This window comes from Stegodyphus dumicola, chromosome 2, assembly GCF_044657685.1.
Source record: "Stegodyphus dumicola isolate Sdum_Otavi_A_Nest chromosome 2, ASM4465768v1".
Taxonomy (NCBI): Eukaryota; Metazoa; Arthropoda; class Arachnida; order Araneae; family Eresidae; genus Stegodyphus; species Stegodyphus dumicola.
In genome coordinates, this window is record NC_140769.1 from 16,793,195 (window position 1) to 16,856,737 (window position 63,543).

At 34.0% G+C, this 63,543-nt stretch overlaps 1 pseudogene; it reads left to right on the top strand.

The window, feature by feature from the left end:
• The first annotated feature begins 53,550 nt into the window (after positions 1 to 53,550).
• On the top strand, positions 53,551 to 54,187 carry LOC146998363 (histone-lysine N-methyltransferase SETMAR pseudogene; annotated as a pseudogene).
• Positions 54,188 to 63,543: the final 9,356 nt, after the last annotated feature.

The window sequence follows — 63,543 nt, forward strand, 5'->3', positions numbered from 1 at the left end:
TTGTTAATAAAAAATTTCTAAGTTTTACTATGAAATAAAAAAAGCATTTCCAAACATTAAATACATTATTCCCGATTCCAAAAGTTCGTGGGGCGCCATTTCGACTATTCCCATCTTCGTACGGCTTTAATCAGCCGAAATACTAATTAAAAACTCTGAACGCGCTAATTTTCGCACTCATTTTTCCGAGTGGCAACATTCTCGGGCGCTAGAGATAAACATGCTTTATTTTGAAAAGTGTTGCTACTGCTTGCTTTCAAATCGTAAAGTTTGTTACTGAAAAATTTATAAGTTTTACAAAATCTATACATATAAAGAAGAATGTGTGTTTGTTGGCGTTACTGATTTCTGATCAATTATGATAAATATTTTGCTATATTTAATCGACTAAAATTGAATATAGGTGAAATATTGAATGGAACTCGAGCTTTTACGACCATTTGATTAGAAAAACGAAAATCATAAAAAAACTGCTTGCCATTGTTGCTGATATAATGAGAGAGAATTAGCTTATTTTCCTATCGAAATTATTTTATGTGGGTTACATATCGCATCAGAGTGAAAAATGTATGACTATGAATCGTATTTTTTGCATCATTATTAGAGAAGGATTACAGCGGTATCGTTCTTTCTTTTTTTAGATGCATTACTCTTAATCTAACTTGACTGGCGTCGGGTACTTCTGCTAGTTAATAAATAAAGGTAACGCATAAAACGTTAAAAAACGACCCTACGACCCTTTGGGCTTAATCTAAAAGCTAAAATCTGAAAGCTTTCATATTTTTTTTTAATTTTATAATCTGATTTGATTTAAATAAAACTGAATTTAGTTCATGACATATCTAATTAAAATAATAAATATTTTTACTAATTATAATAGAATTACATTGCTTATTTGTTTACATTTTAAATTCTGATATTGATGTAAATCCATATTCAGCTATTATCCTATAAAGTGTTTAGCTATTCCCCTTAGGGCATCTCTATCTATAATTTTTACTGATAAACAATATGAAAGGATAAAAGAACCCTTCTGGGAGATCATTAAAATTTGAAAAACTTTCAGACTTTTCTTCTTTCTTCCGCCTTCTTCTTTAATTTTTTTCTTCGTAAGATGATTTACACACTTTTTTTTTAACGTTTATTAACGTTTTATTAAACATCTTTTTGGTAAACATTGCTTATCAAAACTCATGTTTTTCGAAATTACGCCTGAAATTCAACATCAAAATCACAAAACTTTTAAAAGCAACATGCCTTTATAATTCCCGAAAGAGTGTTAAATGTTGCCTTAAATTTTTTGTATTTGTGATATTATTTCTTCAGAAATAATAAATGGCAATAATATTTAATGGAAGCAATTTTTTATTTGAACAATGAAATGACACGAAAGTGATTCGACAAGAAAGCCAGGGTCGAGGTTAATAGCCCCTTTGGTTCTTATAATTATTTTTTTAAATGATCATATTGGTTATAAAATGATGATGTGATTAAATCTGTTATTTTTTTAATAGAGACAATTTAAACATTTTTAAAAGCACAAGGCCTTAATACTATTACTGCTAAAGTGTTAGGCGTTGCAAATAAATCGAAAGTAGAAACTGATTCTTCTAATTGGATTGAGGTCGGCAAAATTGTTAGTACTAAACGTTAGGACTAAGGAATAACATTCTCCAAGTTTTTTCGAATAAAATGCGATGTATACTTCGAAACTAGGTCTAAATGCTATAATCCTGAGGGAAAAGTAAATAAGTAAAATTAAAAAAATGGCAAATTGCACAATTTTTATCTTAGATCTAATTACTTCTTTTAACGTGTTTCTTTCTGCCAAAGGTTTGATGGATTTTGTAATTTTTGATTGAGCAATTTAATTTTCCAAGGAATTTAAAAAAAGGCTTATGAAAAAAAAAAAAAAAATAAGTACGAGTAACCAGGAAAGCGTCAGGTAACGCTTTTATTATCATGTTCCTTCAGGCGTTAGCGTCAAAATTGGTGGAGAGTTATAAAGCCCAAGAACGGTTAAAGTACTTAACAAATGCTTGATGGACAGAGCAGAAAAATTCACTGTCTGGTACTTTGGACTTCTTTTGTTTGCATTTAAAGGGCTCTATGTCTGAGTTAAAATTAAAATATTTTAGACACATGCCAGTACCAAAACATGGTGCCCTAGGCATAGCATTGCTTCAGAGACATCCAGCCTTTAATTTCCTTGTTTTTTTTCTTATGCTGAAAGCAATCCGATAGTTTAGGTGCCTAACAAAATGCGAATTTCTGATTCCGGGGTTTGTGCGCTGAGGTGATTAGATTCAGGATATTGTCTTTATGTGTTATGGAATGTACTTAGTACTGCTGCCCAGACGGTATAGTGGTTAGGGAAGCCTGACTGCGATACCGAAGGGCCTGGGTTCGAATCCTGGAGAAGGCATGGTTGTATCTGTCCCTCCCTTCAAAGGAGACAATGGTGGCCCTCCTATTAGGCACCTCCATAATAAAAAAACCACCACATATGGCCTTGTATATATTAATGGACTGTGTTAAACTGTAACTGTTCACAATCTGCCATTGGAAAAAAAATGTACTTAATACTACATTTATGACATTAACAAGACACTGGGAACTTACAACATGCTCTTCACTGAGACATCGATATTATTGTATATTCATCTAAAATTAACTATGCTAATTAGTTATGGCGAAACTTTCTAGAAATTATCTGCCTAATGAAAGACATTTTCATGAAACTCATTCTCAAGAGAACTTAGTCATACTGACATTACACATGAAACAGGTTAGAAAACACCAGGTAGACAGATTTCTCACCTTCGGGGAATGAGATTTGTGCCTGAAATTAATAGCATTTCCTGGATTTTTACATCGACTAAGGATAAGCAGAACAGAAAATAAATGTTGTCAATTTCATACATATATTCCCTGTGGGATGTACTTAGGCAGCCATCTTTCGTATGCTTAGCGATAGCTGGGTAATCCAATCCAATTAACATATATTCAACACAGAAGACATAGTCATGTATTTTCAACAGTCCATTTCATACATATTAATTAAATCACTTAAACTACATATTCAACAAATATATATATATATATATGGTCCATTTTATGGCTATTCATCATGCATAAATCTGGTCTGTCTCCTGAATATTCATTACAAAGCACAAAAGTGTTCCACTTTCATGCATATTCAACACAGTACATAAATGTGGGCCATTTCATGCATATTAAGTAGATCACTTAAACTACATATTCAATAAATATATATATGGTCCATTTTATGGATATTCATCATGCATAAATATGGTCTGCCTCCTGAATAATCATTACAAAGCATAAACGTGTTCCACTTTCATGCATATTTAACACAGTACATAAATGTGGGCCATTTCATGCATAATCATCAGAATACATAAATGTGGGCCATTTCATGCATAATCATCAGAATACATAAAAGTGGGCAATAACTCGTTAAGCAAATGAATGGCTAAAGGAAACGTCACAGATCTTAATGGTCTATAGGGTGGCACGGAATCTCTAGTTTCTGTACAGCAAATATTGTATATAAATCAATATCGATTGGCACATAAAATGTTTCGTTTTAAGACATTCTGACTGTATGAAAATATATCAGACTGTTAATTTTACATCGATATAACACGATTAAAAAATTCAGGGTACACCAGTCAAAGATTTACCAAAGAACTCCAAAAACAGCTAAGCAAGAAGCTTATCTCTGAAACAAGAAACTGATAGTCCAGCATTTACCTTTCAGCTTGAAAAATGAATCATGAGTAATCTATCTTCTTTTACTCGGGGCATTCTCAGGAAATAAACCACCATCAAACAGAACAAATTACCGAATGAACTTCTGGGGAGAAAATGGCGCAAACAACATCTCAAAAGAACAGAAAAACGATAAGTTGGAAAAATTTCGTAATAAAGGGGTTAACGTTTAAAATCCTGTAATACATGTCAAGTCAATAATCTCAAGAGTCAAGAAATAAGGCTAATGAAAAACTACAGCTTACGCAACTTTTTTGTTTCTTCCACAGTTAGTCTGAACTCGGGAAGTTTTTTTTTCACTGGCTACGTTATGCTTTGTTTCCACATGTTAGTACTATCATCAAATTTGTTCCGATTTTGCAATTCCCTAGCAGGTGAAGGTCTCGGTGTTCGGAGAAATATATATGTGGTGGTTTGTATACCTACTTAATTTATTTTCCTTCGCCTTTTTGCTTTGTGTATTGTTAAGTAAACAATCCAAAAACCACCAATAAGTTTGCAAAAGAAAGTGTCGGAAGTTCCAGTGGAAATTTAGTACTCTAGGAAAATTTAATTATATTTTCAAAACAATACTTTTAATTTATCAATGCTTTAAGACATTTTACACAATGCTGATAATTTACTGATATACTTTAAATGAAACACACCTCTAAACTATCAGCCATACTTCAGTATCTTTCATAGTGAAGTGTGTTACTTACCACACTTGTCTGACAGTAACGTCAGAACAAAAGCCCAAAATTCATCAATTTCATGGCAAGAAAAACAACATTGCGCCTGTCGTTGGCAAGAACTCCTATCTTCTTTTACTCAGGCACCATTACAGGTGACAGTACGTCTTCGCTTAGTTCCGCTCCCAGTTTTGATGACGAGCACCCCGGAGGAACGAGTCCGAGGCTCTCCCACCCCTCTTCCTCTAGCATCAACCTCTCTAAAGGACTTTCGGACCGACATATATTTAGAATGCCCCATGCCGCAAAGACACTGTACAAACGTCTATGCCTTCTCTGGGATTCGAACCCAGCCTTCGGTATCGCAGTAGGCTTTCTTAACCACTATACCGTCTCGGCGGCCAGAGACGTGTACATCAGGATAATAATTCAAGATACACATGATAATATACATCAGGATAATAATTAAGAACTTCACGTTGGAAAATATGCAACTGCTAAAGAATCTTTCTCTCAAATTGATAAAATCCTGAAACTATTTTAAAATTGATCAACTGATCAAATTGTTCAAAAAATTAAATTAATATTTTTTAAGCACAATGGTCTTATATTGCAATCTATAACTGTAAACTGATAATTTATTATTAACCTATATATGCAGTTTCTCTGTCTCTGCAGTTTTCTTTGCTTTAAAAATTGCTTGATCAAATAAAAGAAATGCCTCCCAGATATTTACGTCTTCAACTGAATCTAAAAACATTGTAAAGATATTATTGTGCCTTTAATATACAGATTCCTTCACGAATATCTCTTAAATATTAATTATACTAGTACAGTTTGTAAAGTGTTATCAGTGTGTAAAGTGTTCTCATGGTGTAAATGATTTATACGTTAAGCTAAAAGTGAAAATCCACTGGAGAGGGCACAGTTGATTTATCGTAGTCTTCTGTTCAGAAGAAAATCTTATAGTAACTCTAGTGGAGAAAATGTTCTTAAAAAAGCACGCCCGCGGTATCTGACTAATGCTGAAATGGGAATGGAAAAACAATAGCCACCAAATAAGTAACCTGATGTATTCAATAGTTATACAGTTTGAGAAAGTGTTTTACCCGTAAGTTCTGGCTAAAGCAATTGATAAGGCTAAGCCATTAAACACTAGGAATTCACTAGGAATTTGGTTCACTTGGAGCAGTGGGTTGATTAAAGAGTATTTTTTATTCCCAGGTGAAACATAAATGTGGGTGAATTACCCTTAAAATGTCCTCATCCAAATCCCCTCTATCTTAAAGTAGATAACTTTCACATGCTTTGATGATTTTTGATGTAAAATAATGTTCAGTTAACACTTTTAATCAACGAAGTTAAAAACAAAGAGTAAAAAATAACATTTATGATACTGTATTCGAAACTAGAACGTACTGCATTATGAAAGCAAAATAAATTAACAGACTCTTTTTAAATTAGCTCTTAAAAATCTTTTATATAACAACTGGGAGTAGTAATAATAGTATTTCTATGTTGAAGTTCGGACTCACGATATTACAAGCAAATGACTAAAAAATCACAATCATAGACTCCACAATGCTGAAAAATGGTGCATTTCATAGGATATGATCAACAGCAAAATCTGAAGTGTAGGTAAATATAATAGCGACTCTTCGCTTCCAATCAGACTATGCAAAACACAAGGGAACCTGAACGAAAGTTCTGTAGTGAATACGAACATTTAGACGAAGCTTAGATAAACGATATCATTAAAAAAGGTTAGTTAACTCAGTCGGCGAATTTCTGACTTTTTTCGAAGAAATGCTCAGCGGCTTGCCGAATCTGTCGGAAGAATGATGATGTTACCGTGAAAGACAGAAATTGGAGAATGTCGACTTTCACCGGAGAATATCAACATTCACCAAATACGTCGGTGAAAGACCGAATATTTCACTACATTCTTGTATATTCGGACCCTCATCGGTGTATGTCGACAATCGCAGATATGCTCTGGTGAAAGTCGAAAAGAGAGGTCATAAAGTGCCATAATAGTTTAAGTTGTTGCAATAAATAAGATTTGAATCACATAATATTTAGTTTAGTTTAATAATAAGTTTAATAATAATTTAATAAGATTTGAATCACATAAGTTTTTTATTACTGTTATTTTATCTTCTCATTCAGAACGTACTGTATAATTAAATAAGTTTTTAACTTCTATTATTTTTCTTTCTCATTTTGAATGTATTGTGTGTTTTAGGTTCTCATGTTCTTAAGTTCTTATTTCAAGTCTCAAGTGCGTTTATTCGCGACTGAATTACGGAGAAGAAAATATAATATTGTTATATGTTCAACATTCACCATTAGTACATGGTGAATGTCGACATTGACCGGTGTAAGTCAGAAATAAGAGTATTTGGAAAATATTTCGGACATACAGCAAGAGACTATGTGAATGTTGACATTCACCGGTGAAAGTCGACATTCTCCAGATTTCGGTGTTTCACCGTAACAATGACATCACTGGATTGTAGTAGACAGAATACTCCATCACGTATGAGGCTGAATGCCGAGGAAAAAGATAAGAACTATGGTAAAGCTCTTGTTAGACCAATATAAAACAGCCCAACTTCCCACCATCCCTAGCCATACACTTTGTATATAAAAAGGAGGAAATGCCTATTAAGATCGTCGCTAGAAGATTTGCTTGAAAGGACTTCACTTTAGGAGCCATTTAATTCACTCTACCTCTGATCAGCGATTATCATCGGCAACGTCTGCTTTGGTGCCTGTCTGATCAACGTAGCGTAGTATTCGATTGGTACGTGCGGTCTTCAGTGCTATCTCGTGATTAGCATTAAGTGCCAGTAGCCAAGCAATATCAGGATACGAGCAATCAGAGTCTAGATTCTGCCTTTACTATGCAAAACTACCCAGCCTGAGCCCGGATATTTTCAATAGACCGTTGACCTGCTACAAATTGCATTGCTGTCCCGGAACTGTTTCTGTAATGCTGACCCATCTCCTGCTCTATTTGATCACAGGAATCCTTCTTGATTCCAGCATGTTTGTGACATGGCCAGAAATTGCTTGCATATTTTTACTTTTCTCCAAAAATAGGAGTGGTCAATTTCAGAAAGAGGCATATCAGCCTTATTTACGCACTTGCCAACAATTATCGAAGTAGTAAATTATTTAGACCATATATGGAATGTTATTTTTAAGAACACTACTCAATAACTGTAGTATTTTATATAACTCCGTGTAAGTATCTGTAGTGGGGGCAAATACAAACGCCCTTGTTATGAAGAGTAATTCCTTTCAATATCAGCTATCCCAACTCTCCCGATTTAGGTGGGTTACTTACGATTTTCACCCGCGCTTTTGCCTACAAAGTGTACAATATGTTTCTTCCGATTTTCTCTTATTTTTAAAATTTCTCATGACTTTTAGAATTTAGACTTAATATATTGCATTATTTTCAGACAAAATCGCAATTTCGGGTGTCTGAAATCATTTGCTTTTCCTTTTGAATATCTATTTCTTTAGAAGAAAACGTTTCGTCAACCGCTACCGCTATGTTTATGGAAGTAGATGAGTCTAAATTTTATTTTGTCCCATCATTGCTTCCTGGCCTTTCGAACTCGTGCAAAATGTACGAAGTTCCTTTTTACTCTCCTCTGAAATATGAAATTGCGCCCCTTTCTATATACCTTTCCTTCGCACCTAAGCTTGATTTTTCGCCCATCGGTGCAGAAAGACTTAGCAGGTGCAAAACAAGACATCTGTCTACTTTGTCTGTCTGAAAACGTTTGTGAACTAAATCTTCTATAGGTATCAGACTCGTGTTATCTAGAGTACATCATTCAGTAAGCATAAAGCAAGTTCGAAACAATGTTCCGCGTATGTCAGATCTTTACCTATGTTAAGAATATGGACAGATGTTGATTTTTGGATATCCATGCTCCATGCTTTTCGGGTAGCCCTGCTAATAGAATAGGTGCGTTTAAATTCTCGTTGTTTAGAAATTCCAGCTGTAACTGTCAAACGACCCAACTCAATGAAACTGTGCTAAAGGAATAGTGTAACTCCTAATATTCCCAAATAAGAATTTCAGAGGATATTATAAATACCATTAATGTTTTTAGTATTCTCCGAAATTATTTTTTTATGTTTCGCGATTTTGGACCAAGCTTGGGAATAATCAAATTTGTTCTCATAGCAATTAGTGGGAAACAGTGTCTAACGCAGTCGCGGGACTGATTGCGTTTGCTGGAGTTATTGCGTACCACTGTACAATAAAATGGAATGATGAAAATGGGACCAATGAATTCTAAATTTTAAAAAATTAAATTTCTGTCGAATCTTCCTAAAACAATCTTAGTTTTCATTACCGCATTTCTTTTCAGCTTCGCCCATCGAACATTGCCTCAATAGTTTGAAAAGAACCACGGTAAGAATAATAATTTTTTAATTAGAGATACATGCTCCGAGAAAAATTTTAAATTTCATTTTAGGCAAAATGTACCGAAAATAACATTATTGTTTCTGCAACAATGTATTAAAAAATGAACCTTCCCATTTTGAACGCATACGAATCTTTAAAAGAGAGAGAATTTTAGATACCTGAACTCACTTGATTTTAAAGAGAGGGCTGCAACTGCGATCTTTTCCAATTAAAAAGTTCAGTTCATTTTCCCCAACATAAAATCAGTTTTGATGATGATAACAATTCTCAGATTCCCTGTTTCAGTTATTCTTTATCTTCGAGCTATGGTATTGAAAAGATTTTAGGATTATGCGACTTGAGGTCATTGCTCTCTTCAATGTCTAAGACTCATTGGAGCATCTGAAATTATCCAGCTGTTTAAGATAATGACAAGTTGAAAAGGACGTTTCCTGAATTGGGAAAAAGAAGCTCTATCGAATATATCTCGTTGTGCCAATGATAATGGTATTCTGGGAAGTCTAACAACCGGAACTTGGGAATGGTGATAAACTACTGCAGCAAATAAAACTTCGAACCGTGCCTGCCTAACCTCGGAATTCAACTAAAAATCGCCGGACAAATCTCTCTGGGACCAATCCAGCGGCAGGGTGTCAATCGGTGATTAGACAGTGGCAGTGAGAAGAGGGAGGAGGAAAAAAGAAATAAATAGAAAGCGGCAGGAGTGTGGGGGGGGAGATTAGCACGGAGCCGTTTAATTTGTGGCTGGGCCAAAGTAGGCTAACGGCAGTTGGCCATCTCAGGTCAATGAACCCTACCTTCCGCTGTTACCTTTGCAGTACCATATCCCTACTAAAGGGAATTTTTAAAAACGAAGAGGGAATTCAAACAATTCAGCTGAAAGAACGGAGAAAAAATTAATTCGGTTTTACAAATAAACATGCCTCCAATCCAATCTTTAACTGAGCTGAAACCGAGAAATAGTCGAGTTATTAAAAGATGAATAAAATGGAAGCAACTATTAAATTAGCGATTTTTAAATCTCATAAATTATTACTGATAATCTTAATGTACATGGAATTATATTCATTTTTAGAATTGGAATTTTGTAAAAGAGTGTGGAAACTTAAAATTTAAAAAATTCACTAAATCTGTATATTGGTTTAAAAAAATCAAAATCTAATTTTAAAAATTTATGTGAGAAACTATTTTAGATTTAACAAATTTTTTTAATCGTATGGGTAAAGTTCGATAAATTATTTTCACGATGGTCAGCTGCTTTCCTTCACTTGAAAAAGTAGTAGAAAGGGGAGATACACAAATTAAAATCCGGAATTACGAGCTGTTGCTAATTTAAGTAATAATTTTGAGTTACCAATTTTTCTTAATCTTACATTTCCTCTTCCTTCAAAGGCTTGGCGATAGAAATGCCTTTGTAGAAAAAAAGCATTAGGACATTAGCGAGTGACAACAAGTATAATTTTGGAAAAAATTATAAAGTTTTAGTCTGAATAATCTTTTAAATAATAAAATTTTATACATAACATTTTTGACAAACGAATGCATATTTTAAAGTTTTACTGAAAATGAACCTGATTCGAAGATAATAATTTTGAATTCTCGTATGATGAACTACGGGAATGAGAAAAAAGTAAGCGAAAATAACTTTCTCGCGCGCACACACTTGAAGTATGCAGCACGAACACAGACTAACTATCTTGGAATCGCTGTAATGCTGAAATGACTTAAAACGTTGATAAACTGAATCCAGTTGAAAGAACTCATAAAATCACTTTTAATATAAACACTATGCTGGATTAATTTTCGAAGCGCAGGATTGATGATACTTTATCTTTTGGAGTCTGAGATAAATTCTGTAGATAACTTCTCGTTGACACACACGTAGGCATGTTGAAAAAAAACACACGTACGAGCATAGTACCTCACCGGCTATTTTATACTGTAGTAAAAATTCTGTGTAGATACTTGATGATTCTTTACGGCGTATATATAATGAGAGAGTTGCTTAAATTCACAAAACGATGTAATGGAGAAGAAAAACTTAGCAGACGTGTCTTAGATACAATACATAATTTTATTCCTTGATAACAAACTCTGAGGACACATGTCTGTTGGTGCGACAAGCAACTCACAATTGAAAAATATACTGCAAAATTTGCACCTACAACCAATGTTTTCAACAGATTATCCTTTGATTGGAAAAATTCCTCAGCTGCTTTTCAAAGAGATAATAGACAAATTTTAAATAAATACCTAATTGAGTTTGCTCTAAATTATTTGGATAGCATCATAACATTTTTTCAAAATTAAAAAAAAAAACATTTAGAACATCTAAAGATAGTTATATATATATATATATGGAAAAGAAAATATAAAATTAAGACATTCAAAGCGGCACTTTGCTGAAGAAAAAATAAATTTTCTTGGATATAAAGTAGGAAAATATCAACCTAGTTATACGAATATTAGTTATTAAAAATTACACCTCTCTAAAACTGTTAAAGGATTACTAAAATTTCTTGGAAAGATTAATGTGTATCATAAATTTATTTCAAATTATAAGCCCCTACATCAAATTTATTTAAAAAAGGTACTCCATATAAACAGACAACTGAATGTCAAACGGCTTTTCAAATATTAAAAGCGTTTTCTGTTTCAGACCCATTTTAACTCTATTTAATCCAAAATATCTCTGTCACTTATTTGTAGATGAAGTCGAAGAAGCAGTTGGTATAGGTTTAAAACAAAAGAACCCAGATGGGAATTTACTCCCTACAGCTTTCCATTGTCGAAAATTAAGACTTTATGAATAAAATTATGCTCTGAATTAGGCTCAAAATGGGTTCAAAAAGGAGTTTTTCGTAACGTCTGTATACATGTACATATGTAAACACCTCGCATAACTCAAAACCGATAAGCTGCAGAACGTTGAAATTTTGTATGTGGGACCGCTATAATATGCATCTCTCTTTCGTATTGCAATCGGCAGTACCAAATACACACACACACTATATATATATAAGAAAAAATTTGTAAATTAGATGAAAAAGAATCATACCATCCTGGAAAAAATCCTTTAAACTGAATTTTAAAAAATCTAATGTGGATCCCACCTGGCTTTTTTGTACGGCCTGTTGAAATATACACATTTTTTGCTGCATTTCATTCAAACTTATTTCCTCGAATTTCATTGGAGATATATCTTTCTTTCAATCAATTCAGTTATCACTTGGCGGCAAGGCAAAAATGCATCAAAACTCAGAATGTCTTGATTAAAAACTGCATAATACGGAAAAACTTAAAACACCAAACGCAGTTATAAACAAACCGACAGAAAGACAAAACTTTTAGTCCCACTGGGCAAAACGTTACTGAAGTTAATGCACTAGCTGATTTAATTACAACTAAGAGTTTCAAATGCAGACAAACAGCCACCACCTTACGCCTAGCTGCCACTTACATTTTTAAATTGTTGATAATTCTATAACTATTACATACAGATTAACTTAACCGGAACATAAGAACAATATAATTAAATAACTTTCAAAACAAAAAATGCGCAAATAAACAACATAAAAGAGTAAAAACGCAATCAACATAAAAGTGTAAAAACGCAAAGTTCACTGAGCCGGGTGAGGACTTGAGTAAGTAAAAGGGAGGTGCACAACTACATGTTATAGCAGTCCCACAAACAAAGTTCCAACATTCTACAGCTTATCGTTTTTGAGTTAAGCGAGATATACACATACATACGCAAGTACAAACGTCACGAAAAAATTCTTCTGAATCCATTTGAAATATATTTTACAATTCGTTTTGAAAAAATAATCCATTATTCTATCCGTACGTATAGATGTAACAAAAAATTGTTCAAATGGATTCGAAAGCTGTCAAATTGGATATTTTCGTGAAATATGATACCCGGAATTTTTCGCGGTTACAAAATTTCCTTGCTTCATACAAGAAGAAAAAAAGAAACATGAAATTTTATAAAAAGTAAGATGCAAATTGAAAAGAAATTTCTTTAGAAAAAGTTTTAATAAATTTTTCAAAAATTATGAAAAACATTAGTGAATATTCGTCTTACAAGTCCTTATCTGGTTCTTATTTTCGCACTCGTTGGTCCTAGTCATATACTTTCAATTACACAAGTCTTTGAAATGACGAAAATATTTATTTTTTAAATAAATTAATTCCACAAGTAACGCAATCTAACATTTAATGCAATCTCATGGTTCCTGTATTTATATTTGGGGAAGTTTTATACTCGTTATGAAGAAATAAAATTATAAGAAGTTTGACTTTCGTACGACAAAAATTAACCAGGATATTTAATTTCAAAATTTTACTGTTTGTAATGAAACAAGAAAACTAATTGTTTATTATCAAAGAAATAAAAAAAGAGGTTTAAAATTTTGAATTTTTAAGTCAAACAGTCCTGGCTAATTTCCATAATACTGATATTGAAGCAAAAGAATATGTTTTTAAACAGCATTTTCGTTCCCTTGACTTTAAGATAATCGATCCAAAAATATACTTATAAGAGATTCGATTCTTACTAGAGAAATTTTAAGAAATACAGTTTCGGAAAGATGGACTCAAAGAAAGAGAAACAAATGAATGCGATAAAGCTAATGATTTAAAAAGAAAAAATTGAAATTGGAAACATGAAGCATAATCATACCAAGTGTGGTAAACTTGTTTATTGCTGCAAATAAAAATCAGTTGCAAACATGTGCCATATTCGCGAAATTTAACACATTAAAGGCCCCTGAGTTAACTGGTGAGACCGAAAAAAATAAAGCAGGACACAGCATTAAACGTATTAATTTTAAACCTCTACTTATATTGTAGGGTTATGATGAGAACGATAACCTGTAAAATACTCGTATTATGTGACATTTTGATCTACTGGCCTTTTTTAAATTATAGTTAACTGGTATATAACGTTTTGCTCAAGCTCAAATAAGCCTTTCTTGCAATAAAGTTTCAAATGACTGAGAAAAGATATACAAATATCAAAAGCTAGTTTGTCGATTTACCCATTGTAAAATACACGAGGCTGTTTGCTTTAGGAGGTGTGGTTTCGTGAAGTCTTTAGGTGGGGTGCCAAGAAAACAATTTCCTTTTCAAATCACACATAGGAAATGTTCAAAAATTATACGTAACTAACCCATGAATGAATTGTGAATTATTATGAACTCGTTGTGAACTGCATCATTCATTATGAATTGTGCCATAACAGGCAGACAGTATTACTGACTTAGCGCCTTAGCTAAAATTTAGCGACTTGGCTAAAATTCATTGCATTTAACATAATTAGAACCAGCAATGGATCTTGCTTCTAGAGAAGTTTCCTCAAAACAGCTTGTGGCAATCGAATGTGGTGGCAAGTCTGTAGTTGGTTGAAATAAGCCTTTCGGCCTGGCTGAGTTCTAAACCACCCTAGCATCACTGAGAATCAGAATGCGTTGATTGAAGAAAACAGTTATACTATATTTTCATTTCATAGTTGTTTGAAAAACGATGCTTTGGGTACTCCTTTAGACAGCATATCTTCCTTTGTAAAAATTGTTTGAATTTTATGCTATTGTGGTAGATTTATCAAAAATGTCAAAGTACGAAAACTGTTGCCAAATTGTAAGCCTTTAAGGGAGACATCGCCTTCGACTGTTTTAGGATACAAAGAAGCATTAAAGCATTTAATATCCTGCGTACAGTATACAATAAAAAATGAAAGAAAACTACTAGCGTTAATTTAGCAATAGTACTTTTAATTCCTCATTTTAATTTAGCTACATCCCCTTCTTCGTCGTAAAACTTACTAATTGTTTATACTACACAAATATAAAATGAGTTATCTCAAAATTAATACTGCAGCGTGGTTAGATTTTTTTCCAGTCACTGTTCAAAATTTAAGCGAATAAATCAACTCTATAAATACTCCTTTGCTGAAATGTACACTAAACGCTTCCTGTCTTCCTCTCGCTGTGCTAACGTGTGTTGCTTAATTTTCCTCTTCATTCTGTGCCTCTGGATGTTATCAGTTATATACATGGTGTATCAGTACAACAGTGGCAAACTTTCAGAAGGGATAGAGTACACCTAGACGATGGGAAATCACATAGGAATGCATGGTAGGAAACACTTTCCTGGACGGGAATGACGACACAGGAGTCAAGAAAGAGGGGACACTAAAGGGGTGAGAAAGTATGTTTATTATTCGGAGTACAACAAAAAGAACATAAGGATCAACATAGAGATAAGCAACGGTCATCATCAAAGAAGGTGTTCGAAATTAACCACCCAAACCGTGATGCAGGAACCGAGCGTCATGCATTTTCCATGCGATCTTCCATTCTTGATGCACCAAATTCCATGCATCAGAGAAGTGAGGCTTAAATCACGGTCCGGAGTCGTAATTCTGAACACCTTTTTAATGACGATCGTTGTTTGTTTTGTTCTGATTTGTAGGTTTCTGCTAAACTAAACATAATAAAACATGTTTTGACACACTGTTTGTGTTCTTCCTTTTTTTCGTTTTGTGTCGACGCTACCGGTAAAGAATCATCAAGTACCTACATAAAATTTTATTACTTGTATATTGAGAGAACAGGGTAGATTTGAATTAATATGTGTACATACCAGTTTATTCAAAAAAAGTAATTGTGAATTTTCTGAAATTACATTCCTCTGTCATTTCATAATTATTTTATAAGTTCCTCTAAATTCCGAAAGTAGGAAATTCTTTCTTAATTTCGATTATTATATCCCCTCCGGGAATAACGATTGAAAACAATATAAATGGAGCCTCCTGTAGGCGTTTTAGTTTTTTATGGTAAGATCTGAATAGGAAATGGTACAGAAAAGATTTTAAGATGCTGCTGCCCTTTCATACCTGAATATCATTGCTCCTATATAGTTCTAATTGATACAAAAATTGTGTCAATTAAATGTGTGTTAATAGATTATTTAAAATAGATGTACTATTGGGATCAAAAAGTATCAGGAATGATTCATTTTACGCATGTGCAAGAAATCGCTAACGAAGTCTTTTCAGAAGTTGTTAAGCCTCTGACATCTGGCAGCAATTCGTCCTTTACACATTCTTGTCCTTTGCAACAATTTTGCTTTTCGAAAAAAGAATTTTTGATTTTATAATTTCTCAAAAACAAAACGCAATTTGTTGTGTAAACACCATTCTGATTTTGTTTTGCCATAAAAAACTTCTGAAATACTGCAAAATATCTTTCAAGGCAACGCTTTTATTTACGTATTTATTTACTTTTTATTTCCAATGTATTAAAAGACTTTGGAAAATTATTTTTAGGTGATAAAATTCAGAAGCAGTAACAGAACTCGGAAAAATAAGAACAAAATGTACAAATACTGCAAAAAGAGTCTTATGAGATCTCGAGCCTTCCATAACGTTTGAGCAGGGAAATTTCTGTTACAGAACAGAGAAGACGATCATTAACCATAGAGCTAAAACTGCACAAATATTGAAATATTGTAAAATTATAATCTTGTTTAGGTGAAGCCAAGTAATCAATGTCTGACCACAAGTGTTCCAGACCCGTTGTTCCAGATTTCAATTATAGTGATATTCTCTACATCGCAAAGAAAAGAACTTTTAATCTTGTTTGACAATGATCTTATAAGATGCATTAAATCATATTTTACATGAAATACATGAAGCCTTTTTCGCGCATTTTCTTTGCTAGACCGGTTACTAAAACTATACAAGACCGGAGAGAGCAACAGTTATTTAGAGTCTATTACCGAATAGTGAGATATCTCCGTAAGAGTTTTGCTCTTCAGATGCGCTTTGCATTGTATTGTGTTTAACGTTATTAGTAGTTTGAAGTTTAACTGCTCTGTGATATTGAGAACAGCTGTAGTACGAGTACGAGTATTTTTGTGGAAAGTTCCAGACCTGTAAAGTGTTTCTTTTGGCAAAATAAATATTATAAAGTTATCATCGGTTCTACGTGCATCCAATCTATTACGAAGCAGTATATTTACATTCTTATCAACCTACATGAATATATTACGTTAACACATCGGCGTAAGACTTATATTAAAACTGGTTGTTATTCCGTAGGTGTGATGGGTCTAAAATTATCTGTAGTCAAAAGAGTTTTTCAAACAAAATCCTATACTCTTTTAAATTCAACAAAATCTACAGCTGCAATAAGGTCTCCATCCAAACCACCCTATACATTCTAAATAATAATTGCAATATGCTTCTCATGATCGGTGTCGTCTAAAGCCTTCTTGAACAGGATGCAGCATGAGCCATTTTATGTCAGATACCATTTAAGTCTGTTTACTGCCATTTTTTAATTACTTTATAATGTGTTTGGTCTGTAACTATAGGATCTGTTGTTGGTTTATTTTTTTAATAAATGAATAACGGCTGATGATTTTCCAAGCGGAGCAAACAGTATTATTCAAAATTTAATAGGGCGTTCGTAAAGAACGTTGATCTTGCAAACGACACAAGATTTTAAACCCGGAAAAACTGCTATCGCTACCAGAAGATTTTTTTAAGGAATATTGCTGATCGAGTTCAAATTTGGTAAAATTAGTATAAAAAGCAGAGATAAGTATTATCATTTACATGTCTTACAGTTTGATGTTTCAGCTATGTACAGTTATTCTTTATAGTTGGTGTTTCATTTTTAATTTTCTCAGCAAAAAGGAGTAAACAACCTAATAGTATCCTCATCGGAGTTCAGAAAAGAAGTTTTTTAATTCACGGGGTTCTTAAGAAATGAAACATCTTGACAAAGCAGCCTTTTAATGAATTCATGTGTCTTTTCACTATCTATTAAAAATATCAATCTCAGAAAGAGGTTGCAATAATGCTATTAAAATTTTCTTTCTCAAAATTGCTGCACTGCATGTCCATTCCGTAATAATTTTCATTCCTTATCTTCTTTGAATTTATTTATGAGTTTATTTCGTTTTTTTCTTCAGTCCATGTAATTTAGGACGCCAGAAATATTTATATTGTTTAATGCTTACAGTCTTCGAAAAACGTCACAGCTTTCAATAAAAAGTTGTTACATTCAGAGACAGAACTATCAAATTTTGTTTCCAAATTAAAAGCAGAGCGTTCAAAATCTCTTTCTAACACCTACTAGGAAAATTACATGTCCTTCATTTTAAAGATTTTTCCTAACTTTTAATTGAAGACTACAATGGGTTTTTCACTATGGCTAGTACACACATGATGACCTCTAAGTCCATTTATCACTTTTTGTTCCGTTAAATCACTTATATCTATAGAAACCACGAGCAATCTGATATGGAACTAACTGCCTTTGTTACGAATAAGTGGGGGTGGAACGTATGCGTCAGTTGAAAAATAAGTTCAAGATTTGAATTCTCTATAAGCCCTTCAGCCAATTTTTCAGAGCATTTTTTGTTTAGTAACGCCAACTGTTTGAATGGGAAATCAATGGCAATTGTTTTCCTTGATATGCCAGGATATCAATTGCGAATGATTTACAGTATTTTTTATCTTTTTAGATAATGGCCTTCACAATCTCGATTTCTTTTGTATAAATTCCTGATGATCTTGTTAGAATGTTTCTCACTCGAAGTAAAATGAGTGGACATTCACTTTGCAATTTTCTGCATTTTTCTGTTCCATAAGCATTAAAACCAGGAAAATGGAAGGTGGTTAAATCCGCAGAATATTTTATTAGCCTACGAAGCACACGCACAAATAAACTGTCCTTATCATCTTTCACTGAGAAATTTAATAAATTTCGACTTTTTACTTTGAGTTGGTCCTCCTACATGTCATCGCTCATATCAACGCAAATGAAATTCTCTTTCCCTTATTTTTGAATCAGTGCTGATAGACTACTTCGCCGTCATAAAAATATTGACTGTGTTGCGCCAAGAAAAAAAAGGGTCTATCAATACACTAAAGGCATTACTTTATCAAAACAAAAAGAATTTTAAATTATAATAAAAGGCTACAGAAGGCATTGGGCACATAGAAGATGAACTACGGTTGAAGTAGATGATCCACTAATCGTTCATCACTATTCATTAGTTGAAGTGGATTATTCATTTCAACTTAATGAACCACTCATGAATCGAGTGAGAGAGTTTATGCTTTGGACTTTGTTGAACAAAGAAAACAAACTTTGTTGTCGAAATCAACAAAGGAAACAGACTTTGCAAAACAAAGTAAATTAAATTTGGTGCTACAATGAAAGAAATATTTTAAGAGCGTTACTTTATATTTTGAAATATAATGAGATACATAAATGTAATGTTCGTATGTTCCGTTGAATAGTTAGCTTTAAGTTTTAATCCTTTCTGACACATGTATCTTGCACATTTATTAAACAAAGCATGCAAATACAACCAAAACTGCCTATTAAAAGTTTTAATAGCGTTGCTTAAAGTAAAATTTTTCTGCAAATTATTCAGGTCACTTAAAGAAAGATAAAGTAACTGCTCACGGTTAAGTAATTTTCATCACCGCTCAGATAAAATAAACTAAATTCGGCGTCGTGGTAAAATGACCTTAGTACAATAGCAACGACATTTTATCTGCGCATTTGTTTGGAATAAATAAATACCTTTATGTAATGAACACGGAAGCAGATAATTTAAATTATATCGTAAAGCAGCACTATCAAATACTCGCGCACATATGACGTATATAACATATGACGCGGTTAGTAGAATTCAGATAACATTCTTATTAATAAGGAATGTGTAGCCTGAGCAAGACATGAAGGAAAAAGAGAAAAAATTGCTTATCCATTTCCTCATTGATAAAATTTTTGCGTTTTAACAGGAATTTTAATCTTCTACTAAGCTGTATATACTGAATTGTTTAGTGAAACCCTCATCATCACATTCCAATCATTCTCGTGCGGCCCTCTTTGCTGATAAATTAAATAAGTATCTGAAACTCCTCACTCTTTTTTTAAATAAATGATATTTTTACAATCCAATGTACAAAATGATGCAATTACATAAAATGGGGCAATGTTCGCAGTATATTACTAACTAGAGTCCTATTATAAGTGAACAACTGTTGCTTATTTATTATCCTTTATGTCAAACAGCAGTTATAAGAATATTATGTATCAGTCAGTGCTTCATTACCATCTCTATCAAACGAGGGGCACTGCACACCTCTTATTCTTCCAAAGCTGAGTTGCAAGCAGCTCATACTTCCCTTTCCTATACAATATAATACCTAGATATAATACCTAGGGCATTTGGGACAGCAGTTAGGCATGAGATAAAACACGGTTTCTACAAGGTGTATACACCGTCAGGTTACTGTGAAAACATCGTAGTAGAAAATACACATCACAATTCTAAAACATCGAGTTACAAAATGTCGCAGAAAATAAAGCGGCGGCAGAAGTTCTTTGTTTAAAAAATCTCGGTAACTAAATATCGCATAGTAGCATCATCGTAGCATGTGAAGGAGCATATATTTCAAATCCTTAAAGTTTGAAGATATTTGCAATATTACCATCATGCGATGTTTAAGGAGGCAATTTATTTTTTACCAAGATGTTTTATATAAAAAATATTTAAAATAGCGAAGTTTTGTCATTGTTTGTTTTTCCTAACGTGGAATTTTAAAACTGGTAAACTATCTCCTTTCTTTCATTTCGCCATCATGGTTGTAAAAGAGCGATGCTTTCTCGTTGCGTTATTTATCCTGCAGCGTTTTCATTAGTGATGTTTATGGCGGGCATCCACAGGAAGAGCATGAGGAGATTTTTTATGATGGCCATTTTTGTAGACATTAGTTTCTCGTCATAATGCAGTATTAAAATTGAAGGACATCACAGCTGTCATCACCAATATTCCTGGCGATATATCATGAGTAGCAAAGGACAACGAATGTTGCTGAAAGGAATCTGTGGTGCAATTAAATCGTCATTTGATAGAGGTCATATTGCAACATTCATTTATAAATGGTATTACTGTAATTACTAATCAGCTGGCAGAATAATAAACAAAACGTAGCTGTTCAGTTCATATGATTTTATTTTTAACGTATGATTCTACCTTACTCTATACATATCATCTTCAGCATGAACGTGTGCAACATGAATGTATGTTATTATATGAAATTTTCAGTTTGATCCATCAAGAAATGTCTTCCAAAATCAAGCGTATCTCACATATGTTTTTCATGTGAATTAAACAAATAAACTATGAAGCATACCGCGTTGTCTCTTTATATGATCAAATGCTAAAATTCATTTTATGTCAAAGTAGTATAACGAATGCTACAAATCGAACGAATTCTAAGTTTTCTCGAATTTGAATCTGAATCTTAAAAGATTCTCATATTTTTGCATGCAAATAATAATACAAAAACAATTACCTAATATTAGAAACTATTGAATAAAACAAAATTTCAAATATATGTTTATAACATTTCATTTTTAATTAACCAATTGTCTTGTTATTTTAGGTATTCACTGTCTTTCGTCAACTTCCACCAGAATGAAAATTAGCCTAATCTATATTTAAGTGTCACGTTTCAAATTTTATTGGAGAGTAGGTGGCAGATTAGCCTGACTGGTAATTTACTTCGTACTTATTTTTTGTTGCATCATGCCAAAAACTTGCTCTTTGGTTTTCCGCGAGCATTTAATCAGGTGCAGAGAAAGTTTAAGTTAGGGTTTGCCAATATTGTGATTACATTCGATTTACTTTATTTACTTGTGATTACATTCGTGTTGGAAAACTTACCATTCTACCCACAAGATGCAAAGCTCAGTTTGTATATAAGTCAGATCGACGTATTAATAAATATTTTAAGTTTTAATTTGTTTATGATACTTCTAGTTTAAAAAATCAGCCGGGATGACAATTTGCCCGACAGTCTATTGCGTTTAATTTGGGTACCTGGTATTTTAAATTTATTAGTATACTATAGGCTTTTAAAGAAAACTAAATTAAAAAATACAGATTTTTAATCGCCCTTATTAAAGATAAAAACGGTCTCAAATAACCCATAAATAAATAACTTGAAAAATATTCGAATAATAATTGTAATTTATTTTAATATTTTCCTAAGTTAACGTAGATAAACACTAAAAATGCAATCCTAAGGTTTCTCAATTAAAAGTGTGACCGCTATGCGGTTATATTGGTAAGGCGAATTCCGTGATATTGCAACAATAATGTCCCCTTATTAATGAAATGTTTCTATAGAATATTGATAAAATTAATCTTCCAAAGTTTTAATTTCAACGGCTTAATTGTTTCTTAGTTAGCATTCCGAAGATATGAGTGACACAGAAAAGAATCAAGATTTGAGTTCCAGAATTCTTTGCAAAATTCATAGGATTAATACGAATGTGTCATTTATAATAAATGAAAAAATAAAGAAATAAAATAACCCTTCTTTTATGTTTGTAATACAAATGTAATATGACTTAATATGGATTAAGGTTATTAATACGGTTTTAAGCTAATCCAATCCATTAATTATCCATCTAAATCCATAAATAAAAAAATCCATAAATAAAAAATCCATAAATCATCATAAATCCATCTAATTTCATTAAACAATAGCATTTAAAAACACTTTTTATAAACTCTTAAGAATTAACATCAATAGGATAACCCCCTTTAGTCACATTTCGAACTCTTAAATATTATAAATGTTCTCTGTGTTTAAGTACATTTCGAAATGTTAAGTATAAACATCGATCTTACGTATAAATCAATGGTATCAGTTCTATCTTTTTTAAGTAATGAAATGCCAAAGGCTAACAGTATGTTGTTGTTGTCGTGTCCATACTACATGGAAGAATGATTTGCCAGAAAGTGCCAGTTATTTAGAGTGTCCCGTGTCGCACGGACACTATACAGTATGTCTAGCATTATATACAATCACGTGTTGATTAAAGTGAATGCATCCAGAATCATATGTCTAATCACGTGCCGAAAGAATTGCTGAAGGAAGTATCGCAATATGTATGTCAAGAATGTTATTTTGTTGACATATACATGAAAAATTACGTGAGACTCCTTGCATGTTAGAATTCTAAATATCCAAGCCAACTGGAACCGTAACTGAATAGTATATTTGAGAAATCTGGATAATTGGGTTATCCTTCAACTGACCTATTTATTTTTTGCAATATAAAAGAAACATATTTTATTTTTTCGCCCATCTTATTTTATATTAACAGAGCATATATAGTTTAAAAGTTGCTGCAACATAAAAAATTATACTTTTCTTTTAAAAAAATCGCTTGCAATACATAAGGTTTAAATAGTATTAAACGACTACAGATATTCCATATATCATAAAACCAAAATTCTTTGGATTGAGGGAAAAATTATTTTTCATGATGACTGTCCATTACATTCACGGCCAATAAAGATTCAATTTACTCTTTATTAAATGGTTTTACAAGGAGCTGCTTCTCATGTCTTATTATCAGAAGTATCAGACTGAGCCAACTTAAGAAAGCTACATATATTTGACAACATCTAAAACTGCAAATGCAGATACAACTGAACTCTTTCTATGAAAGCTTCAACCACTGCGTTAAAATTCTACGATAAATAATAACTTTATTCAAATAACTGAGGCATTCCAATAGATAATTAAGATTTATAAACTGTCTATTCGTAATGCAATTGTATTGCCTACGTATAGACACTTGAATGTATTGTAATTTGAATTCCGGTGACGGTGCAGCTGATTTTTTTGTTTCTTGCTCCGATAAATATTTACTGATTCTATTATAACACCAGAACTAAATTGTGGTGGACGATAGTTTGTCACCACAGGGATTGGTAAATGGATCCCTGCCTCCCTAGTCATCCTTTAAGTGGGAAAGAACGCGAGTTATTTTTCTCCCTCCCTCCCTTCGTGTTTTAATTAGAAGCCCGTTCTTCTAGTACCGGAAGATCTGGAGTATGATTCCCGGTTAAATCTAGCTGATTTTTCCTATGCCATAATTTTGAATCAGAATTCGAATGCCGGAGAAGACTTAAATATTTGTAAGTGTGTGCCTCTGTGCGGGATGAGGCACTTAAAATACTACAAATTTAAAGCCCCTCGAGAAGTTTGGTAGCGCAAAAAAAAGTGGGAGAGCCAGGATTTTTCTCCACAAAATTAGGATGAAATTTAACTATTCTCACGGATATAATTCGATTGCTGCCTATGGTGAGCCCTGGACAAAGCTCTAAGGGATGAGAATGGATAATGGATATTTTCCATTCCCGATGAATACATCAAGTTGCAAATGTTCGGCCGCTTGAAACAGCAACAAGATTTTTCTAGAATATTTTTTGGCTGAATCGAGTCCAAAGCGTGATAAATTATTTCAAGGAATAGCAAAGATGAATGTTAGTTTTTTTGCTGAATCTAGTCCAGAGCGTCATGAATTATTTCAAGGATTAACAAAGATGAATGCTAAATATGCAAACTTATTTGCAGAAGATTATGAAGGTCATACTCAGAGCTAATGCGAAGATCTGCAATTTCAATGGACAAAGAGGGAATGCAATTTCAATGGACAAAAGATTGACAAAGATGAATGTTAAATATGCAAACTTATTTACAGAAAATTATGAAAGTGATACTCAGCGCTAATACGAAGATCTGCAATTTCAATGGACAACGACTGCTGCAATTTCAATGGAACCCAGATTTCAATCCAGGTCCATTGAAATTGCAGCAGTCATATTTCGGATATACCATATCTTTCTCACTATTTTAAATGAACGCTTTAGAAAAGTAATGTTTAATTGCGATACTCATTTGTATTCTGTTACACTGGATAATTTTGTTAAGTTCATATTTGTTTGCCATAATATATTTTTGTGGAACCCTACATACTTAGAAAACTAACTACTTGAAAAAGCATTGAAAGTATACCAATGTTGAATATAGAAAATATGAAGAAGGTCATTATTTCTTCATAATTGCACCCAATATAGGTCACATTAAGAACCGAAACAAAAAATATTATTTAATTAATTATTTTTGTTATAAAATGTGACACAAAATGTTTCTACTTTTGACATGCTTCCTGAGGAGAGTTCCAAGAAACTTCAGGGTTCCATGGAAAGCAATTTGAAGACAGCTTATATAACCTGCTTCAGAGTAAGCAATGAATAAGTTGAAAAAAGTACAATTTTTTTGTCAAAAACCTTTGACCATCAACATTTATGATAATTATGAATTACAATTAACATAAAAGCTGAGGCATAATTACAGTATTTATTTACAAAATTAAAATTTAGGAAAATAATTTCGTCTATAGCAAAATTATTTAATAATTAAGACACAGTTTTAGGGATATTCAGAGCATTTACATTTTTTGTGAATTGAATCGCTACATTTTCCGTCAAGCTGTGCACAACGGATAAAAGTCTTTACGTAAAAGTAATAAACTAAATCTACAAACGATGCTATTTTGAGTGAAGAAGTTAAGGAAATAGCATCGGCTAAATATCTAAGATAAAAAGTACCAAAATATCTATAGTTAGTTAAATAATTAAAAAAGGTACTTACAGAGATAAAGCCAAACTATAGAATCCAGGGACAAATGATAGTTGCGTTCAAAGGTATGAATTGTGTGGCCAGATTTCGACGTTCAAAACCATCTGCAAATTATTATTTGCTGAGTAGAACAAATCAATCAATTAAACGTTAACGCGATTAAACCTCATAATGCAACCCTTTTAATTCGAAGCAGTCTCAAATGTCATAAAAGGATCGGGGAATAATTTGGTATATGCTGCTAGAATCCATTCAATCGGCAAAATATTGCCGAATCTTTGCATCTTACTCTCAGCATATGAAAAATTATAAAGTTTATGTATATAGATATAAATTTTTAAAAAATCTACCGTGTTCGTAGAAAATAAAATATGTATTGTAATCAACAAATCTAAAATACAGTTATTAAGGGATAAACAAAGTGAGCTGTAAAAACTTAATAGCTGTTAAAATAGCGCAACTGACACACAGTTGGATATTGAAACATAGCCGCTGTTAGCTTACTAAAGCACTCTTATGTATTCTACTGATACACTGTTTTTATCCTTCCATCGTGAGAAGAAATATGATATTATGCCCTGCTATTAATATAAATAAGCTGAATAGAAGCTAGCGTGCATGTAGTATCAGATCAAAAGCGCATTATGTATGGCGATTCTTTGTGAGATAATGCTTATTGAAAACAAAAGGTCTTTTGCAGTTGTTTCAGACATCTGTAACATTAGACTCTGCTTCCGTATCAATCGAAACTACACTAATATTGCATAAAAGATTTTTGTGATATTTATAGAAAACTAATATTGTTATCGCTTTTAGAATTACTTTTACTCTGTTAACTTAATACGGCGGTAACAATTGCAGTCACTTTCAAATCAGACTGTTTATTGTGCCAAAAGTGTTGTACTTAGCTTATTAGATACAACTATTTCAATACATTGGTATCAACTTAATATCTAGTACGAAAGCACGAAATATCTTTCGTTTCCTGAGCATTTTAATACGCTTATGCATCCATTCAGAGAAGGATTTGTAATTGCTTTAATATCCATGTTACAGTGCCTTATTTGAATAAATTACACTCTTTATTTCTAATGAATTCCACTTGATCAGGAGTTTTTGTTTTCTTTCACATTCGCTTTACAACTGACAAATTTTTTTTTATATATGAACTATTTGCTGTGCACGACAATAACCCTTTTACATTATTTGTAACTGAAAAAAATAGAAAACATTTTGCTTTGTGTCATAATGTATTGCAATAGGCATAAAAGGGCTACTTTTTTCAGAACACAAATATTGTATTTGAAGCAAAAATCATATTTTTAAAATATTGACAGCTTTATCAATTGTCAATTATCAATTATTTTTGTCTTAGATTTCGTTTTACAATATATATATATATATATATATATATATATATATATATATATATTTCAAAAATATATATAACCTTCCCAGACATCCAGCATACCTGTACGAATTTTCTGCGGTGTTTCTTAAATGATAGAGATGAACATTTCACTAAAATACATTTAAAGAAACTCAATCACATTTCTCTGATTTTTTACTTAGGAAAAGTACTGGTATATTAAAAAAGGGATTTTAAATAAAATTTAAATAACAAGAAACACATCGACAGTAAGTAATAAATATTCAGGTGTAATAAAACATCAGTGATGTTTTATATACCTCACTCTGTTCTTCTCTAATAATTCATAATTTAATAATGCTCTGTTCCGGTAGTAATGGACCAGTTGATTATTCCAAACTCATGAAGCTAACTTTTTAGACCTATTAAAGCCTTTTTATTTCCTAAGAAAATATTTAACCAATTTTCTTCGTATTCTTGGTGTCAATTTAATTTTTCTCTGATTCCTTTCCAAAGTTGGGTGTTATTAGTATGCTTAGAGCCTTTATGATTAAACTATACACTCTTTGCCTTGATACTGAATTCTTCAATATTTTTCCTCTAATTATATTTGTTTTCATTTAAAAAGTATTTATTATATAAAAAATATTGTATGAAAAACACTGGGAGCGAATAATAAGGAAAAATAATGGATAAAATTAAGTTAAAACTTCGCCAAGATAATAATTTATAAAAAGAATAATAATATGTGTAATTGACTGTATGACAACTTTTATTACAATTAACTTACATAAAAGTAGTTGGAAAGCAGAAAAATAAAATTAAAAATAATGGCAAAGAGATTGGTATATTAAAGGATAAATGTAGTGCCTTTAAAATATAACCAACAATTAAATTTATTAAATTAAGAAATGTAACAAGAAAATATATATTTTCAAATAATTGATTTAAACTTAAAATAATAATTACAATTTTTCTATAAAATATTTGAAGTCAAAATAATTTTTGTGTTTATGTGTGCGTGTGTGCATGTGTATTTTGTGTTCGAATATAATAATTTGCTACATCTATATTTCTGCCCTAAATTCCAAACCGATCGTGACGAAAACTGAAATGTTTTAATCTTCGAAGCAATTAATAAGAAAACTTACTTTCATTCTTTGATTCCACCATCCATTATACGCACAGTAAGTCTGAATAAAATTTAAGAATTCAAGAATAATAAAACGATGCTTTATTTTATGCGTAATACGCATGGAATCTAAAATAGAGGTAAATAAAGTATAAATAATCATAACTTTGCAATATTATTTACAACTAAACAAGTACAAAATATTTATAACACAGTCATTTTCATCTCAATATACTTCTCTGAACCAAAGCTCAAACGATATGATTAGTGTTGCCATATTGATTATCCTACTATTTCTTTAGTAATTTTATGTGGATTCTTTTGCAGATTCTGTGTTAAAGGTATGAATTATACTGGCATTGTAATCTAGCATGTTCTATGAATATGAATTTTGTGTATAATTTATTCAGAGACATAAATTTCCGTTTGAGATTTTTATTTTACTAATACGCACCTAAACATGAATTTACTTTACATGTCTTTATCATCTAAGGAGAACAGATTCCTTTCGTCTTATTTATGTTAATTCTTCAATGGTTTTCCTCCTGGGAATTGTTATTTTATGAATTTTAGAAACTTAGAAGTGACTGATTTCTACTGCTGACAACAATATTTACAGTTGACACTTAGAAGTGACTGATTTCTACTGTTGGCAACAATATTTCCAATTAACAGTTGACGGAAGACGGATACACAATATTTTACCAAGAAGTTAAGTGGTATTGTCTCACGTCCCCGCATACCTACATAAGGAGATACATCGAATAACATTATAAGGTACTGTAGCCGTTGTGGCTTAGGTAATAATTATATAAGTTAAAAAAAATTTGTCTTTAATTTTCACTAGTTTAAACTCTCATTTTAATTGTAAAAAAAATCTGAAAAGATTCAGATTTCAAATTACGTCGAAAGGGGAGTTTTTTTTTTAATGTTTTGTGTGTTACCTTTATTTGTTAAATATCATGTTCTTCGCACTTAAACCATAAATTTCAGTTATATAGCAATGTCGAGAAATAATTTAAAAATGATCCTATCTTTAGAATTTCCAATACACAGTTCGACGCGCTGGAGATAAAAAATGTTCTTCTCCTTCCCCCGTAGACTGTTGCCATTTCTCGCTTTCAAATCATTTAGTTTGTTACTCAAAAATTCGTTCTAGTTTTACAAAATATGAAATCGATAATAAAACAAATTCCAAATTTCAAATTTGTGCTTCCACATGCCATATTCGTAGGAGGATTACGTCATTCAAAATTCGATGGCTCTATGTACCGTTGTTTTATCACAATGCAAGAAACAGACATACATTTATGCAGATTTTTCATTATTTAATTTCTTAAAATATAATGCAGAACTCTAGCATTTTGTGGCGACAGTTTGAAAAGTGAAAAGGACATTTATAGTGACTTATATTATAGGACATTATTTTTATCGTAAAACGAAAACAATAGTCCTTCAAGGGCAAAGCCCCTTGAACTAATAATAAATATTATATAATTTCAGATACTCAAATTATTTTACAGCTGAACACACCCTTAGAATAGTAGACATTACAAATACACTTTAAGAAGGCAGCATTTAATAAACTTTGCAGAATTTTGCAAACGTGTGTTGCGGGACATTCAAACAGAGTAGCAGCACAGAAGGCCGGAAGTTTAATAACAAACTGAGAAAATACTAAATTCTTACTCTCTCTCTCTCTCTCTCTCTATATATATATGTATATATACAGGGTGATTCTAAATTGTTTTTACAAATTAAGAGGGGTGATAGTACTTATCCAGAGGAGCAATAATTACCATAGAACATAGGGTCGCATTCCACTCTGAGAGGCAGAAAAGAGGAATATTAGAATTCCAACCTCAACTTACAACAGTGTTGGGAGAGCGAATGAACGAGGCCAAATGTTGCGCAATCGTTTAGTGAAAAATTCACAGAGAGTGCACAAAACGGATAAAACCGAAAACTTGGCGTTCGAGTGTTAATTCCAGCTCACACTTTGATGGCAAATACTCAAATGCACATCTTTGGTTCGCAAGGTCTCAACCTCGCAAACGATTGCAGCAAGTTAGTTATCTAATCAATGGCTGAATATTATCAATTAACTCAAACTTTCACTGTATGCCGAGATTAAAATGAAAAATTCATGCTGTGTTCCAAATTCATGCTCTGTCAGAACTTCGTATCCCATAGAAGGGCGCTTCGAGTAGAATGAACGCAGTACAGTAAATTCAAGAGGATAGGATAGAAGATGGTGAAAGGGAAAAAAACTGCTACTTTGATAGTAATATTAAAGATACCTTTGAGTTGCAGTTAGTTGATAATATTCAGTCCTTGATTATATAATTAACTTGTTGCAATCGTTTGCGAGGTTGAGACTTTGCGAACCAAAGATGTGCAATTGAGTGTTTGCCATCAAAGTCTGAGCTCGAATTAACACTCGAACGCCAAGTTTTCGGTTTTATCCGTTTTGTGCACTCTCTGTGAGTTCGTCACTAAACTGATTGTGCAGCATTTGGTCTCGTTAATTCGCTCTCCAAACACTGCTGTAAGTTCAGGTTTGAATTCTAATATTCCTCTTTTCTGCCTCTCAGAGTGGAATGCGACCCTATGTTCTTTGGTAATTATTGCTTATCTAGATGAGTACTATCAGCTCCCTTAATTTGTAAAAACAATTTAGAATCACCTTGTATATGTGTATATAATTGTACTTTTGGCGGAAGAAGAAGAGCCGCCTTTTAGAAACACGACCATCTTGATAGTTAAACTTCATTTATTCGTGAATGACGAATTTCTTAATACATAACTGTAGAAGACTAGGCATGCTAAACGCGCCCCATAATTTTAGATATGCAATTACATTTTAAATAATGGCGAATAGCTAGCAGAGGCTGAGCAACAAGCTGTCAGCAAGCAGGCAAAGAGGCGAAAGAGAGAGAGTGCGCAGAAGATAGGTGCATAAAGTACAGCTAATCTATGATTGGTTAATTATGCGTTTTAGTTCCATTTTTCAAGCAGCGTACATATATAAGGCAGGAATAAGACGTTGTAAAAAATCGTTAAAAATGAGAAATTTTATGCATTCTGAGTTAAAAAATAGAGGAAAAAAAAGGATGAAATTCTTTGGACTTGGGACGATGACTGCTCTTCTTGATGTTCGGTATATATCATTTTTGCTTGTTCTCCTCGATATGTCCAGTAATAGCGAATCACCTGATACGGGCAAAATTCCTTGGCATACTACTTTCAGGGATTATGATAGGGATAATGATTCTGCTTATTCGAATTATTCAAAAAGATCGATTCAAAAAGATGAGTCTATGAAGACATTAACATCCCCACCAGCGATAAAAATGCGTTCAAAATTACAAGAAGAAATTCAACAAAATCAATTCATTTTAGCAAGCATTCAGAACACCCCGTAACTCTCAAATTCTAAAACAGATGATAAAATAATAAATCAGAAGGATTGGCAAACTCCAAAGAAAACAGCGAAAAATACCGAGTCTATCCCACCACCAGATATTTCGCAAAATAACAGATTTGAAACTCTTAACGAAGCTATGGAAGTTACAGATGAAACGCAGACGACTATAGTACAGAATAACCCAGAAAATAAAACGAAAATTCTCCCATTAGTCATTATAGAAAGCGATGTTGATTGACTGAAAATACCCAAGCCCCACGAGCAGCCATCATAATATGCAACCCGATTTGGACTCCCGTAGTGGTAACAACAGAAAGAGACTGTGTCGCTATCCTCCTCGAAACTTCAGACATGAGTTTCATCCTCAGCTCCATCTACTCCTCCCCCGCGGACACCATCACAGAAGCAACTGCCGCAATGGACAGAATTCGTCTCAAATGCCCTTCCGCTCCCACCATCTTCAGCGGTGACTTTAATGCCCATCACACAATCTGGGGCTATACCGACATCAATAGGAAAGGTCAAGAATTTGAAGATTACATAGCCGCCAACAACCTCCACCTTCACAATTCCATAGATCCCCCCCTACGTTTGACAACACCTACAACAAAGGATGGCCAGACCTGACCCTTACCAGCAACAACGCCAGCCACTTATTGCAAAACTGGGAGGTGTCAGACGATTGTAGCCTGTCGGATCACAAATACATCCACTTCAGTATCAGCACCAGCACCACCATCCCAATACTTAAACGCTACAGACTACCGAAAGCAAAAACCAAGACACTGAAAAGGCAACTTCACGACCTACTTAGCAGAGAACTTCCTTCACTGCAGAGCTGCCACAACGCCGCAGACCTCGACCAGTACACAAACCATCTAACGCAGGAGCTACAAAAATGCTGTGACAGTACTCTCCACATCCGCACAGCCAAGAAAATCCAAGGTCTTTCATGGTGGTCGAAGGACCTTCGCCAGCAACGCCAAAAATGCCGGGCACTAAGACGCCGTCTTACCAAAGCAGACACCCAGAGGAACGCGCCTTCTTCCTAACACAGTTCAGAAAAGAGAAAGCTACATACAAACGAAGCATACTGACTGCAAAAATTACCACCTGGAAGAAATTCTGCAGCGAGAACTGTGATCCCTTCGGAATTCTCCACAAAATCTCAACAAGCAAAGTTTTTCGACCCCACCAAATCTACTTGCAGCAACAAACTGCCAACTCGAACACCAGCCTTACCTCAAACACTGCTGCAATTATCTTGAGCACCGTCTTTCCCTCAGATAACCCAGCTGATGATTCACCGGAACAAAAGCTTCTTAGAAACAACGACGCAGCACCGATGACCCAAGACGACATTCCCTTCACCAGGCAAGAAATCACACAAATCTATCGTACCCTGCCCAAGAAGAAAGCACCAGGCCCTGACGGCCTAGACTATAGCATCCTCAAGGTCGCCTACAAATCACATCCCATCTTCTTTCTTCACTTCTTCAACAACCTACTGAAACATGAGCTCTTTCCAAGCGCCTTTAAAACTGGTCATGTAGTCTTCTTCACTAAAAAGAACAAAGATCCCCAAAGCCCAAGCTCTCTCCGACCGATCTGCCTGTTGCCGGCTCTAGGGAAAGTCTACGAAAAACTAATAGTACAAAGACTCATCTTTCATCTGCAAGACAACCAGATCCTAAGCAGCAGGCAGTTCGGCTTCCGCTCCGGCTTCTCCACACTGCATGCTCTGGAGGAAGTTCGACGGATAATCCATCATAACAAAGAACAACAGCTTCACACGGCCTTTGTCTCAATTGACCTTCAGAGTGCCTTTGACACCCTCTGGTGGCCGGCCATTAAACAAGCTCTCCGCTCATCTCGATGCCCCCGTAACATCTATGGCATATTTGACAGTTACCTCCAGAATCGTTTCCTCCTGGTCCCACACAACAACGGGACAACCATCAAACAGCAGGAGAGAGGATGCCCGCAAGGATCTTGCGCCGGCCCAGTGCTCTGGAATCTAACTTTCAACAGCATCATCTCCACCAACTGGCCACAGCATACACAACTAGTTGCCTATGCAGACGACGTTGCGTTCCTAATCCAGGGTCGCACCAGAAACGAATTGGAACACAGAAGCACTCAAATATTACAAAAATTCAGCTTCCTCTGTCAAGAACTCAAATTAACCATCTCCACTGCCAAATCAACCGCTCTTATCATTCCCAAGCCAGGCACCAACCCAAGCAGAAATCCATGTATTAAACTCCAACAGAAAAATCTAAAAATCGTCAAAGAGCTCAAGTATTTAGGCTTAATATGGGACAGAGGCCTTACATGGATCCCACATCTACAGCAACTCAAAATTAAGACACAAGCCATTGCAAGCAAGGCCCGTCAATTTCAAGGTATAAATTGGAGACGAAACCCACATATTAACAAGATTTTGTACACGACAGTGATTGAACCCATAGTCCTGTACGCTTCCGCAATATGGGCGAAGCCGATGCAAAGCCGGAAACGTAAACAACTACAGACCATCCAAAGACCTTTCGCACTAATGATGTGCAAAGGTTTTCGCACCACAGCCACTTCTGCGGCCATCATCCTTGCAGGCATACCGCCACTATATCTTAGAGCCGAGCAAGAAGCTACAATAACCAGAGTCCTGCAACTACGCAAAGACGCCACGTTCCACGATACAACCCACAGTCCGACCTTATATGAAAACCCTCGCCTCACCCAACGCCCACACCCAGGCATTCAAGGAAGAAACTTCCGCATCACCATAGACAACACTAGCAATTCTAGTATTCCCAACGCTACGTACGTCTACTACACCGATGGATCCAAGATTGAAGACGGAGTTGGTAGCGCCTACATTTGCTACCACCAAAATGATGAACATACCCGTTGGAAGGCAGCACTTCGGCACTTCAATAGTGTATTCCAGGCAGAAGCCTTGGCCATCCTCAACGCCACCAACGACATACTAAGTAACGGCTACCACCAAGCATGCATCTGTACAGACAGCCAATCTTCACTCCTGGCGATTCAAAACTTAAGCCACACCTCCCCAATTATCTCCGAAATCCAAAAGCTACTCTCTGTAAACCACCAGCAACGCATTCACCTCACCTGGGTCAAGGCGCATGCTGGTCTAGTTGGAAACGAGGCAGCAGACACCCTAGCCAAAGAAGCCGCCATCAGTTCTGAAGTTCAGCAAATCCGTATCCGTGCACCACCATCGCATCTAAAGAGGCTTCTCAAAGAAGACCTACTCAAAATATGGCAAGAGGAATGGAACGCGTGTGACACCGGACGACGGACCTACAATCTCCTACCCAAAGTCTCTCTATCACGCCTCATAGCTATACCCCAACTCACCCGGTTCATAACGGGACATGGCCCCTATCCAGCGTATTATTATAGGCACAACATTTCCACTACAGATGCTTGCGTGTGCGGCCAACTTGGATCACCAGACCACTATATCTACTCTTGCCCACTCACAGCAGACAACCACATTAAGCATCCCACTCCTCCTACAGACGCCTTTCAACGGTTTATTATTAAAAACAAACCTGAAATCAATAAAATCTGTAAGGTCATTGACCAGCTCGCCGCTATGGGCCAAGATATATGCGACGCTGCATAATCCCACACCGTCCGCCACTAACAGAAGTCAACATGAATATCACCCTGTGCTGCTAACATGTCACCGCGCTCGGCATGCTCATATACTCAGCAACCTTTGCCCTCCACAAATATATATTCGCCGGACCTCTACGTGTCCCCATATCAATGTCGAGCAATCACATGTTATTCCCATCTTATGGCCCCTCGTCTGTAAACACACCCCACAATGTACAGTATATGTGATCAATGAGGCCAAATATGTATCTGACATGTGGTATATGTGTATTATTATTTTTAAGTGTGCTTTATTTGTCATAAGTCTTCAGTGTTAATCAAGTGTATCCCTCTCCCCCCTTTTTTTCCCCTCTGCGTGTGTGTTTTCTGTATATTTTCATGTTTTTGCGTTTTCATACATTTAGTACCTAGCTCTGAGCCCCTCACCTGTAAATCCGTCCCACAAGTCTCATACCTGTAATTATGTAATTAGTCAAGCAATGTTATTAAGTCTCACCTGTTTGGCCATGTAAACTCCTGCACCCTTAATAAGCTCCCGGTGTGGACTCTTGAGGCCACAGGGAATAGTTGCCATTAGATAGTGGAAGGCGAGGGACACATGCCTGTTTATCTCTGGTAGCCACCAGGCGTCCCCGTCTTCCGTCACCTACCTACCTACCTACTGAAGCCGATAATAAAGCTACAGTTGACAAATTCCAGAAAGCGCAGATTAGTTTTCATACGTACCAAATTTCCTCAGCCTCTTCAATTAAAGTTATACTTAAGAATATCCCAAGATCCTACACAGAGCAAGCAATTCACGCAGACTTAGAACGCAGAAGCTTACCTATAATTAAAGTAAAGCAATTCCCGAAGAACGCAGAAGACCAAATTATCCGTTTACATATGTTTTTCTTTGAACCAAAAAGAAATTCTGCACGAGACGACATTCATCAATTAAAAAATATGTTTGGATTCAATATCACAATAGAAAAATATCAGCCCAAAAAACGCCCAGTTCAATGTTTTATTTGCCAGGAATTCGGGCACTCCCAAAATAACTGCTTTAAAAAGGTCAGATGCTGTAAGTGCGGACAAAAATCACAGATACAATACCAGTAAATTAAAACCAGATGAAAAACCAACTTCATTAACTGTCACGAAAATCACATTTCTTCTTATCGTGGTTGTAATGCATACAGAAAAAAGTTCAATCATTTAGAGAAGATAAAAAAACCACAAGAAATTCCCACTAAAGATAAATTTCCCGAATTCATTCAAACTTCAGCCCAAAACTAATCAAGAAATACCTAAAAACCTTTACAGTGACAAAGTTAAGCAGAAAACCCGCAGGAAAATTTAGCAGAAATCATTAATATTTTCAAAGATCAGAAAACCCTTTATCTCATGAAATCAATAACCATAATAGCTCAGAGAATTAAATCAGCTAAATCAAATATGCAGAAACTTTGTCTAGCTTTTCAAGCCATCCAGATTATTTTGAACTTTACAGATCAAGATTAATTCGCAACTTCTCTCAAGACAAGCATAGCCGAGCGGCAGAAATTCTCAAGCTGCATATCCTCACATCGTGGAGCCACGTTTACTTCTCTTCTAGAGACTCTGCACCAGGTGCAAAAGTACGTTCCATCTTACTGGATTCAACTCATCATTAAAGGTACCCTATTTATAATATATTGGTAAAGGTCGCACTAGGCCGATTGCTTCTTAATTGTGTTACGACATAGACATAGATGAAAAAACTAATTTCGGCGAATCACCATCTTTATTTTTAGTCACATCAAAAATTATTTCTTTGGCAGACAAATTACGTTTCGATCATAGTTGAATGCAAATAATTTTTATTTACACAGGTAAAACGCTACGACGTCATTTCAGGCAGGGAAGCATAAGGGACGCGGAGTTATTTGCATGGCAGAAGTCAGGAAAAAAGGGGAGTGTAGTGCTGGTGACTCAGTATTTATACTTCGTAGATGCAGAGAAGCTATGATTGGTCAATATTAGTTTTAGTTACCTTTTTCAAGCAGTATTATGTAATTTGGATTGATCTCGAATTTGGGAGAACAGATGAATTTAGAGGGGATAGCACCAAATTTAGAATGTTAACTTTGAGGTCACCAATTCTTTTTTAAAGTACACATCGTGCTTTGCTATATCTTACATATATATGTAATGGTAAATTGAAATTAAAATAAATACATAACGAGACATAGGTCGGCTCCGAGTTTTGGAAGCTTGTCGACAAACTGGACGATCATTGCCACAGATGGCCTTGTTTTAAAATAAACTTCCGGAAGACTTTTGTGTTGTTATTGGGGTCTTTTAAGGTAGTGTCTCTTCTTTGGTAAGTTGGGAAATGGTAAAATAATGGTCCGAGGTACCATTTTTTTCATACACGCAGAGGTTAGTATTGCGGACACCGTGTCTATTAAAATATTCGGGAAAGGAACCATGTCCTGTAATAAATTTTGTTAATTCAGGGGAAGTGATTCTGCATTTATGGTCTATTTGTGTGATGTAGTAGCATTCTATGAACATTCTGGTTTTAATGCTGTGCTATTACCAGTATGCGTTTTCAAGTTTAGTCAAAAATTATCTTCTACCAATATTTAAGAAATACAGCAAGAAAAAAGAGCTATCGCAAGTTAGTAATTAAAATATTAGACCAGAAAGTCAATTTCTGCCGGATGCTTTCTAGATTACAAGACGATATGCTGTCATAATATTTTTCTTCTCACTGTTTGTTATCTACAGTCCCATCAGCAGTTAGTACAGTGTAGCCAAAAAGTCCTCTTACGCCTCAACTAAACGTGTAATAGTGTAAGATAGTTAAGATATGAACCTCCCACCCTGATAACTGATATGGCAATAATGCTGCTCACGTGAATTTCAAATTGATTCCCGCGTAATTGCCACGTTATTACTCAAGGAAGATAATAGTTTGCCCTTTGACCAATTCATTGTCTCGCCTTTCTGTGCTTGCTGAAAAACAATGACAAATACTTGTGACATCACTTTAGTAGCTCTCAGTGACAAGTGTGTGGATCCATGTACGGAAGCACTAGAACGAAAATATGACACAGATGATGGATAGGTTTCGTAAGAGTTCTAGTAACAAGCCACCAAGTCGTCAGATTCTGATCGCATTGGAGGAGAAAGTTTTTTCGCCTGGAAAATGTTTTGGACTCACCAACCCCTTATCCTTGGCCGCCTCGAAGTCCAGACCTTACGACACCACTTGTAGAGGATCATCAAATCATACGTGGTAAATCGCGGTACGTGGTCAATGAATGCTATGCGGAGAAGTGTGCTTAAAACATTCTAACATGTGACACTGCAACTACTAAAGCGGATGATTAGGAGTAAATTCAGGCGTTTCAGCTGTGCAGGAATAATGATGGTGCACATGCAGATGTTTCGGATAAATAACTGTATGTACTATTACGATTTCTTCAAAAACAAACGACCCTCTTCTCAAATCGCGTAGAAAATGAATACAAAGCAACAAGAAGACTAAATACCTGCTGTTAGAGACAGGAAATCGACGTAAAAATTATTGTTGGCCCGGAATATGGCCCGGAAGAGGGGGCGATATAAAGTACAGACATGCTAATAAATCGATCATCTCTAAAAGAATTAATGAGATGCTTTTATCTTTTTATGGAAATTTATTTTTATTTCCTGTTAAATAAAACATCCATTACTGTCATTGTTTTTAAAAACATCATTTATGACAAATTTCGTTATGTTTACGGCTAAAAGAATATTTTTGAAAATAAAAACAGATTATTATGAGCGGCTATTGACGTTGAACAAAGTTCAGATCACATAAATTTACTAGTGATGGAGAAAAAAACTTAAAAACTTAAACAGTGTTGGGGTATTTAATTTTTGAATTTAATAGTTAAAAATATTTTGTTTCTCTGCGTATCACTTATTCTTCTTTTGATTACCACCGGTTGAGAATCGCTGCATTTGCTTAAAAATCTCTCTAAAGATAATATGCTCTTTAGATATCTGTAAAGATAATTTGCTTAAAACTGATAAATTTTAATAATGTAAATCTCTGTTTTGGGTTTTTAAATAACTTTTTTTAATAACACAAACAAAAATTTATTTAAATTACAATATATCCAATTAATAACCTTTACAAAAGTTTAAATTTTGTTATCATTAATAAAATATGTTTCGAATGCCATATTATTGCGAAGAAATATTTTTAATATGTGTGCGTATTTAATATTTAAATATACATATGTCTTTACCGTATAATATACATATGTCTTTAATACATAACATATGTATATATTAAATATACATACGTCTTTAATGTATAATACATCTAGATGACGATTGCAAATATCTGAAGCACTATTGTAATTAATAGCAAACGTTTTCAGCACCTTCAGTACAATAGGTAGTAAATTTCAGGCCTACAGCGAAACACCTTTGCGTGTAACATTCTAATAACTCTATACAAAACCAGTAGGGTCCTAGTTGTGTAGAAATTACATCAAAGTCCTCCTGATCCAGTTAGACTGACAAAGGAGTTATCATTCTGTCTAAAATATTATGACAAAGCACTATGAAAATTCTAAGTAACCTTTTTATTAAATCTTGGAATGAAGAGAAAACACAACTTGTGTGTACAAATAAAGTACGCTGTTTGCGGGCATTTAAAACAACAAAATTGAAATTCAGTTTAAATTATCGTAATCGGAAACTAGGCAAAGTGGTCTACTTAAGCTGGCTCAGTATTCTAATGATGCATTTTAATGTCAGCTAGCTGAATGACGAAAACCGGGATATTCACTGGCAGAACTGGCTGATCAAATGTAAACAGCAGGAGCTGTTGCTAAAAGCTCTATCTGTAAAACATGCAAAACCCTCCATTCAAATCATAATCACTAGTTAATTAAAATACTGTACAAACCCTGACATTTTAATACCCCATATGAGAAATCTTAAAACTGAAATATGCTACATTCCTGGAAATAGAAACTTTTTTTTAAATGCATAATGATGAAATTATTTTTATTATATAAACGAAAATATTGAAAAAAATTAAAAAGATAAAAAAATCTGAAATGTTTCAGATTTTAAATTACGTCTAAAGGGGCGTTTTTTTAACGTTTTGTGTGTTATCTTTATTTATTAAATATCATGTTCTTTGAACTTAAACCATAAAATTTAGTTCAATAGCAATGTCGCAAAATAATTTTAAAAGGAGCATATCTTTAGAATTTCCGATACACAGTTCGACACGCTGGAGATAAAAAGTTTACCCGCCCCTACCCGGTAGAGTGTTGCCATTGCTCGCATTTAAATCGTTGAGTTTATTACTCAAAAATTCGTTAAAGTTTTCAGAATATGAAATCGATAATAAAACAAATTCCAAATCTCAAATTTGGGATTTCAGATGTCCATGTTCGCAGTAGGATTACGTCATTCAAAACTGGATGGCTCTAGATACCGTTGTTTTATCACAATGCGAGAAATATACATACATTCATACATATTTTTCATTATTTTTCTTCAAATATTATGCAGGACTCTAACATTTTGTGACAACAGTTTGAAAAGTGAACCGACATTTATAGGAGTCCGACGCAAAATGCCAAAACGAAAGTAGTAGTCCTTCGGGACTCAAATCCCTTTGGACTAATAAATACTTTTTATGTTTAGGACTTGATAGTTTCCTCTCATTTTGAAGTACAGATTTAAATTAAAAAGTGAATGCTTTTAATTGGTTACCTAGTTAACTGGTAACGGAAATCTGCCCAAAGACTTACTGCCCCGGACTAAGTACTTTGCAAGAATGTGGCTTATATTTATTGGATTAGAATTAAGCGCATTAGAGAAATTTCTTTTACGAAAGAAATGCCTTTGTGGGGGATATCCGAAGTAAAATTGTCTTATGTAACCATTACAGTTGTAGAAAGTCATAATAACGTCCACTAAAACAGCCCATTTGCTGGGATTTAAACTCAAGTCGAACTACTGAAAGTTTCACGATCTTAATCATACACCACTTGTGTCTTTGGTGCATATTACTTCTTTCCAAGAGGAAATAGCTTGTACTCAAATTACTGACAGTAAACGTTTTATTGGAAACCAGTGTTCTGTGTTCTTATCTATGCAGTCATTGATGGAGAGAATGACTTGAGATTTTTTTCAACGGTTAACAACTTAAATTTAATTTTAGTTTTACTAGAAATACTTCCTTTTTCTTTTTATATCTGCAATTGGAATAAAGGAAGGAACCTGACAAAGCTTTCCTAGCTTCGTAAACCAAGGCAGTAGCATTCATTTTCGAGCACCCCATTGACCTAACTCATTCGTGATTTCTGTGAAATTTCTTTGTCTCCATACCGGTGTTTTACTGACAGACCTCGTTGACCCTTGTAATTTCCACTTCTATTAAACTCATTAATTTTCTTCTTCTTCTTTTTTCCGCCAACAGAGTCTTTGTCTCCGTTTGGCTTTTTTTGCGGGCTTTGTATTCACTTTCCGCTTAAATGTGCAGGACCTCCTACTTTTCAAGTTTCTTGACCAGAATTTTTTTAGATCCTTGGCCTTATTTTATCGCCTTTTCCTTTTGTCTTGGCTTTCCTTTTCCCTACTCCAGCGACGTTTTAGCTCATTTTCTAGCAATGATTCACAGAACGCTCCAAACTGAAGAAATTTCAAAGATTCGAAGGTCTCTGTATATCCCGCAAGATCTTCTTTTATTTTTTATTACCTTTGGAACTAAGAATTGAAAGGAACACAATTCAGTTTCAAATCCTGATAGGCATCAAAACGAAGAGAGTAAATTATGACTGCTGTCCGTATATATTGTTAAAAAAGCAGAAGGTTTTAGGAAAAATTATGATTCGTGTGCCGTTAATAATGCGTTGTGAACGTAACAACATTTATTATACAATAAATGAAATTTAAGCATATTAGATTTTTTATAGTCTCTTAATTCTCTTTCCACCGGTAAAAAAATTTTTTTTTTGCTTTATTGTTCATTTTTGCCCAAAAAAGTACTGTTTTTGCAGCTGAGTATTCTTTCATAATGTTTAAATACACTACAAGAGAAAATTTTCTTCAGATTTTGTGTACGTGTTTTGTTCATTATTAAATTTGGAAAAATCATGGTATTACATCATGAGGCTCATGACCATGCCCTCCTATTTTCAACAATAAAAACAGCAGTTTTTATTATGTTTATGCAGTATATTCAAAATGTTACACAAAGAGAAATATGAATAAAACATAATTAGCGAAACACTTTATTGCCATCGAAAACGAAACACCATAAAGGAAGCATGAAATTTGCCCCTTGCAAAAACATTGCAGAACATATGCAGATCAGGAGCACCAGTAACGCTACTTATAAGCACAATTGAAAGGAGAACAGTTAAAAGGAATTTTTCTTCTTCTTCGTTTATATTTTCGTGGTTTAATTGAAAGAATATCCGGCTAGCATCAAGAGGTCCGGAGGTCGCATCCCGGCATGGGCATCGTTGATTTTTTGTGTTTCCCGACTTTAAAAAATACCTAATTTACCTACGCAGTAGGCGTAGAACTGAGTAAACAGGATATTTTAATTGCTCAAACTAAATTTTTCCCGCTGTTGTGTTGCGCACCAAGCTTAAGTATGTCTCTTCAAAAAAATCTGATCTGGACACTACTTCACTTCTTTGTACGGCCTATTAAATTATACACATTTTTTGTTGCATTTTATTTCAACTTATTTCCTCGAATTGAATTAGAGACATATTTCTTATTCAATTAATTCAGTTCTCACTTCGCGGCAAGGCAATACATAAAAACTCAAAATACCTTCATTAAAAATTGAAAAAATATGGAAAAACATAAAGCAATAAGTACAGCTAAAACGTTTAATAAAAAACAATTTTGGCAATTAAAGTTAGAGTTTCTACACAAAAACAAACAATTCGGCCAGCGAGCAAGAAGACATATTTTTTTTGGGGGGGGGGGGACCATAAAACAAAGTTTAGTTTTGGTCTCAATCGGCAAAACGACTCTGAAAGGTGCAGGAAACTAGCTTAATTCACTATTCTACTAAGTTTCAAATGTAAACAAATATGGCTGCTCCAGGAGGCTTAGCCGCACTTAAATAAGTTTTAAGCTGTTGATAATTCTGCAAATATTATATGCAGATTACCTAAGGGCCTAAAACTCTTAACCGGAACATAAGAACAACATAATTCAATCATTTTTAAAGCAAAAACTGCACAATTTATCAACATGTAAGAATAAAAAAATTGAGTTAACCGCAGAGTGGGTATATATATATATATATATGTTTGTGTGTATTTTTGGTGAGGCCGATTATAACCAATAAGGCAGGTGCATAACTACATATTGTAGCAGTCTTATATGCAAAATTTCAACGTTCTGAGGCTGCTCGCTTTTCAGGTATGCGAGATACGTACATACGTATGTACAGACGTCATGAAAAAGATCTCTTCTGAATCCATTTTAAAACCTCTTTTTTTTTTTCTTTTTTTTTTTTTTTTTTTTTTGGAAAAAAGGTGTCCTTTATTAAGTCCTTACGTACAGATGTCACTCAAAACCATTGTTAAATTGCATTCGATAGTGATCAAAATGGATATTTTCGTTGAAATATGATACCCGGAATTTTTCGCGATTATTGTACTTCCTTTACTTCGTACAAGGAAGTAAAAAAGGGACGCAATCATTGGAAAAAACTTCCCTGAGTTTGATGTAATAAGAATGGTGATTTCTATTACAGACTTCGTATTATTTTTCCAAGAAATCAGCACTCGTGATAAATGTAAATAAGGTAAAATTATGTTAATATCGAATTAATGGGTACTGAAGGGTAGACAAACCGATGGAAACGATTACACCAGTCTCGTAACCCTACCGAACGAGAGGAGAGATATGTTCGTAAACGGCAACGACAGAACGCATAGCAACGTCAAGAATCCTAGCACAAATGTTAATGTCTGTGTCACAGAAATCAAAGAAAGCGTGTACCATTCGGCATTCTCTTCAGAGGAAGAGAATCTTTGCAAGGTTTCCATTGACGTGATTACCGCTGATTCTATACTACAGGCGTATGCGGCTGCTATGATGCCATGAGCTCCGGACATGAACAAACAAATGCCACAACACTGTCTTTTCAGACGAATCTCGATTCTATCTACAACAACATGACGCTCCTGGGGACCGCTGTAACAGACATCATGACTCCTGCATTATATACCGCGACATCGTATCCATCACGTGGAGTTAAAATTTGGAGTATTATTGTATTTTTTTCCAGTACTGATTTAATACGCATTGTCGGTACACTGAATATTCGGCACTACAGTTCTGAAGTTTTGTAGTATGAGGTCCTTCCTTGCCTCGAAGGCTTGTCTGCTGCAAGTTTCAACAGGACAATGTGTAACTACATATAGAAAGCAATGTTCGCCATTTCTTCATTGGCCGTCGCAGTGATAACTTGGAACCCCATTCTACCGACATATCACTCATCCTGATCGATGATTGGCAAAAGAGTGGCTCAGCATACATCGCTAGCGGCTGCAAAAGAAAATCTTTGACAACTTGTAGAAATAGTACGGATTGACATGCACAAGTACATATCCGAAGCCTCTTTTTTTAAATACTGACGGTTGATGCAGCAGGTATTGCCAGCTACATGGGTACACAAATAGCGGCTATACGAAATACTGATTTCTTCGTATTTGACGAGTCAAAGCAAACTGTAATTTTCATCTTCATACCTTATTTATATAGTAAATATGCCTCGGATAGCTCTTGCTTCTCCTGGTGTTGCATTTTGGATGACCAGTATAAAACGTAGCAACATAAGAAACGTTTCAGATGTTCCCCGAATTTGTTTCCAGCTGATTTGATTTGTTATAGTGATACTTCACATAATAAACATAATCTATATATATTATCGCTCGCAAAAAATTAATTAAACCAAAGTTTGTCTCTGATGACATAACTCAAGAAATTGTTTACGTTAATGCATTTTAGTTACATTTCCTCTTATAAATGATATATATAAGGAAGTAAACTTTAAAAGGAAAATTGGATTTTCTAGGTGCTTATTCCTCTATGCGGAAAAAATAATATTGTCATTAAAAGAGAAAATATACTTAAATAAATGGAAAGAAACAAAAATCTATTAACGTTAATTGCTTTGAATCATTAAAAGCAGGAAGACTTTAAAAATTGGCATTGCTTATTCAGAACTTTAACAGTCGAAATAAGAACGTTAGTTGTTTAATACAGTAGAATACCGCGAACTCAACTCCCGATTACTAGATCTTCTATATTACTTGACAATCACTTTTTTTGAATCACTAAATGATTTCTGTTGGTCAAGCAGGATAATCTTCGAAATAATATGGCAATTTATTAATACCTAAATTGTAATAATTTCTAACACTGCCTGTAAAGTTCAAACAACATAAGCTCATTTTAATAACAATATTTTTGTAATTATATGGCATATTTTAGTGTACAAATATCTGCATATTTTCCGATTCTGTTCAAAGATTTGTTATGATATTCCAAGCTTGCAATTTATAATTGTTTTTCTTTGTGACTCTATTTCTTTGAACCTGTATGCTTTTTTTATCATTTTCGTTGAAATTCCAATCTAGCCCATTCCTTCTCTTAGTAACAAAGTGGCTGAAGAAAATTTGAGTTATCAAATCAAGTAATCACTGTCGATTACCACTCACATTCCTTTCTGTTGAACCGTTAACAGGCTTACCTGAATATTATGGCTGCACCTTACTCTAAGCAACTACAGGAAATTGGATGCCTTAAGAGATTGGACAAAGAGAAAAGTATCAATATAATTGTCATGGATTTAGGTGTTGAACAAAATGTTATGAGTTATGAACAACTCGTTTATTTTTCTATAAAACTCGATATTTTCGGTAACATGTCAGACTCTCAGTCCACATTAGGTCGAGTTTGCGAGACTTTTCTATACTTCTAAATAACAGTTTAAGATAGCGAATTCTTGAATCACTGTAACCATCAAGTATGTAAGCAAATGCGCATAATGCGCTAACCTTATCATAGTGAATATTTCCGCGATTGTTTTACAAATTTTAGGACTTTTCTAGGATTTTGAAAATATCAAACTTTTCTTCGAATGCCAAGTAAATCCGAGAATTCAGAATTTGTTTCTTTCGTATAAGTCTTAGATTATTTTAAATATTTTACATGTTACTCTTCATTATTAAATCCGTAAAAGTATACCGTAAAATAATCCTAGTTCAAAATCTAAACTGGAGCAGGAATATTTGGATTACTGTAAGGACTATCCATCTAAAGAAAGGGACATATTCGTAAAGGATTTTCCAAGAGAAACTAGCTTCTGTTAACATTATAATGGGGAAAAACCATGAAAACGTTCATTAATTCGCCTCATTCCTGAAATTTGAATCCAGGTCGAACTATCAGAGTTCAATGGTCTTTCTGCTGCGTCACTATCGATCTCAAAAATTTTTTTAAAATGCTGTTAATTTTTATACATTTTGAGATAACAGGAAAGATTGTTCCCCGATGCTATATAAAATTGCCCTGCATTGTCTGTGAAACCCAACAAGGAATTTTGGTACTGAAGGATTTTTTTTTAAAAAGCATGCTGCTTAACGAGGACAATCTGTGTATGCTCAATAAAATGTATAAAACAACTGTACATTCTTGACCTAAAGCTAATGCAGAATATATTTCCAGATTTTTGTTGGCTTGTAAATGCATGTTTCAATTAGGAAAGGTATAACGTAATTTTTATTTAATTACACACTATAGTTATTTGTGTTCTTGCTTCCTTTCTGCAGTACATCCTCTCCCGAAATTTTAATAAGAAATCCAAGGCTGCAAAAATTTCACGAATGTTCACAATATAACTTAAGATTTTTTTTTTCTTTTTTAAGCAATAAATGTACTGCTCTTGATACGGATACAAGTTTAAAATTGAATATCGAGAGTGCTAACATTTCCTTCATGACCTAAAGCACTTTGTTGTGTGTAAACATATTGACCCCTTTATCATGGAGATAAAAATATTGTACTTTTTTTATACAAACTTTAAAAATAATGACACCCAAACGTTTTTAGTTTTTAAATTTCACATAATTCTGTTCATTACATGATTTTCACGATAATTACTCAAAGAATGACTAGCGTAATAATTGTATTTGAACTATGATGGTACTCTACAAGCGAAAAAAAGTTTTGGGTTTATTTCGGAATATTTTTTCTTCAAATAACTTCTTCAGAAAAGGCAGGCTGTATTAAATCTGCAAATTTAGTTAAGAATTTAATTTAAGTTCGAAAATTTACTATATAAGTCTTCGTTAGAATATGAAGACAAAAAAAAACGAACTTGGCGCAGCTTTCGTTTGTATGTACAGCAAGATCCCGCTTAACGCTACTCCGTTTAACGTTGTTTCAGTATTACGAAGTAATACTGGAATTCGCCGAAATCGTACGCAATATCAGCATTGCTGAATTAGTTTAGAATTTAAAGCTGCAAAAGATCGCTTAACACTTCTAATGAATGGTAAAGCTAATGAAGACTTTAAATTAAAACCACTGCTTGTATATCACTATATCCCAAAAGCACTGAAAATAATTTTAAAATTATCTTTACCAGTAATTTAGGAGTCTAATAAAAAATTCTGAATTGCTGTGAAAATTTTCGAGAATGGTTTACTGAACATTTTTGACCGTCTGTTATACGCTAACTGGGGATTTAAAAAACAAGAACCGAAAGTTTTACTTTTGATTGATAATGCTCTAAGCCATCCAACGTATATGTCCAACTTAACAGTATGCATTCTAGTAGAAGTGGGTTTTCGACAGCGACGTAAATCCAAACAGCGGATCAAGTCCTAGTATCAAATTTTAAAGCTTATTATCTGCGACGAATATTCTGAGAACTGGCTAATAAAACCGATGGAGGAGATAAAAAAAATCTATTAGGGAAATTACAATATCATGGATTCTGTAGACAACATCAATCTTTTCTGGAATGAGGTGATCGATAAATGCTGGAAAGAAATATGGAAGACTGTATAGATGGTGCTAAACAAAAATGTTGACCCCCCAAAAAAATCCATTATTGATATCGACAAGATTTCCAAGCTATCTAATGAAACAGAATCGGATAACATAAATGTAAGATTTGAAAAAAATATTGCAAGTTGCAGATGGTCAGTTGCAGATGATTCTTTCCATCGACGTTCTTAAAGTATTAGTAGATTAAGAAGTGCACGAAGAATGACGAAATGAGCGTTTATGAAGATAAGGAACAAAAGAATCTTTCAGCGGATTTTCTGAAAAAGGTATATCCTCTATAACAAAAACTATGATCAGTTCAAACAAAATGATTCAAGTTTTGATTGAAGTTGATTTAAGTTTGGTAAGACAAAGCATCATTGATGCGATGTCTTGCTACTGACAATTACGTGCTGAGAGAAACAGAAAAAGGGAAACGACATTGTATTACTTCTGTACAAAAAAAAGCAAAAAATGACAAATGGGAAAAACCTTTCTCATTACAAACATAACTCTATTATTCAAAGTGTTTTCTTTTTAATTTTTGGGAATTTCTTATGAATAAAAATCCAAATTAGCAATGATTAAATCTATAATTAACGTATAACGTAGTAACAAATTTTATAAAGATAAATACTGCAAAATAAAACAAAAGAAATTAAACTGATAAATTTGCTTATTGTCTACATTTTTCTTATTCTTTGACTTATCCCAATTATTTACGTGTTAAGATGACCCCGTTTACCGATGTTTCGCTCAGCGTTGGAACTTATTAGAAATTGTTCTTCCTGCCTTAAGGTGGTCTTACTGCAATAAGGAGTTTTACTATATTCTTCGCGATGTCAGTAAAACCTTTTTTGGGGTAAAGATCATTGGTTAGATTCAACTTCCAGTTAATATGGGGGGGGGAATAAACAGGGCTGCGGATTAAAAGGTCGTGTCTAATAAATATTAAGCTTGTTTGTTGCGTAAGGCTAGAAAAATTATTATCCATTCAACAGCATTGTTCAGCTCAGCGACTTTAAGTTTTAGTCACTGTATTGAACAATATAATTCTTTTGTAAATGTAGTCACTTCGCGATTAATAGGGGTAATACTGGAGACGAGCTTCATGGTTGTCTCAAAATCGTGTGTAAACAGAAAGCAATTAAAAATATTAATAATAAAATCAAATAAATTTATTTGCCACTTGCAAATGTAGAAACATTTACAAAAAACCAAAAAAAAAAAAAAAAAAAAAACTGAATGAACTCAGAGTTTAAGGATTCTTATAACGTTTAGTATGGTTTGACAACAAAGATTATTTAAAGAGATGGCTGTAGGTGGAATAGCGAAATATTTTATAGGATACTAGATGAATAACAGCAGAGTTGTCCATCCAGTGGGTCGGATGCGCCCCAATAAGTAACAATGAGGCCCAAGAAGGAGTGCGAAACCCAAAAGAAATATGAAGACCCCGCCGCGATGACACATTTTTCTGTTTGATCATAGTTTCAGGCTGGCTTTCAATATCGACGGACTAAATCTAACACTCCGAATTTTGATTCTCCGAATATCTAATACTTTGAACTGGAGTGAAATAAAACGCTTTCTGGGTAGCCAAACAAAGCTTTGTCTTATTTCTAATGCAGCTGGCAATACGGAGTCAAATATCCTCATCCAAAAACTATAAAAATTTCAATAATAATATAATAATTTATAAGAGAAGTCTGAAGTATAAAAACGGATTACACAAAAAGAAAAATGTAATGGATAAAAGTTATATATAAAGGTAAAAACAAGATCAAGTCTGTTTAAAATGTCTCTTAACTCCCAGTATCTGGCAAAAACACTGTTCCCAGAGAGGTTTGAGCAGACGAGGAAATTCCCAGCGTTCGTCACTGCACAATTGCAAGAAAGGAGGCAGGCAGAACTATTAACAGTTTGGAATTTTTAAAGGCGGGCATATAAACAGTCATTTATTGTACACTGGTGAAATAAATTAAGAGAATTTTCGTATTTGATCTACGTTCTCCAGAACTACTGGACAGATTTTAATAAAATTTGGTGTGAACATATGTTGATATAATGCAAACTAAATAAACATTCATCAGTTATAGTAGGCACACATGTTCGTGTGTAACACTCATGGGAGTCTGAAGGTCTGAAACAGCGGTTGCAGAAGACAATAGAAATGGGTTAATAGGGAGTATGGTCCCTTCTTACAGCCATACAGGCCTTTCAGCGTGATGTCATACTGGAAATAAGGCAGTTTATCAGTGCGTGTGGCAATTGGTTCCACTCATTCAGCAACTCTGTTTTCAGTACCTGGATGGTTCTTGGAGGGGTTTGTGAGTTGCAATTGCCCTCCCCAGAGCGTCCCAAACATGCTTTTTAGGGTTGAGGTCTGGAGACCTGGATGGCCAATCCATCCGGAGAATATCCTCACTCTCGATAAATTCGTCGACCAGAAGAGCTCTATGTCCCTTATGTGGCCTCGCGTTATCGTCCTGTAAGATGAACTCGGAGCCCACTGCACCCTGGAAAAGGCAAACATAAAGCTCCAAGACCTCAACTCTATACCTCACACCAATCACAAAGCCTCTGTCAAAGAAGTGTGCGGCCATCCAACATGCCATTACACTGCGACCGCCATAATTATTGATCTCGCGGACACTGGAAGGTAGGTAGCGGGTGCCTGGCTCTCTCCATATGAAAGTACGGTGAGAATCGGTGTTTAGGCTAAAACGGGACTCGTCGATGAGCATAACGATCGCCCATTGCACCGTACTCGAATCACTAGGCTGCCTGCACCATGCTAATCGGACTCTCCTGTCCGTAGACGTGAGCGGGACACAAACAGCCGGTCTTCTGGCAAACAACTCTCTCTCATTTAGTCTTTTGGAAACAGTCACGCTTGTTACACGGGTTCCCGTGGCTGCATACAGATCCCGAAAGAGTTGAGAAGCTGTAGCCCTTCGCTAAAATGGACAAATAACGATCTTCTCTAGCCGTAGTGGCTCTTGGACGACCTTGCCCAGGCTTTCTCTCAATGGATCCAGTATCCTGGAACTATTTCCATAGGTTACACACGACGCTGGGCGTTAAAACTCACTGCATATCTGGACTTGCGATTGGCCTGCCTTTAGCCTCCCCACAATTCGCCACCTCATTCCATCATCTAAATGTTGGTGGTTTCTTTCATTTTTACTGTTCGGATGTGAATTTAACCGATTGCTGCAAGATAAAACCAAGAAATTCGCCGAGGTGTGCTAGCGAATTCATCTTACCTCCAGCCTGTTATAAAGCCTGTTTTTCTGCTGGTACCACCTACACACACGTGTACGCTTACGTATTTGCCGTACAAGATTTGCATTTTTATCTAGAAGCAGTGGTTTTTCCTTCAGTCCAGTTCGTTTAAAGCAATTCGATAAAATATGCAAACTCTCTTAATTTATTTCACCAGTGTAGTTAAACAAATGGCAACTACAGCTCTGCTTCTGGGATAAGCTGGGATTCTATCGATGTCATTCTTCCCCAGTTTGTCTCTTATTCTTTCTTTGAATTGTGACTATTGCTTAGTTTTGAAGATCATACTGATTTTTGTTGATATATACTTATTTTTTGCGCTGTTTCAAACTTGAATAATATCGCATCCTCTTTTGGCTAGCTCATCTGCCTTTTCATTTTCGGGAATGCCACAACGAGAAAGAATACACTGCAAAACGACCATTTTATGTTTTTCATGCAATTCTCGTAGTGGACACAACTACACTGCATTAAAGATGTAGAAACAGGAGCTCGGTAGTTGTTAGCAATTGCCACTCTATTACTGCTTGACAGTCTGAGAATAGAAGACTAAATAAACTGAGCCCAAATAAATGCAAACAATTATTTACATTTCAACACGCTGAACTATCATAACCTAAAAATGGGGAAAACTCAGCCTTAATTTTCGATTTGATATGAAAAGTTGAAAATATATTTCAAAGTTTTCCGAAAAATAATCAAAATTTGTGCACTTTTGCGACTCCATTTAAAGTCGGTATAAATACTGCCAGCAAATTTTCAAATCGAATGCATAGAGTTGCTAACTGACATTCAAATAAAGGAAAAATTGGATCGTTTCTCTTTGTTGGACTTTTATAAATCATACCTAACATACATATATATTAAACAAATATACCTCGCTGCACAGTTATGCGTTATTCATGTCATCATTATCTGGCAATTCGCATATTTGTCAACGAATATTTTCAATAGTGAACCCTACTAAGAGTAAAATTAGAACCAGAACACCAGACGAACACTTCTAGAACTCCTTGAAAATTCCAACCACTTCAATCAAATTAGATATTCGCGCATTACTTTCTCAAGTTCAAGATCAAATATTACATTAATTTTATGATTTCTTGTTATTTTTGTAATTAAAAAATTATAATGAAATTTTATACATAAAAGATGAAATGCAGTGCCAAAATAATTCTAAGTTGCTATCATTATATTAAAAAAAATTATAAATTTTAAATAACTTTTTTGCGTTTTTTTTCCCCTAAACTCTTCAGCCATCCTGAGTTTTTACGCAGTGGCGGCTTGCCATATGAAGCAAGTTAATTACTGATTCTCTTGAAATATTTCTATATATGCGCTTTCTTATATGTAATACACACTCTGCATATTTGAACTAATATAGTTACACGCGTATATTTTTCTTCTAAAGGTGAAATTCAAAATTTCTTTCAGCGGTCAAACTGGAGCAAACCCGAGAATTTTCAATGAAAACCTGTGCAATTCGCTTATTTGGAAGGACACGAGCTGCCACTGGTAGAAATAATGTATGTGGCTCAAAATATCTCATTTTCTTCCAGTGTGGCCCATGGAAGCTAAACGTTGGGTGCCTATGCGCCTGTGCTTTAGACTTAGACTAACATGGGATTGTTATACTAATTCAGAAGTCAAACAACAAAAATCAGCGTTAATTTACAAAACTTTCACAGGACTAGTTTCGATGGTTTTACCGAACCATCATCTTCAGCTGCAAAACCGCAAATGAACAAGATAGGAAATAATCATTTCATGTTTTCTAATCTTTGTTCATTTGCGGTTTTGCAGCTGAAGATGATGGTTCGGTAAAACCATCGAAACTAGTCCTGTGAAAGTTTTGTAAATTAACGCTGATTTTTGTTGTTTGACTTCTGAATTAGTATTTATTCGGCGTGTTATTGTTGTCTTAATTATGGGATTGTTATATTTGAAAAGAAAACAATTATATAACGTATCTGGTTGTCCGGAAAATAATGCAGGTTTTTGCAATTGTTTATAGTTCCTGTGCATTTTTAACAACAAAATATTTTGAATTACATCGGTTTATATATCATTTTGAAATTTTTGCTCTATATTTCTATAATAATCATTTTGTTCCAAATTTATATTAAAAATACTTACTAGGTGTTTTCGCTTAGATGTCAAAACGGGATTTTCTGAAAATTTACTTTTATCAGTACAAGCTAGGCCACAGGGCAGCACAAACGGCTCGAAATGTCAACGAAGTATTGGGTGAGAAAAGTGTAAATGAATCTACAGTTAAATGGTGGTACCAAAAGTTTCGTCGTGGAGAATTTGACACGGAAGGTCAAGAGCTTCGTGGACGCTCTTCAGCTGTTGATGACGACGATTTGAAGACTTAAGTTGAAACAAACCCACGTACAACTGTTCGAGAGCTTGCGGAGGAGCTTGGCGTAAGCAAAACAACGATTTCTGATCACTTAAATCGTATAGGAAAGTCAAAGAAGCTCGATAAGTGGGTGCCTCACGAATTGAGCGAAAAGAAAAAAAAATCGCCGTTTCGTATCGTCTGCTTTTCTTCTCCGCAACAAAAACTACCCTTTTCTTGATCGAATTGTTACGAAAGATGAAAAGTGGATTCTCTCTAACAACTGGCGACATTCGGCTCAGTGGTTGGGCCACGGTCAGACACAACAACACTTTCCAAATCCAGATTTGCACCAAAAGAAAATTATGGTGATTGTTTTGTGGTCTGCGGCCGATCTCATCCATCACAGCTTCCTAAATCTGGACGAAACGATTACGGAAGATTAAGTACTGTCGGCAAATCAAGGAAATGCACCAAAAATTGCAATGCATGTGCTCGGCATTGGTCAACAGATAGGGAACAGTTCTTCTTTACGACGATGCTCGGCCACACGTCGTGCAACTGACCCTACAGAAAATTGGACGAATTGGGATACGAGACTCTCGCTCTTCCCCCATATTCGCCTGACCTCTCGCCGACCAATTACCACCTTTTCAAACATCTGGATAACCTTCTGCAGAAAAAATGCTTCAGAAACCAAAACGAGGCCAAAAACGCCTTTAACAATTTTTATCGCGTCCAGAATTTCAGAATTTTATTCTACCGGCATAAAGAAACTTATATCTCGTTGGCAAAAAATGCATTGTTTTTGAGTTGGGTTATGATACTTTAAAGATATAGTTTAAAAACCTGCATGATTTTCCGGACAACTTAATAATTCTATAAAAACATTAAATATAATGTTTTGAATTAGTTATATCATAAATTACAGGCATTTAAATCAACCTGATAAAAAATAAACAATATTCTTCAGAACTGTGTCTATTGCTTTTAAACAGCTTAGTTTATTAACAAAAACAGACACAAAAAATTTGAAAGATAAATATCTTACGTTATACCGAATGGCAGCAGACTCGAATGAAAAGTGAAACAACGAGTTTACAGTGGAAATCATTTAAAGTGAATTGTCGCAAAATCGTGTTTCGAGATTAATAGCTTTTTTGGGTTAAAAAGAAGAAAACAGGAATAAACCATATTATATTTAATGGAAAAAATGGTATTAATAATTTATTTGCATTTTCAAGCAATTTAATCCAGAGGAAAGCACATCTGACTGTTAAAACGATGATTCATTTCTCACCCTTCCTCAATAAAGAAACTTGACGTTTTTCTAGGCAAGACCTGGTTAATCCGTAAATGTGTTTAACTGTGTTGTAAATGCATTGTTTCTAGAGAGTTAACTGCACTGTTCTTTGTAAATTAATTTCTTTGTTTCTAATAATATTTATTATTTCGTAATATACAGTGAATTCGTTTCCTTATTTAATGGGCATAATTTAATGAACATATTATCTAGAATTAAATTAGTAATTGTCGCTACATCTTAAATAGCACAATATTGAAGAAGGTTAAAATAAACTTTTTTTTTAAATTTAGTTTTAATTTAACAGAACAAGCACAATTTTTGCTACAGATGAAACGTCCACTGCTTGTGGATACTTAACGCAACAAACAGTTCAAAGTAAACTATAATAACGTAGCAGAATTGGAGGCATCCTTCTGTCCACTTGGACACGAGTGTCCCTATAGCCCAGAAAAAGGGGCCCAGTAATAATAAAGTACTGTAAGACTATACACAAAATAGACAAAAATAAGCCAGTTGAGATATTTTACCGAAGCGTATTTAAAACATCGGCTAACGAGAATGCTAAAGCCGGAATATAACATTTAAGCAGAGCTGGCGAAAATGATAACAACCACACGCGTTTGCCAGAAGCTGTCCTCTAAGAACTACTAGAACCCTCAGCTTAAATACACACAAAGCTAATTTGCAGTCTAGTTAGGAATACGAAAAGAAGAATTTACAGCAAAGAATTAAATTATAATTAACATAAGTTACTTTACACATGGCTTGGATTAGTTAATTAACATAAGTTACTTTACACATGGTTTGGATTGACGGAACATTTCGCCGCCAGTCTTGCCCTGTAAATCGGAAGCTGATTGTAGTTTCTAAAAATATTCGACAGCTTTATTTAATAACTAACTCTTCTACGGCGTTGAAGCTTTGGTTGGAGATTCTGTATGGTCATGATTTTTTTTTATCGTCAGTGCACTTAATTTCTCTCATTTTTGCGTCCATTATTTTAATAGTCTTTTCGTTTTTAACGTGAAGGGGCAAAATCTCTCCACAAACAACAACAGCAGAAGTAAAAAAGAATGAATGGGGAACTCTTCTTCTTTTAACAGTTATTCAAGGGATAATCCTACAGAAAATATTATTGTAAAGCGCAAAAACAAATAATACCGGAACTAAACAGATGTTTTGGCTTTTCAAAAACGTCTTCTTCATCAACAGAAAAGTAAGTAAAAAAAGCAACATAAACAGTTCCGCAGAGAGGAGAAAATAGAAAGGAAGAACTGCAACATGCTAACCATCTTTTGTTTGTTTGTTTTTTATTCCAATCTCTGAGACACCGTTTTCTTTGTTTTATATGTAATCAATACTCTGCGTGAACAATATCAGAAACCAACAATGCTTGATGATATATTAGGTTTTGATTTTAAGGTTAGGTACTGTTAGGTTTTGATTTGTAGAATATAGTTAATAAATAAAGGCAACACACAAAACGTTAAAAAAAGTCTCTTTGAGCGTAATGTAAAATCTGAAAGCTTTCAGATTTTTTTTTTTTTCCAAACCAGGAAACAGAAACTTTGGACACTTCAGATTGATATGTATATGTATGACCTCATAATTTAAATTTAATGTAATATAACAACTTTTTCTCAATATCAATAAATAAAGTAACGTGGCAATAACATACCACGTCAGTTATTTTAATCTGAAACAAAGATGTTGCCAAAGCAATTCTTAGTTGTTCCGGAGGCGATAATGACACAAACAAACAGGCAGACAGTTGCGTATATATTTTAATAGTATGGATATTAATTGCTTTGTCAGAACTAATTAAAAATATTTAATATTTTTTTTATCACTCTAGTTCAGGGGTGGCCAACCGTTTTGGGAAGAATGCCACTATCTGAAAAAAAGTTATGGGTACCACTTCTAACTTTTTCAACATAGTAAAAAATATAAAAAGGTGAAAAATGCTATATGTTTTAGGCTGATTATGAAAATTTTTTTAAATGTAAGTCTTAGTAGTGGACATTTACAAAATAATATAATAAAAAGAGTACAAACTAGGGTTTTATTGTGAATAAAGATTTTTAAAGGTTCAGTCAATTAGGTTATGTATAATATAAAAATGAATAATTTGAAACATTTAATTCTAAATAACTTGTAAGGTATTTCTCCCGCCTTCCTAGCTTGCCTTCGTGGTGTAGTGGTTCTGCACGCTGGGCTGGTATTCCAGAGGTCCGTGGTTCGATTCCCGGTGAAGGGATTTGTTCATTTTTCATCTCTCTGGCTTTTACAAGTAACCTAATGTTTCTACAAACTAATAAACAACCAGTACTTAATTAATGTGGTCTTTTAATATATAGTTCTTTTTTACCATGTTATCTATATTAGGATTAGTTCTTGAACAAAATTAGTTGTTTTAGATGCATATCAGTTAATCTTTTAAACGTTTTGATTTTATTATGTTCACAGAAAACGTTTTTCTCACAAACCTACAACAATATCTGATAGCCAAATCGAGTAAGTTTGCAAAATTGCTTGCTTTTACAAATTTCCAAAATTCAATGTAATTTGGATCACATGCAGTTGAAATAAGTTCCTTATATTTGCTTTTTAGTGTAGTATGTGGCTGTAGATCAATAATTTCGATTTGGATTTCAGTTGGGTAACAATTAACGTCTTGCAGAGAAACTGAAAAAGGATTTGTGAAAAGATCAACAATTTTTTTATCATCTTGGAAATTGTCAAACCTAGCACTAAATGAATTCTGCAAAATGGATATTAAATTCTTAAATCTATCACAGTTCGGAGCACAAAGGAAAATATATGACTAACTAGGGTAGAAAAAAAAACTTTTCCCAGTAATCTTAAATAAAATTATTTAAACGTCCTATAATATCAGTGAGAAAAGTTAAATTCCACAGCCAATCTTCATGTTTGAGTGGCAAGCACTCAATAGGCAGTTCATTGTTTTCTTCCAGATATTTTAAACCCACTGCCTCAAATTTTGTTATTCAATTTAGTTGAACTTGGAGAATAGCGTCATAGTGAAATATGCCTAAACTAAATTCAAAGAGTTAAAATATCTTTATTATAATGCGTTTATGTGTGTATCTATCGAGGGAATTGATACAGACGATATTACTATTTTTTCGAATCTTAAAACTCTGCCGTGCCACCCTGTGGCACTGATGCCGCAGGTTGGCCATACCTGCTCACATTGAACTCATATGATCATTACATATCATTAAATATTTTTTTCTTTTTTGTAATAACTATTTTAGGCTGCTATTCGCGCAAGCGGGTAGTATTTTGTATAATCAAATTATTAAAATAAGAGCTAATTAAATTAACCTCAAAAGACTACTGAACGAATTTTCGGTTCATGTGGCTTTCTAATTAGAGGTTTCACAATCAAAGTAAATTCAAAATTAAATATTTATTTACACGTCCACCTGACGGTTACACGAACTGTGAAAGTAACAGAAACTAAACTTCCGCTAAGTTGCGAGTACGATCAAGTTTCTTACCCAAAATCGAAAATAAATTGAATCTAATTGCAATATCAGCAAATAATAGCTAGAACATTAGTTTTTTCGCAGAGAAACAAAGCAAGCAAATCTTCGTTGGCAAGGTAATGCAAACAGTCGTTCTCCACTAAACATTGAAATTAAATTCTTATTTATACTGCAGGCTAATATGATTTCCTTTGAAGTTGAAGAAAAGCAGAAAAATAGAACAGCTGAAATGATAAGATAACTAGTTAATGAAAATATAATTCTATAAAAATAATTCTGTTAATAGCGGCAGAACTAAAAATAAGGTAGATGATAACTTATCAACCCTTGAACTTCATCGACTGGATCTGGTCTTTTTCCTCTTCCTAGTCTTTATTTACGTAGGGGTGAAGGAAGAATGTAAGGAATTATCGTATCCTCCATGTGTGCTGTTATGGTGTAAGTTTTTGACGCAACCAGATGCGAAGTGGAATATCTGTAATTCGAATCTCGGTGAGGGTACAGTTAATTTCTCCTGTTTCGAGGCTTTGAGAAGACTTATTACTCTTTGTAGTTCTACCAGGAATTCTTATTCTGATGTCAAATCAAGTTTAATAGTTCTCACTCATGAAGAAGAAAGTTTTGGAAGATTTTAGATATGGTTAAGATTATTTCGCATACTGAATTCAAAACTGTTATTAAAACTTTTGTAATACATAATAAATTTTTTAAATATTATTTCGCATCTTATATGAGGTATTTTAATATTTGCTTAGTGTAATTATACAGTTAAATATAAACTAATTATCAGAAATTTTGATAAAAAAATGAAAAGTGCAATAAAGCATTAATGACTTCTTATGAATTTGAAAATATATTTTTCGCTTACTAGAAATTCAAAGCATTTCTTTGAAAGCAAGTTTTAACCAAAGTAATCTACTTTCCTCATAAAAGCGCGTATGCGTATGTATTTCATAATGAAACTACTTCAAATTCGAAACTTAAGTCTTCAAGAAAAACCTAAAATTAAAATATATTATTATAATCGTTCTTCATCATTCTTTACCATAAAATAAATAAATAGAAGAAATAAAAGCAAAACAAAAAGTTTTAACAGCAGGTACGTTCTCTGTAAGTACTTTCCTTTATTCCATTCTCCACGTGTACTCCTGTGCTGTTAATTACTTAGCACATAAGTAGCAATTGGAGTATCATTCAAGTAGCAAATAGAAGATTCAAGGTTTGAGTACCGCAGAGGATACAGATTGTCTATTTATTTTTTCCCTTGCTTGAAGAAGGAAAAGAATTTTAAAAAAGCTACTAACCTGTATAACTCTAACGTTATATTCTTGTACGTGAATTAAACGAGTAGCAATAAGTATCGCATTTAATGAGGCTTATTATTATTATTAAATTATAATTAAACCTGACTTAAGATACTTTTTTAGATTTATAAAACTTATTAACATTACTTTAAATGTTCTTTATAACACAGAGCAGTAAATTTAAAAAAAAAATTAACTTTTCATAAAAATATTCTGCGACTGATTTTTAACATTTTGTATGTAACTTTGCTCATAAAATAAAGCAGTAAGATCTTTGTGTTTTTACAGTAGTTATTAATACAAGATTATTACTAGTGTGTAAAAAGGCGGAATACAAACGCTGAATGGAACAAACGTAAAACATAGACTTAAAAAAAAAACACAAATTTAAATAAAAGTTTAAAATTGTACTAAGAAGGAAAAACTCAGAACAAAAAAAAAAAAAAAAGCTTCCCATTAAATCCAGAAACAGCTTCAAAATGGTCAACCAGTCCGTAAGGCTTTCAGTCATCTCTCGAAGATGCTACCTACTAAAGATGGACAGCATCAATGCATTTTGTAACCATAGCCTAAGCATCACATAAAACATAATTAGAACTAGGAGGGAATGCATATCTGTATAAATACAGAAAACAAACAGGAAAACCTAAATGATAAAACCCATAATGTTGGATGATAAGATATCAGGCATGTGAACGTTTGAAACATAGATATACTTTCACTTATGTATAAGTGAAAAGTTAAAAATCACTCGAACTCATTCTAAACTAAAATTATTGATAGCTGAACATAATGACACATCGACTAGACCACAGTCCGAATTATGTAGTGGCTGGGTACCAGTCAATAGTTAATTTTTGTTTCGCGTGGGTGTGAGGATATTCAATTAATCTCCACTCGTGAACCACTGATTCTCGACTGACAAGAGATAGAGGGATGGGGCTTTGCAAGAGCATCTGCAAACCTGCTGATCGCTTACACTAATCTGAGCAGTGTATGGCTCAGTGTTATCCTGTTCCAAAAACGCTTTTGGTATGGCCCACACATAATGGTACTCCCACAGATAATGGTACTGCCACGGACCGCAGCATCTCATCAGACTAATGGAGTGCTCTTAATATGTCCGTAATGGGTTCTAAAGATGACCGATTGTTGACGCTGATAGCATCCTAAACAATGATTCCACGAAGAAAGGCTACGTGGCGCCATATAGTAGATGGACATGTCCCCACGTGATTTCCCAACTACTTTCACAATTCCTTCTGAGATGAATCTTAATCTTGTGAACTTCTGTCGCTGTGACAACGCCAATGCTAAGAAGCACTTCGGCTATTGTGAAACAGATATAACCACCAGCACAGCTTAAATGACTGATAAGGTGTTACACTAGTAAATCAGCTTCCCTGACGTCGAAAATGTTAAAGGGTATTTCAAAATGGCAAAGGAATTTCCCCGTTGGTCACATTACCTCCGAACTTTCGCACAGGGTGGTTATCACTGATGAGAGAGAAAGCGGATTCATTTTCGAACATTATAGTGTTTCATTATGTGCCCCACACATCTACGGCTCGGCACCATTCAAAGCACTGCAGACGATGGTTTATTGCTAAAGTTGCTTAATGTTCGCAACAGAATGCCGGACAACAAAATTGCTACAGCTAAAAGCGTGATATAGTCTTTACAAAATCATTATATAAGCGTGATATAGTCTTTACAAAATCATTGCATCCATTATTCCCTTTATAATTTGCAAAATATCGATAATCCTGTGGTACGGCATAAAATCAAATGCAACGATCTGTGTGCTTCAGATGACAGTCTCTGAATTTCGATCCCACGGTGAAATTGCACATTTCATTTCGCAGTTCCATTGGCGAATTTAAGAATCAGAGGGCAGACTTCACTTGAGTTTCTGGGGGTGTCGTATCCTAGGATACACAGTATATTCGCTATATTTTCAAAATTAATTAATGATTTTATGGCTACTGGATTACATGGTTTTTGCAGTTGCGACTTGCGCGATCTTGTAACTCTGATAGAGTATCACTTCTTAGAAAATTTTAAAAAGTGAACTTTTAAAAAACTAGACAGAAAAGAAACTGTTAGACATGCGCAAAATTTTCAATGATTTCTTAACTTTAACCCCACCTGAGATGTCAGCTTTTCAAATATATAAACGTCTCAGATAGATACAAAAATAATAATAAAACTTTAAAAAAAATTGCCTTTTATTTTCCGCTAACTCTGTTCTAAGAATAAACGAATTCCAAATAAACAGACTAACTGAGATCACAACGAATACAAACATTCGAAAATTCCTATTAATTCACTTGGCTTTATTCTGCTGGTCAAATAGGCATTAATACAAATAAGAAACTTTTATTTATTTTTCAATCATTTTTGTTTATTGTATTTTATTTGAATAAATGTTTAAAAAATGAAAACTATCGTACTAAAAAATGTAATCAAATTTTGAAGAATAAGACAATGATACTCAAAAACGTATCACAATGGCTAACAGAAAATGAATTACTTCAGAAATACAATACATCTTGAAATAAAATCATCTTTCGAAGAAACAAAATGCACACAACGTCACTCAGTGGTATATTTAGGAAGGTTGAGGACTTAAGCTCGGTTTATATCTCTTTTTTGCCCAAATGACGTTACGCTCAATTTTCCTTATTATCTGCGGACAAGCGTTATCTTCTCCTGTTCCCCTACTATTCTCCTGATCTCAGTTCTACGTGCCAGCTCAGGAAGAAACATATCTCACCTAATTTTTCATTTAGTTATCATTTAGAAATAATTTAGTGAACTTAAAAATATTCTCTTTTGTTACATATATATTTCTCTTTCTTTCTACAGTATATTTCAGAAAAATTGCACTATTAGGAATTTATTATTAGGTTTCGTGCAAACGATTATTATGTACCATGGTACATAACATACGCATTAGAAACATCTTTTATTAACTGAAAAATGGCACAAGTATTCTAAATGAAAAAATTAATGAAGCGTAAATTGATTTCTAAGTTTTCAACTATTTTTTTTTAGAAAAACCACCTCTCAAATCGTGGAGCTAGAACTAAAAATCGCAATGAAAGATGGCATTCCATTATTACGATTTTGTTTCTTTATCCGTACAATATTGGTAAACATTTGTCTATCAGGGTATGTTAAGTTTTATTTAGAGCAGCGGTTCTCAATCTTTTGACAGCTGCGTACCATCTAAACAAAAACTGAAAAACTTTAGTACCACCACTACATTTTACAATGATTATTTTTGAATGTCTCTATAGAAATATTAAAGACAAATATAGATGTTGCCATTTGCACAACCTATTGGCTCTTTGTATTAAATATGCACACATAAACACTATTAGATTAAAAATTGATTACCGTTTTATTTACCAAAATTTCAGTTACAATAATTCTAAAATTTAGTATGAAATTTGGGCCTGTTTAAGACAGTTCAATTTCTTTATGTCTGGTCTTATTTCATTTAGCTTTAACGGTAAACTAGATTCCACTTTTACTTTTGGTCTTCATTTATACTTCAAATTTAACACGGAAAAAATCATTGTTCACACAAACAGGTTATGCAAAACGGCAATACAAATTTGATAGCTTTATTTGAAATGTCTTTAAATTCTTTTTTTTTTTTTTTTTTTTCGTTC